We start from the raw sequence: 72089 nt of genomic DNA, 5'->3' as shown, positions 1-72089 counted from the left end.
CTTTTTAATGTTTAATAATCATTTAAAGAGTTGGGATTCTAAGGGTATAAAAACATTACAGGATTGTTTTGTAGAAGGACAGTTTCTTTCTTTCAATCAATTGAATGAGCTTTTTGATATTGCTGAAAATTCTTTATTTGTTTATTAGCAACTTCCATCTTTGGTGAAAAATATGTATGGTAGAGAGATGTATTGGTGGAATTCAAGTCTTTGATTTCTTTAAGAGGATTAGGGTTGGATAAATTTCAAATTGCATTTATATATTTAGCATTGTCTGTAGCATGAAAATGTGTAGCAAGTACATGGAAAGATAATATAGTGATTAATATAATGTGATTGCATTATGAATTGAAAGCTTGTATTGATATGGAAAAAATTACATAGAATCTACATGACAATTATTCTTTTTTTGTTAATAAGTGGTTACCATATTTGGAATATATACATTTAGATATATTTTGATTTATTATATAGTTCTAGTTTCTGTTTATATATTTTTAGCTCTCCTTAAGAGAGCTGGCTGATGGGGTGGGAAGGGGGATGGGGACTTGATTTTTTTAAATTTTATTTATTTTTAAAAAATATATATTCATAAAAAATTTTCTTTATGGAATGTATTTTGTATTACTATTAATGATTCTTCAAATAAATAAAGTATTTTTTAATCTCAAGGATATGGATGATCTACAATGACCTACTTTTTTAGATTCTAAAGATAGCCTTGAATGCTTAACAAAATATTAACTGCAAAATGTAAAGAAAATATAGGTTAAGGTCAGGGACACTAGAACATTGCAAACTGTTAACTTCTCATTTGTCAATTTTCAGTGGATCACAGAAAAATTCATTTTAATTAATGGTTATTTTATTGTATATTTCCAAATTTATGAAATACAGTGTAATATTAATTAGTTTCTATTTAATTTTTATTAAGCTATGTAATAGATTAAAATTTGCTATCAATTAAATTTTTACTTATAAGCCAAAAATAAAGAACATAAAAGACAGATTGCTTTGTGACCAAATTGCCATTGGACTGGGAGAGTGCTGAGATCTTTTTTTTTAAAACAATATAATTGATGTACAAAAATGCATACAATGCCATCCAATTAATATTAATGTTGTGGTAATCTCAACTAAAATACCATGGGGATCTCATGTGATGCCATAGGATCAACACACAAGGGCCTGACTCCCTTGGTTAATTAGTTTAAAAAGTGTTACTTAAGTAATATTTTAAACTAATTAATACCTTTAATATATTTTTAAATATTTCTACTTTACATTAAAAATGACTCAGAAAAAAAGATAAACTACCTACAGCTGCATCTAGAGCCCGACAAGAAGAAGAGAAGAAATGTGAGGCCTACCTTGACAACAAAACAGTGAGCTAGCAATTGGGCTGCTCCCCAGGTGAGTGATCTTCTTGAAGGGCCCTAAACCAGTGTTATCTTACCCACAACAATGGAGTGATAGCATCAGAGAAGAACTTGGTCCTGAACTGTGCTTACACTTGAAGTCACACATGTGCAGTGTGGTAAAACACAATGTATAACTGGGAGTAGGGCCACAAAGTACCGATAAATTAGGGACTTCTACCTCAGAGCCAGATGATGAAGAGTCAGGCTCCAGGGGAGGTTCTGTAGGTGTAGTGCACTATCAGTAACCACCAAAACTAGGCTGAGGGAACAATAGGCTTTAATAAACAGAAAAATCTTGCTGCCCTGGATCCAGGTGTAGGAATGGCACGAAGGGAGAGCTGGCTTGACCCTTATGGCCCAAGACCACGTGGGAGGAGTTATAGGGTATAAGTCATCAGTGGGTGGGCCACAATAACTATATACAATGGAAAAAACATAATAGGCAAAGAAGAAGAAGAAAAAGATCAACAACAACAATAGAGGAGGAAGAGGAGGTAATTAAAAAGTTAAAACTATGTCACAGTCTAAAGTAGAAGACTTAACCACAACTATAATGCATCAGCTTAAAATAATGAAAGGGGAAATTAAAGAAGAATTGAAGTAAGATATGAAAGAAGAAATGAAAAGGAAAAATAATAGTGCTAGAAGTTGTGAATAAAATGAAAAAAATGGATGAGAAAATTGCAAGAGTACATGAGGATAGGCAACATGTTAAAGACAGGCTATTGACTGTGAAAAACGTCCGTAGAAGGTATAATATTAAAATAGAAGGCTTTCCAGAAGGAAAGCAAGGTTCAGAAGCAATTTGCTTTTTTCAAGAGTGGATTTATGAAGTTTTGGGAGAGCAAAATTTTGAAAATCCAATTGAAATTGAAAGAGCTCATTGAGACCAAAGTCTCTTCAAAACCAAAAATCCCGATCTATATTAATTTAGTTTCTACATTATCAAGATATAGAGAAGGTTTTAAGTCTTGCAGTCAAAGGGGCAAGGGAACAACAAGGCCCACTTCAATGTGATGGAAATAGAATTTTACTCTATCCTGACCTGAGTGAAGATCTACTGAAGAGAAGGAAAGGATTCAACCCAGCTGAGAAAGCTCTTTTTGATAAAGGTTATAAATTTGCTCTATGTTACCCTGCAACTTTGAAGATTTTTATACCTGAAGACCAGAACAGATTCCTTTCCAACTTTACTCAAGCAGAAGAATTTGTCCCGGATATCCCTCGAGTGCAGTCCCAAGAAGATACTATATTTCTGATGGGATAAACTATTTTCTTTTTTAAAATGTTTTATTAATATTGGAAAAGGGGAAGTTTATAAGATGAAAGAAATTAAATAAGAATAATTATTTTCTTCTCTTCTTTCTTCTAGCTCTCAAGAACAATTAATGCAATTAAAAACTATACTACTGTTGTTACTTATAAGCCTCAATAAATAAATAAATCATTTAAGAATTTTTATTCAAAATTATATAGCTCGGAATCTTTAAAAGACAAAAACAAAATAGATATTTATCACAGATAATTTTGCCTAGATTAAGTTTGGAAGGCTGAATTGAACTGAATGTTCCTTTCACTCAGGTAGAGGGGAGGGAATCTATGAGCTCATCACAGAGTAATAAGTCTCCAGGAGAAGATGGATTCCTGTCTGAATTTTATAAAGAATTCAAAGATTTATTAATTCCTATTTTTATGGAAGTACTAGATAAGCTTTGCAAACCCATACTCTTCAAGAATCATATTTAATGGCAATTAATACAGAGATTCCTAAAAAAAAGATAGAAACCCTTTAAAACTTTCATCTTATAGACCTATTTCATTATTAAATATGGATTATAAAATCATTGCAAACATTTTTGCAAGTAGAATGACTAAATTGTGCCTAAATTAATAAATATGGATCAGACAGGTTTTATAAAAAAGAGTCATTTGTCTGAAAATGTAGCTAGATTATTTAGTATAATTTACCTAGTGCAAAAATAAAGAGATTTGAGCGTTGCAGTAGCTCTAGATGCAGGGAAATCATTTGATAGACTGAAATGGGAGTTTTTGTTTCAGCTGTTGGAAAAATTTGGATTTGGATCGATTTTTGTAAATTGGATTAGGCATTGTATAATAATTCGAAAGCTACATTAGTGACTAATGGAGAAATATCCATACCATTTCAGTTAACGAGGTAAAGTAGACAAGGATGTCCCTTATCTCCAGCTTTGTTTAGTTTAGCTATAGAACCACTTGCTGAAGCAGTTCAGAGTGATTTGGAAATTTAGGGTAGGTCATTAACTTAGCTTATTTGCAGATGATGTATTTTATTTTAATTTTTTTAAATTTTTCACACTATGAGCCATATTAATCAAAATACACACAAACATTTCCCTCTTGAATATACACTGTGTCATTTTCTCCCCTTTTCCCCCTCCTTTCCCTCCTTCCTTCCCACCCCCTCCAAACCCATTAAACATTCAACATATACAATACAATAAATCCATTAAACAACGTCATTACACAATGAAAATAAACAAGAAAATTGTGTCATCTACTATTACACAATGGGTCAATTCATTTCGTCTTCTTCTCATTCTATCATTTTAGGGGGTGGAGGTCCATGGTAGGCCCACTCTGTTGTGTTCCATGTCTTAATATATTTGACTGAGCCTGAGACATTTTTACAAAAATTATGTTAATTTGGAAGAATACCGAACAGTTTCGGGTTATAAAATAAATTGGGATAAAAGTGAATTTATGCCATTAACAGAAGGTGATTCTTCTCAGTACCAAAGAAACACTTAGTTTAAATAGCCAAAAGAGGGCATTAAATATTTAGTTATTTGTGCAGATAATAACTGGAAAAAATATATAAATTTAATTACTTATCATTACTTAAAAAGATTGAGGATGATTTTTTTTAATTGATCAATTTACTTATAACTTTAGTGGGAAAGGTTTATTGTATTAAGATGAATATATTTCTAAGATTATATATTTTTCAAATATTATCTATTTCAACACCTCAAAAAAAATTTCAAGAATTGAATAGATATGTAAGGAAATTCCTCTGGAAAGGTAAAGCATCAAGAGTTTATATGGAGAAGTTAACATGGAAATATTAATTGGGAGGTTTACAGCTTCATAATTTCAAAAATTATTACTGAGTGACACAAATGAGATTTTTTACTTCTTTTTGAAAGAGAAGAAAAGCTGGCTGGCATGGGTTAAAATAGAACTGAATAAAATAGGACATAGAAAAACAGAAGAATCATATATAAATAGGATGCAAAATGATGATTGCTGATAAAGAAACCTCATTGTTGAAGCATTTTATTAATATTTGGTATAAAATAAATTATGAAATTGATGTAAAAGGATGTATATTGAAAATGCCTTTGATTCAAAATTCTCTTATATTGTTTTCAAAACATAATCAATTTTTGATATTTGGTTTTGTAAGGAGATTATAAATATTGAAGATCATTATGAAAGGGATCAATTAATGTCATTTGAGCAATTGAGAAACAAATAAGAAATAATTCCAAAAGCTCTTCTTTGTTATTTTCAATTAAGAGCATATTTGAGCAATAGGTTAGGACCAACCATGTTGTTACCTTGTTGTATTTGAATTAGAAATTCTTATTAGGAGAGGAATTGTTAAGAAATTTACATTATTTATTGCTACAAGGAACTCCTAAGCTTGGAGTTCATAAATCCAGACAGAGGTGGGAACTAGATTTGAACAATGTCATTGATGATAAAAGATGGGCATATCTATGTAAGGATTGTATGACTCATGCTAGTAATGAAAGAGATAGATTAGTTCACAATAATTTTCTGCATTAGTTACATATTACACCACAGAAATTAATTAGATTGAAGTCAGATTTATCAGGTCAATGTTTTTGATATGGTGAAGATGTAGGAATTAATTTGTATTCAAATTGGTCTTGATCTTTGGGTGGATTTAGAAAATTTTTGGAACAGATTACAGGTGTTCAATTTCCAAATAATCCATATTTATTTCTATTAGGAAATATTGAAAGAACTAGATTTAAATTAAATTTGTCAATATATCAACTGGAATTTGTTAATGGTGCATTAACTGTGGCAAGGAAATATATTGCATTTACTTGGAAATCAGATAAATATCTACATATGGCAAGATGGAATGCAGAGATTCAAAGCTGTATACCTTTGAAAAAAAATTACATATAGTCTTAGAAATAAAAATGTTAATGTTTCTGCAAATTTGGCCCCCATAGACCTAAATATTAGGTTTACATTTGTAAAATTGACTTTCCTATGTCTCTAAACTTGCAAGAATATCCTCTGAATTGTATTAAATATATTTAAACACGTTTTAGATGATATCCCTCTTTGCACTCTGGAAAGACTTTTTTTTATATTTAATTTTATATAACTATTCACTCCCCTAACAATTTTTTGGTCTCTTTTGAAGAAGGTCTGTGGTAAGATTTGGAGATGACGTGGAGGAAAGATGTCATGATTTCTCAGAAATGCACCTCCTGGATGAAACTGAGCTCAGGAGGCAGATGGTCCCATGTCTGTTTCAAGAGACCTTTGAGAAAAGTCGCATTGCCTGAGAAGAGAGATGGCACTGGAAGTGAGTGTCAACTCTCCAATGCCAGAGCCACAATGATGTGACCAGGAAAGCCAAGTTAAGACACCAGCCAACTTCCGTGACTACTGGCATACTCATCAACTTCCAAAAATAATGATTGTACAGCTAATTATTTTCAACATATTCTGAAAATGAGCTAAAAGCAACTCAAAGAAGGCAGGTGAAAATTACACGAGGAATGGATGGTTTATATTATGAGTAAAATTTGAACAGGCTAGGTATTCAATCACTAAAATCTGGAAGACTGATAAATTAATTAATCAAAACATATAAAATCCTGAAAGGTCTTTATTGGGGTGCAGAGGAAGTGGGGTGCAACTGTGAACTGAATATAGAATGAAGTGCCACTATTTAAAAATAATGAGTTCCTCATTTAAGATGGAGATGAGGTGATTTTTATTTCTCCTGGGGGTCGTGAATATTTGGAAATTTCTTGCTCAAGACAGTGCATTCATGTTTTAGAAATGTTGTCTTACAATGTGTTCAATAAAAGAAAACAGAAATGGATAAGAAGGGAAGGTGGTGATGAGGAAACGGAAAGGAAAGATAAACAAAGTATGAAATGGCCATGTTGAACTATATGACTTTAAATATTAACGGAATACATAACCAAATCAAAAGGAAGAAGCTGTTAAATTTACTGAAGAAAGAAAAAATTGATATAGCATTCGTGCAAGAAACACATCTAACTGAATTTAACACAAGAAATTAAAGAGAGATTGGATAGGACAGCATCATATAATTCAAAAGCCAGAGAAGTAGCTATATTAATCAATAAAAATGTACCAATCAAACTAGAAGAGGAAATAATAGATCCAGCAGGGAGGCATGTAATGATAAAATGTCAGATATATTCAGAATTTTGGCATTTACTCAATGTATATGCACCTAATAAAGAAGATCAAAAATTTATGCAAGATATCTTTTTGAAGATCACAGATACGCAAGGGAATATACTAATAGGAAAGGATTTTAACCTTAATTTGGTCTCAAACATGGATAAAACTGGAAAAAAGACTAACAGAAAGAAAAAAGTAACCAAATTTATAATTAAATTGATGCAGGAAATGAAACTTTTGGATATATGGAGGAAACAACACCCAAAGGAAAAAGAATACTCATATTATTCGGGTAGACATAAAACATACTCAAGGATAGACCTATTCCTGTTATCAGCCAACATTCAAGGACGAGTTAAGAAAACGGAATATAAAGCTAGATTGTTATCGGATCACTCACCCCTGTTATTGGCAATAGAGCTGGAGGACATCCCACCGAGAATGTATAGATGGAGATTAAACTCCATGCTACTTAAAAGACAGGATTTTAAAGAATTAATTGAGTGACAAATTAAAATATACTTTGAAATAAATACGGAATCAGTGAAAGATAAGTTTATACTATGGGATGCAATGAAAGCATTCATCAGATATGTTATGTAACTGAGATTAAGAAGGACTACAATTGAAAACTAGAACAGTTGGAAAGGGAAATAATAAATACAGAAAAAGAATTAGCAATAAAGGAAGATACAACTAAAAGAGAATTGACAGACAAAAAAATAAAATATGAAACACTGCAAACATATAAGGTGGAGAAGAACATAATGAAGGCAAAACAGAAGTATTATGAGCTAGGAGAAAAAATGCACAAAATACTTGCGTGGCAGCTTAAGACAGAGCAAACTAAAAGAACGGTATTGGCATCAAGGAAAAAGGACAAACAAATTACATATAACCCAACGGAGATTAACAACAGGGAATTCTACGAACAACTATATCAAACTGAAAACTAAGGGAAAGAAGACAAAATACATGAATTTCTAACTAAAATTTAACTACTGAAATTGCAAACAGAGGAGCAAAATAAATTAATAAAACCATTTGAAATAGAAGAAATACAGGAGATATTAAAAAATCTACCGAACAATAAAACACCTGGAGAGGATGGACTCCCAATAGAATTCTATAAAACATTTAAAGACTTATTAATTCCTCCTCTCCTGGAAGTAATAAACCAGATTGAAAAAACACAAAACATACCAGATTCATGCAAAACAGCAATAATTACAGTAATACCAAAGTCGGGGAAAGATCCACTAACACCAGCATTGTATAGACCAATATCTTTACTTAACACAGATTATAAGATAATAGCTAAACTATTAGCAAACAGATTGGCTGACTATGTACCAAAAATAGTAAAACTAGATCAAACTGGATTTATTAAAAAAAGACAAACAACGGACAATATCTGTAAATTCATTAACTTAATCCATGCAGTACAAGGAAACAAAACTCCAACAGTAGCGGTTGCTTTAGACGCAGAGAAAGCCTTTGACAGAGAAGAATGGAATTATTTATCAAAGTACTACAAAAATTCAACCTACCAGAGAAATATTTTAATTGGATTAAAGCATTATATAAGGGACCATTGGCGAAAGTGACAGTAAATGGATATATATCAAATCAATTTAAATTAAGCAGATCAACAAGGCAGGGATGTCCACTATCTCCCTCACTGTTCGCATTAACTATAGAACCACTAGCAGAACGGATAAGAACAGAAAATAAATAAGAGGGATAAAAATAAAAGAGAAGGAATATAAAATCAGTCTATTTGCAGATGATGTTATAATATACTTAACAGAACCAGAAATATCAATAAAAGAACTACATAAGAAATTGAAGGAATATGGGGAAGTATCGGGGTACAAGATCAATGCAAATAAAAGTGAAGCAATGCCAATGAATAATGCAGATTTCACAAAGTTTAAGGAAGAATCACCATTTAGATGGCAAACACAAGCAATTTGATACCTAGGAATATAACTAAATAATAATTTTGGTCATCTATATAAACTAAATTATCAACCATTAATGAAAAAATTACAAGAAGACTTAGAGTACTGGAAAGACTTACCACTAACACTGATAGGAAGGATAAACTGTATTAAAATGAACATCTTCCCAAGGATACAATACCTATTTCAATCATTACCAATTCACCTAACAGAGAAATTCTTCAAGGAGCTAAAGAAAATAATAAGGAAATTCTTATGGAAAGGGGGGAAACTGAGGATAGCACTAGATAAATTAATAGCATGGTACAAACAAGGAGGCTTACAGCTACCAAACTTTAAGAATTATTATAGAGCAGCACAATTAAGATACCTATCAGATTTTTATCAAACAAGGGAAAAACCAGATTAGAACTAGATAAAATAGGGGAGAAGATACCTGAACATATACTATATAAGTGGGATAAAAAATTGGTGCAACATAGGAATTCACCAGTATTGCACCATCTGCTCAACATTTGGAAGAAGATTCACATAGAAAGGAATAAAATGAATTATCAACTACCAAAATTAATATTGATGCAAAATCAACTAATCCCTTTCGCAATAAATAACCTTTCCTTCAGAGAATGGGAGAGAAAAGAGATCAAAAGAATAGAAAATTGTTTTTTGGGAAATAAATTTTTATCTTTTGAACAAATGAAGGACAAATATAATATAATTCACGATACAATGTTTGCATACCACCAACTGAAAACCTACTTGAAGGACAAATTCGGAAACAGTCTGAGATTACCAGAAGGAAGCAATTTTGAATATGTGATTACAGACACAATGATAATTTAAAAATTTATAACAAACATGTGTATCAAGCTGCAAGAAAAGGAGAACGAGGAAACAAACTGTAAACCTAAACAAAAATGGGAACAAGATCTAAACATAAAGATAAAGAATGAAACATGGGAAAAGCTATGTTCCGGAACTATGAGAAATACAATAAACGCGAAGTTACACATATACAATATAATTGGTTTACACAGGCTATACATCACACCACAAAAGTTAAATAAATGGGACCCAACAGTATCAGACAGATGTTTTCGCTGTAAAAAGGAAACGGGAACAACAATACATGCAATTTGGACATGTGAGAAAGTGGAAAAATTTGGGAAGATCTAAACCAGATATTAAATAAAATCACAAAAAGCAATATACCAAAAAACCCAGAGATCTTCCTTCTAAGTAATATAAGAAATAAAGAATTTGGACTCGATTTGGATGGAACACAAAAAAGATTTATTATGATAGCCCTAGCTGTAGCAAAAAAATGTATTATGTCAACCTGGAAATTAGAAGACAACTTGAGAATACAACAATGGTACATAGAAATAAATAAATGTATTCCATTAGAAAAAATAACATATAATTTAAGAAATAACATCACAATATTTGAACAAATATGGGAACCATACATGAAACACAATATAGAAATCCTACCACGGACTTCCACCACCTAAAGTGACAGAAGGAGAAGACAACGAAATGAACTGACTCAATATATAAAAGCAAAAGACAAAAATTTCTTGTTTATTTTTATTAAGTGATGACATTGTTTAACGTGTTTAATATAGATTGAACTTTGAATAAATGGGAAGGGGGTGAGGGAGGGAGGGAAGGGAGGGGGGAAAGGGGAGAAAATGACACTGTATATATTCGAGAGAAAAATGTCTATGTATTTTGGTCAGTATGGTTCATAATGTGAAAATTTTTTTAAAAATTAAAAAAGACAGTGCATTCAGCCTTTTTGAGGCAGAAATAGATAGAGAAGGAAACAAAAGTTACCTGGAAGAGGCACAAATGTGGAGTTGTGTTTTCAGCTGAAATGGTTATCATCCTGTTGAATTTCTGAGCAAGCTCAATGTGCTAACGCCTTCCCATTCTTTGTTTAGATCTTGAAGAAGGGCTCAGGACTGAAGCGTCAGTAATATACCTTTACCACTTATGAACGCTGCGAGACCAGCTGAGTTCCTCCAGCATTTCTGTGTGTTTTTACGACAATCACAGCATCTGCAGACTTTAATGTTTCATTCCAGTGGTAAATTCCAGCGTTCGTATATTCATACTTTCACAAATAAAGCAGAAAAATCTCAATGTGCTCCAAAATAAATATTTCCATGTCACACTATTGTAACCATGGCAATTATTAGAAAGCAAATTTACATTCAGGTTTAGCAGCAGGCATCAATAAATTGCAAGACTCAGTCATTTACTTAAAATATTTATGATAACAATTTTTCCAACTGTAAAAGCTTGGCATATTTGCATCTTAGGTTATAATCTGCTCCTTCTGATGTGCCCCACTGCCAGATTCAATGTAACAACATGCTGTAAGCTTGGCTGTACTTGAGCTGCCAGCTTTTGCCATGATGTTCTAATGATACAGTCGTATCAACTGCACAGGGTTATGCAATTGGCAGGAAAACATTGATGGATGATGGCAATTATAAACAAGAGTCATTGATTTCTCAAAAGAAATCTGACATTTCTGTCACATTTTGCATGCCACAATTGTGCTCCACCAAGATCTGAGGGTTAAGTTATCACAGCAAAGATGCAACAATCACTATCCAATTGCTTAAACTAGGGCAGATTTCTTCAGTGCATTTGAGGAAAAGGCCTGACAGTATTCTGAAATCAAGTGATACATCAAGCCATTTCAAGCACAAAGTACTCAATTTTGAGAAACAAACATTTTGCTAAATTGGTCAATAATGCAAACATTCATGGGATCATCAGGGAAAGGAGCAAGCTGAATCCAAAGTTAGGACAATTTCAGCATGTAAACTTAGAACAGTACAGGCCCTTCAGCCCACAAGGTTCACGCCTCCGAAGCCCACTTTGGGGTTAGCCAATGACCTTCTGTCACACAAGTCTTCCCCTCTAAACACCCTGGGGTGGGGGAGAGGGGAAGAATCCAGCAAGGAGATGGCGGTGAAACCAAAAGGAGGGGCATGATAATGGGGCAGGTGCAGGATGGTGTGGGTGGGAAAGGTGACAAAAAAAGTAAGGGAAGAAGTGAAGTCTTCTTCTCCATCCTTTCTACATATGTTGCTGATTTTAGGAAAGTATGGACCTCAGTCCCAAGGACCCTTTGTTCATCAAACTTTATTACCATTTGCTATGTGTTTCCAACCCTTTTTTGGCTTCCCAAAAGACCCCTGGTTGGGATTAATTTCCATCTACCAAATCTTCACCCAAGTGAAACTGAAAACCATGAAATCCACCTATGCCTGTGCTATCTGTACTCTTTTTAATTTTGGTTCCCACATTCACATCTGAGCATGGCATCTACTTTTAGTCAGTATATTTTAAGGAGTGTGAGAACTATTTTATTTTAATTCTTCATTCTAGTAACACTTTGACCTACCATATTATACTCATGTATTAGTCAAGTTTTGGGGACTAATTTTTGGGTCAAATTTGGGGGGGTCAACTTTTACACAGATACTACTTAAGTCCACGTTCGGAGTGTTGAGAGCTTGGATAGACAGGACCCTGGGGTCTCTGAAAGAGAGTCTGTGGCCAGGCATCAGGAGCCCTGGTGGGCGGACGGTGGGGACAAGGATCCGCAGTCGGGGCTTCGGGAGCTCCAGTGGGCAGGCGGCCAAGGCAAAGATCCATGGTCGGGGCTTCAGGAACTCTAGTTGGTGGGTGGCCAGGGTAAGGATCTGCGGTTAGGGTGTCAGGAGCTCAAATGGGCAGGCAGTTGATGTGTTGGGATTTTGGGTGGGTGGTTTGCAATCAGGGTGTCGGGAGCTTGGATGGGCAGACAGTCAGGACAAAAAATAGAGGGCTTGAGTTTTACAAGGGTCATTCAGAGAACACAGGATTTTGGGACAGAAAGGGGAGTTGATAGTGTTGGCTAATTTACAGGATCATCAATTATACGAGTTTATACAATATTTGTCTGGGGAATCCTGCACTAATAAGTGGAAGATAAGAAACAACACTTCATTATCAATCTGGTAACATAATTCAGAATCAGAATTTATTGTTATGAACATCAGTTTTCCACACACAGTTTCAAATTCTCCATCCCTAGGTACTCTGTTTCTTCTGCCTGGTCAACTGGTCATTTCTGCTGTAAGACAAGTAGCTTCTCAATTCTTCTCTTTCTATTAGTACTGCCAGTTCTGCCAGATATGTCTCATCCCTCTGCTACGAGCAGCACATTAACACAAGCCCAAAAATATGATAATAGTCTAACTGCCCATTAACTCATTTGACCTATCCTCATTTTGTCATATCTATTCTGTCATCACCGTTTCTTCAACTAAAAGCTGTCTTTTATTTTATCTAATTCTCAGTTCTGATAAATAATTTGAAACTGAAATATTAACTAATTCAATTTCCACAGATGCTATTTCACCTGCTAATCACTTCTAGGATTTTCTCTTTTTTAATAAGAAGCATGTGAATTTCTTGGAGTTGGTGCTGAACAATTGATAAGTACTCTTAATATGTAGTGCCAGTGATATAATATGTAAGATGCAATCTTCCTGCAAATAAGCAAGTTTTTAACTAATACTTCATTTGTTTTTCCTTTCATAAGTACAGCTCTTATTGAATCAGGTGTAAAAATTTCCTGAACAGTTCATCTTCATGTCTCTGATGGACTGGCACATACATTCTTAAATGTTCTTTCTAATTCAGCCAGTGCTTCTTGTGTTAGGCTATCTCCCAATTTTATTGCTACCAGTATAAATAAAAAGGCATCAACAATCTTACAAGTGTTTGTAATTGTAACAATTGTTCCCCTTTTTCTTTCACTTCCAGTTTTCTTTCAGGAAATAAAGAGCTGGCGAACTCAACAGGTCAATCAAAATCTGTGTGGAGAAAGGGAGAAGAGAACTGTAATTAGTAAATTCTTCCCCCCCCTCAAAAAAAGACATTGATCAACCTGCTGAGTTCCTCCAGCAGTTTATTTTTTGCTCCATATTCCAGTATCTCCAGTCTCTTATGTCTTTATAAATTTCTTAGAATTCATAATATCAATATATTTTTTTAATGCAGTGCAGATCACAATTTTTTTTTCAATGTGGCCCTAAAACCCCGCAAGGCATTAAGTTTCAAACTCACACCACCCTCTGAGTGAAATTCTTTTTCCTCATCTTCTACATATTATTTGAAATCTATGTCCTGTGCCAAGATAATTAACTCTTTCTAATAACCCCATATCAGCCCACCTCTCTAGTTTGTCTTCTCTCTTGCCACACACACACACACACACACACACACACACACACACACGCACACACACACACACACACACACACACGCACACACACACACACACACACACACACACACGCGCACACACACACACACACACACACACACACACACACACACACACATACAGTCCAGTTTTGTCCCACATTCCTTTATGCTTTCATTCATTTTTCACCCAGATACGTTAATCACAGGTTCTCCTATCATTTCCCCTATCTGATTTCTGCTGCTCATTAACATGCTCTTTAGTTCCACTTATTTACATACGAATCCAGCATTTATGCCTCCATTTATCACACTCCAGACAGTCTCTATCTCCATGTCCCCATCCCACATTCCTTTTGCCTTTTATTGTCAATCTTTGTTCTGCACCTGTCCCTCCAGTCTTTGCCTCCTAACATCACCTCCTTTTCTGCCCCAGTAGCTCATTTTTCCATCATCCCTAATGCACATATCACCTGCCAACCTCTTCCTATCCCTTCCCCACTTCCCTTTATAATTGCTTTCCCAGTCCTGATGCAGGGTCTCAACCTTAAACATCAACCAATCCTTTCTCTTCACAGATGCTGCCTGATCTGTTTATATCCCCCAGCAGATTGTTTTTTTTTTACCCCCTCCATATTCCAGCATCTGCAGATTCAATTCTTTACCATTTTAGGACTGCTATTCTTTGCCAGGAGCAGAGCATGATTTGATGGGGATTGATGAATGGCATTTGCTGAGGCCATAACTAGAAGGTCCAAACCTAGTGAATGGCAAATCTATTGTCTTTTCCTGGGGGATCAATTGCAAATACAGAAATGATCTGATTAAGAAAAGTTCAGGGGAAACATCAGAGGTAAGTTTTTTACCCACGGTGTTGGTTACGTGGAATGCATTTCTGATGGTGGTTATAGGAACAGTCAAATGATTCTTAGACAGGCACATGCATTTAAAAAAAAATAAAGATTCATGGGTATGAGGAAGGGAAAAATTAGATTTTTTGTGGAGTAGGTTTACATTGGTCAACACCACATTGTGGGCTGAAGGGCCTGTATGGTGCTGTAATGTTCTATGTTCTAAGTCAGCATGTCTGACCCAGTTGTGAACTAAGAGGCTTTTTAATCTAATAGATATATAGTTACTGACACCACGAATTAATTCCATTTTTTAAATTCACTGAATTTAAATTTCAGAACCTTTGTGATGGGGTTTGAGCTCATGACTTTCTGATTTCAAGATTACTAACACAATTATACATTATTAAACTACAAACGTACATCAAGAGAGAATTCATCAGCATGTTGCCTAATATATTGAATTTGGCGCTTCAATCGTGCAGAATACTTGATCAAGCCCGAAACGTTGCTTATATATTTTTATCTTTGCTGTATAAAAGACATTGTTTCTCCAGCATTGTGTTTTTATAGAGTAAGAGGTAAATGGTCTCATCCAGAATCTAGCTGTAACTCATTAACTCATACTAAGTAATCAAACAACTTAATGCAATTCTGGAATAAACAAGACGTCTCAAATTTAAAGTCACTGCTCATTATTATATTTTAAATCGACATATTTTTGAAAAACTGAGTAGTTTGAATGATGGGCAAACTTTAATTCAGTCATATGTTTGGATGTAGATTTCTGAACAAGAATTATATCAGGATCCTACACCACTGATTACACTGGACAATGAATATTTTGCTTCCTGAACACTTATGAATTTTGAACTGCTGATCATGAAAATCATTTTCCTATCATGTACCATTTTTTAGATATACCTATTTTTGTGATTTCCTGTCATATTTTCAGTCTATTTCAAGCAGACAAAACCATGAAGTGCAGTACGTAATTGAAAATTCATTATCAGTCAGTGATGAATATGATGAGAGTTTCAGCAGGAGATTGCGACCATGGAAAAGGGGTTTTAGGGAACTGGCATCAATCAAAACTGGCCAACTATTGTTGGACACTGACATGAGAGGCATTAGATGCTGAGTACAAATGAAAATCAGTGGCAAAACAATTTTAGTCAGTTGAACTAATGCAATAGGTCAGCATCATTATGCAATTAAACATGCTCAATTCAAGGAAAGTGAATTGGAATGTCAAGCTGGAGTGTTTGAAGCACAACTTTTCTCACTGCATCTTAGTGCAAATGACAAAAACCTGAACTTGAACTTGACTTGTGGTTGGGTTATTCGTTAAAATGCTACAATCAGAATTCATTTTTGAATGATTTTATTTAAAATTCCAGTATATTAGAATCAGAATCTATTGTGATGAACATGTCACAAATTTGTTTTTATGTGGAACCATCACAATGCCTTGATATAAACCATCTTACAAAATAAATAATATTAGTGCAAGAAAAATCCAAATCAGGCTATGTCCGTGGTTCATTCTTCATTCAGGATTCTGATGGCAGAGGGAAAGAAGCTATCCTTGTGCTGCTGAGTGCTTGTCTTCAGGCTCCTTTATCTTTTTCCCGATGCTAACAGAATGAGGAGGACATGGGCAGGGGGTCCTTGAGGATAGAGGCTGCTTTTTTAAGACACTACACCATGTAGGTGTCCTCGATGGAGTGAAGTCTGGTGCCTGTGATGTCGCAGGCTAACTTATCAACCCTCTGGAGTTTATTCTTCTTCTGAGAGTTGGCGCCACCATTCCTGGCAGTGATGCAACCAGCCAAATCTGGTGCCTGTGATGTCGCAGGCTAACTTATCAACCCTCTGGAGTTTATTCTTGTTCTGAGAGTTGGTGCCACCATACATGCATCATCTGGCAGTGATGCAACCAGCGAAAATGCTCTCCACTGTGCACCTGTAGAATTTTTGGAGAATCTTTGGAGACATACCTAATCTCCTTAAACTCCTCATAAGGTATAGCTGCTAGTGGGCCTTCATGATTACATTGGCATGGAGGCTCCAGGACAGATCTTCAGAGATGTTAACGCCCAGGAATTTGAAGTACTTGACCATCTCCAATGTTGAACCCTCATTGACGACTGGTTCACGGTCTCCTGATTTCCTGCTGAAGTCTATAATCACCTCCTTGGCTTTGTTAACGTTGTTGTTGGTATGACTCTACACAATTAGCTGATCTACCTCCCTCCTGTACACTTCCTCATTGCCGTCTGTGATTCTGTCAACTATATCAATTGCAAGGCAACTTTGTAAATTTTGTAAACTTGTTACTAAACTATTTTACTTAGGATGAAATATATATTTGTGACAACAAGATTTTAGAGATCTTCATTCCTCCAAAGAAATTACAATGACTCTGACTACACCATATTTAAGCAGATTTGTTGAATTGCAGTTTGTTTCTTTCACAAGTAAAGATCATAATTTTTATAATCAATAAAGTTATGGATGCTGGAATTTAAAAAATATAAAATAAGGAATAGATAAGAAAAAAGTTGCTGTTTTTTTACAAATAAATAGTTAAATTAATTAGCTGGTTTGTCCAATGGGGTTACTTTGACCTTTGTCAAAATGTCAGTTTGAAAGGACATCAATATTTCCATTAGTGTACAATTTAATTGGCATAGATCAACAAAATTACTTGAACTGTGGAACATAGTAAAAATCATTTTTAATGTATTCAGCCACTCAGTCCTTTAGGTTAAGATAAGGCCTACTTCTTAAAAATTAACACAAAGGTTACCCTGTGGCGGGGTTGCTACTGCTATAGCCAAGTTATAGCTCCTGGGCTGTAGCTCGAAACTTGCAGAGGAAAGAAGACACTCACTCCGGTAGAATGTGTTCAACACTGAGTTTATTAAGGGGCAGCTCTGCCACGACACCTCTTGAACATGGCTTGAGCTGGCCGGCCACTGATTTGTCAGTTCCAGCATCTGGGACCCGATTGGGTCCCCTGCGATCCCCTGGCGGTGGTTGGCCAATTTCACTGTTTCAGTGGCGCCCTATGAAAATGGGTGTCTCAGCCCATGCGAGGTCTTGCCAGATGCCACATTCGACAGCCATTTCCAGTGTTGGCCCGAGGCACGGGCCACTACACGATCCCCCTCCCCCCAGAACCAGCAATCGGGGCAGAGTTATTAGGAGGCCAACTCCTGCATCATGGGGATCAGATGGGTGATGGGCTGGTCAGAGTCTAAAAAGGCTAGTTTCAACCAATCAATGGTAAAAGTCTCCTCTCTGCCACTAATGTCCAGAACACAGGTCAAGCCATTATTCTTATGAGATGGTATGGCCCCTCGTAAGGTCTCTAGAGAGGTGGTTGGTGTACCCCATTCTGAACAAATATGTATTTACAATTGGCTATGTCCTTGGTGATGTACGTGTGGGGCTAGCCGTGGGGTCTATGCTTGGTGGGGGCCAGGGTGCCTATGTGCTCACGAAGCCAGCACAGTGTGGTTGCTGGGGGCTCCGCTAAGTCCTCAGGGGCCATTACAAATTCGCTCAGTATAACTAGGAGTGCGCCATAGAGCAACTCAGCAGGGAATCCTTGGGTGCAGCTCGAATTCCCAACAGGACCCAGGGAAGCTCATCAGTCTGTGGAACCTCTCCACTAAAACATTGGCCTGCGGGTGATATGCCGAGGTGTGGAGGAGTTGGGTTCCCGGGGCATAGGCTAAGGTGGTCCACAGACTAGAAGTGAATTAGACCCCTCCATCTGAAGTGAGATGTTTAGGGACCTCGAAACACGCAACCCAAGCTCATGCACATGCCTCTATGAAAGCCTCCAATAGTGGCACTGCCTCGGGTCATCTAGTCACCTGGTTGACCAGTGTGAGGAGGTAGCTTGCGCCTCTAGACACAGGTAGGGACCCCACAATGTCACGTGCATGTGGCTGAACCAGTGATGTGGGGGGAGCCTTGGTGTGGGTCTGAATTTTGGAAGACTGGCAATGAGTACAAGTCCTGGCCCATAGCGCAACCTCTTTGCAGAGGCCATGCCAGACGTACCAGTTTGCCACCATCTTAACAGCAATCCTGACGGTGGGTGAGCCAAGTTATGCACTGAATCGAACACTTACTTCCTCCATGTGGCTGGAGCAACAGGGTGAGGATTACCCATCAAGATGTCGGAGAACAGCGTGCAATTGCCGGAGGAAATCTGGATGTTCTCAAAGTGTAAGCTGGTAAGCGGTGTCCAGTATGCCAGAATGTGAGGTTCTGCTTGCTGTGCCTCTGCCAGGACTGTATAGTTGATGCCAGGGTTAGGGTTGGCACTACCGAGATAGCCAGGCAGGATAGGGCATTGGCCACTACATTGGATTTACTGTCTATATGATCAATGTCTGTAGTAAATTCAGAAATATAGGACAGATGCCACTGTTGCCTGGCTGACAAAGGATCAGACACCTTACAGAAGTGAATGTAAGGGATTTGTGGACCTTGTAAATTTTGAACCCTGCCCTTCAGGAAGTACCAAAAGTGCCTAATTGCCATGTATAACGCTAAGAGTTCTCTGTCAAAGGCACTATACTTGAGCTCTGGTGACCTGAAGTTTTTACTGAAAAAGATCAGCTGTTGCCAATGTCCATCAACCAGCTGCTCAAGGACACCCCTGACCACTGTGCTGGAGGAGTTGTGTGCTCGGCCACGTTACCACTGGGTATAGCTTGAGCGGGCTGGCTACTGATTGGTCAATTCCAGCATCTGGGCCCCAATTGGGGCCCCTGCAATCCCCCGGCAGTGGTTGGCCAGTTTTACCATTCCACAGGAGGCCAGCGGAAAAAGGCATCTCAGTCTATGTGAGATCTTGCCGGTCACCGCGTTCGACGGCCTTTTCCGGTGTTGGCCTGAGTCACAGGCCATGGACTGTGGTGAGGGCATTGGGGTGTCTGTCCTGGGATGCACAAGGAGGGCGGCATTAGCTAGGGGGGCCTTAGTGGCCTGGAAGACTTCGGTGGCCTCTGAAGTAAGTTTTTATTGGGCCTGCCATGAGGGGAAAGAATGGGCTCATGATGCGGGCCACTGCAGATATGAACCGGTGATAGAAGGTGGCCATACCTGCAAATTCCCATAGTCCTTTCACCATTGGTGGCAATACTCACCGAGTGCAGGTGGGGGTTGGTGAGCTTGGTGCTATTAAGGGAGAGCGATTGGAATGTCCGGGCGTGTACCAGTCAATGCTCCATGATGTCCACGAGGAAGGAGTGGGGCCTCAGGAAGTCAGCAACTAAAAGTGGTTGCTGCACGACTGCTCCAGTGAACTTCCAAGTGAACCGGCGGTCCCCAAAGTGAAGAGTGATGGAACGGGTGCCGAACGTTCAGATACTGGAGTTGTTTGCTGCTTGGAGTTCTCGGCCTAGTTTGCCACAGTGAGCTTCAAGGCTGATGGGTGGAGGGGGTGGGGGGGGAATGATGCTGTATTGTTCCCCAGTGTCCACTAAGAAGTATCAGCATGACAGGGAATCCTGGATATATAGGAGACTTTGCAGTTGGCTAGTTGTCGCAGCCATTAACAACGGCTGGCCTGGGCTTTTCCCTGGAACACGCAGGAAGACCAGCATCACTGGGCATTGGAGCCACACCATTGATGATAATAACAGTACAGCTCACAGGTGGGGCACATCGTTCAAATGGTCAGTCGCTTAGACAATTGATCGGATGGTCAGTTGGATGGTTGGTAGGATGGCCAGTCGGGTGGTCCTCGTGAACAGCCGCCATTGACATGGAGTCATCACCGAGTTGATCGAAGTGCAGGCGTCCCTCTTTGCCACCATTGCACATCTGCTCGGGCACCCACCTTCTTGGGGTCCTCGAAATCCTCCTCCATGATGAGCAACCAGATGTCCTTGGCCAGGCTCTCCAGGAATATTTGCTGGAACAGTGGACAGGAGGTGTGGCCATCGCAGAAAGCGAGCATGTCACTCATGTGGGCGGATGGAGCCCTGTCCTCCAAACTTGCTATGCAGCTGATGGCCAGTGTGCTCGCGCTTTGAGAGCCTAAAAGTGCGGGTTAGTAGATCTTTGATGGCACATACTTACCTTGTTTCGGGGACTGCTGGAGGAAGTTGACAATCTGGGCTGCAGTGTCAAGTTCAAGAGCACTGACCATGTAGTCGTAGTGCGTGTGGTCCTTGGAAATCCTTCGAATGGCGAACTGTGCTTGCTGGAACCACATCCATGGTTGAGCAGTCCAGAAGCTGGGCAGTTTCAATATTACTGTGTTGATCTCAGGTTGTTGCTCATTGTTAGGTCCAAAATGCTGTTTTGACCTGTCGGGTTCACCACTGTGGTAGGGTCACTACTGCTACAGCCAGATTATAGCTCCTGGGCTGTAGCTCAAAACTTGTAGGGGAAAGAAGACACGCCTACCAGTAGAGTGTGTTCGACACTGAGTTCATTCAAGTGCAGCCCTGCCTTTTACAGTGTGGTCGGCCACGTTACCACCGGGCATGGCTTGAGCGGGCTAGCTACTCATTGGTCAATTCCAATTGGGGCCCCTGCAATCCACTGGCGGTGGTTGGCCAGTTTTACCATTCCACAGGAGGCCAATGGAAACGGGCATCTCAGTCTGTGTGAGATCTTGCCGGTCACTGCGTTCGACGGTCTTTTCTGGTGTTGGCCTGAGTCACAGGCATGGACTGCTACAACCTGCAAATTAAAGATGAAATAATGTAACATGCAAAACTCCCATAAATGGTTACATGCCTCCATAACAGAAACACATGGTGAAAATAATAACTCTTCAATACTAAGAACATCAACAGAATAAAACCTTGCCCAGATATATCAAAACAAATATCCACCATAATTTTTAAGCCTACTGCAACTAATTTTGGAGATAAAGGTTGTGTGCTCACTCCTGTGAAATCTCTTCTAATTTTCCTTTGACTTGGGATGTCAATATCCTTTTCCACTTTGTGATCACTTTTTTGATTCAAGGCCACAGTGAAATTCCACTACAATGTCAAAAAGAAAATGTCACAAGCTTCACAAAAGGGGCTATAAAATGCTTTTGTCATGAATAACTCAGTTGCAGTCAAGAGCATGGGTAATAGTCATCCTTTAATCAATATCATTTTTTTTTTAGTCAGAAAGTGGTGCATGAATGGAACGAATTGCCACAGGAAGAAGCAGAGGTGAGTATAATTGTGATGTTTAAAAGGCAGATAGACATTGCTTGGGTAGGAAAAGTTTAGAGGGATATGGGTCAAATGCAGATAAATGGGACCTGCTTAGATGGACAACCTGGATGGTATGCAAAGTCTGGGGCAAAAGGCCCATTTCAGTGTGTAAAGCTCGATTAGTCTCTGTCTCTTAAAAGCTACCTTGTCATTAAATCCTTATTTTTGGATGCTTGAATGTATGAAACACTGAGAGACATCCATGTTTTCTAAAGATGCATCATAAAAACATTATCATGCTTTATAAAAAGATATTTTGTATTGATCTAAATACAGTAAATCCCCAGGTATCGGCACCTGGAGCCATTGATAGATGCTGGATAAATGAATTTTCCGGTTGAAAATTCAAAAATACCATACTGTACTTAAACTGAATAAACTTCACTTACGTGAATTGTACAACTTGAAAAGAGAGTGCAGCCAATATTAGGTCTGAGTGCATGTGAAGATTTCAACCTGATGAAAAGAGTTTTCACAGTGGCTTCACAGACAGAAGATGAGCACACAACACTCATGGAAGAGTACACAGATATCTTTGAGGGGCTTAGCTATTTACATGGTAGCTATTTACAAGATCCACATAGATGAGACAATGGCTCCTGTTGTCCATGCATGAATGAAAGTTCTGTTTCCGCTTAGAGACAAATTTAAACACGAACTAGATTGAAGTAAAAACAGACAGTGCTGACCAACTACAAGCGTGACCCCAGTCAAAAGAATCTGCAGTTATTAAGATCTGTTTTCAGCAAGGCCCAGCAAACTGTGCATTGCTGTGCCATTGACTATTGGCTACAGCTGTGCGCAATGATTCAGAGCACCCTCTGACACCGGAAACACCAGAGGCATGTATGAAGGAATCAAGTGAGCCATTGGAATGTCAATGAAGAAGTCAGCCCCACTGAAGACCCAGACAGGGGAAGTCATCACTGATCAGGAAAAGCAGATGGGGAGATGGGTTGAAAACTACCTGGAACTCTACTCAAGAGAAATTCCATTTCTCAAGAAGCCCTGGGCAGCATTGAAGATTTGCCACTATTGGTGGAACTAGATGCAGAACCACAGTGGAAGAACTGAGCAAGCCAGTGGATGCTTGGAGCAGCAGGAAAGCGCCAGGTGAAGATGCCATACCCCTAGAAACCATCAAGTGCAGGAACCCATTGCTGCTGGAGTCTCTCCATGAGCTTCTCTGTCTGTGCTGGAGAGAGGCCAAGGTACCTCAGGATATGCATGATGCCAAGATCGTTACCCTGTACAAACACAAGGCCAATTGTAGTGACTGCAACAACTACCGCGGTATCTCACTGTAAAGCACTGTGAGAAAAGTCTTTGGCCAAGTGGTCCTAACCCAACTGCAAACACTCACTGATTACATCTACCCCGAAACTCAGTGCGGCTTTAAGACAAACAGATCAACAGTTGACATGATCTTCTCAGTCTGCCCACTCCAGGAGAAATGCTGGGTACAGCAGATGCCCCTGTACATTGCCTTCATAGACGTCACCAAGGCTTTCGACCTTATGAGCAAGCATGGACTGTTCCAGCTGCTTGGTAAGATCAGCTGCCCTCCAAAGCTGTTCAGCATTATCACTTCCTTCCATGACAACATGAAAGGCACAGTCAGCTTCAATGGATACACTCAGAACCATTTAAGATTCTAAGTGGAGTGAAGCAGGGCTGTATCCTAGTGCCAACACTATTTGGCATCTACTTCTCCCTGCTGCTGTCACATACACTTCGAGATTCTGAGGACGGAATGCATCCGCACACAAGCAACGGAAAGCACTTTAACCTGGCCCATCTGAAAGCAAAGAGCAAGAGCCAATGGATTCTCTCTCATCTGAGAGCGACTGTTCGCTGATGACGAAACACTGACCTCTTAGACAGAAGGGCAGCTACAGAGGCTGATTGACAACTTCGCCACGGCCTGCCAGGAGTTTGGGCTGATGATCAGCATCAAAAAGACCAACAGGATGGGGCAAGAAGTTGCGACCCCACCAAAAATTCACATTGGAGATGAAGAACTTGACATCTCTGGCAGCTTCACATACCTAAGCTCCACTATTGCCAGCAACTTCTCACTTGATGCTGAACTCAACAAGCACATTTTTAAGGCTGTCACTGTGATATCCCATCTCAGTAAAAGAGTGTGGAGCAACAAACAAATCACAGTGAACACTAAGCTCAAGGCGTGTCAGATGTGTGTCCTCAGCACCCTGCTTTATGGAAACAAATCATAGACAATGTATGCCAGGTAGGAGAACTGGCTTGAGAGCTTTTGATGCATCCTGGACATATCCTGGCAGGACAGACTCACCAACTCCAAGGTTCTGGATAAAGCCAGAAATTAATGTGCACACAAAAGGTTCCCTCAGCATGCACCTCCTGCTGTGTCAGGCTTGACCATCTACACCATACGGAGGATGGTCATATCCCAAAAGACCTGCTGTATAGTTGTCTGGGTGAAGAATCTCAACCCACCAGCTGGCCACAGCTGTGGTTCAAAGATGTCTGCAAGTGTGATCTGAAACTCCCTCACATTAATATGCTCAATTGGGAGCCGCTTGCTGATGGCCATGGCCACTGGAAAAGCACTGTCAGAAAGGGTGTGAAGAGCGATGAGGAAAAGCAGACAAGTCAGGTGGAGGACAAGAGGACACGGAGGAAGCAGAGCCAGTCGACCACAACCTATGGTTCCAATTTCATCTGCAGCAAGTGTGGCACAGAGACCGTCACGCCAGAGTGGGCCTAATGAGCCATTCCAGACACTGCTCTATATCAAATGATTATCCATGGTGCTACCATTGTTTTCTGAGACGAAAGGATGCCTACTACTTATCAAACTACCAGCCTCTAAAACACTGCAGCATCTAACTTTATTAAGCCCACTACAGTGAAGGATTAATTCTTGTTTATGCAGTTGACACAAATAATGTGGGAAGGGCTGCATTAAAATTATAATTATTACTCACTGGCATTTATTACAGATGGTACATTTGTTACAGACAGAAACCTTTCACCTTCAGTGTCAGTTTGTGGTTTCTTGGACATTTTCAGTACCCACCCCTCCATTTTATCTCAAGATTAAAGATATTTGTTTTAAAAATCTTGAGTGGAGAACTCAGCCTGAACTTTAAAAAGTCACTTCCATCTGCCACAATGCTACAACCAGTTACCAAAGTCAAGTCGAAACTATCATTGCAAAGAAAGGATCAACACTTCTGTTATATAGTTCTTTCTTCATCTTTTCAAAATGCAAAATTAACTTGACCTTGCTGGTTGTCAGGTGGAAATTTGTAGCCGTGTCATGTTGTTCATTTCAATCTAATGGAAACTTCATTATCAATGCCCTTTTGTGAACCTGAATGTTTCAGTCAACCAATCTGTCTCAGAATGTTGTAAATCAATGTTATTACAAACTACCTGAAGGAAAGATAATTTGAAGCAACCCATGTTGCAGAAGCATGCTTCAATCCTTTCTTCTCTTTTCTCTTTACTTTTTGCTCCATTTTCTTGATTGATCTCCCTCTACCCACAGACTCACCTGTCATTCCTATGCCCCATCACTGCAAAAAGACAATCACACATAGTGAGGCATGGGGTCATCGTAACAGCAGCAGAATCAGAATTTATTGTCACAAGCATGTCATGAAACCCATTGTTCTGCGGCAGCATTACGGTGCAAACATTTATATAAACTACATTATAAAATAAATAAAAATAGTGCAAGAAAAAAAGACAAAGTAAGGCAGTGTCTATGGTTCATTGTTCATTCAGATTTCTGATGGCAGTGGGGAAAAAGCTGCCATTGTGTTGCTAAGTGCTCGTCTTCAGGCTCCTGTACCTTTTTTCCAATATAGCAGAATGAAGAGGGCATGGACTGGGTGGTCAGGGTCCTTGAGGATGGAGGCTGCTTTTTTAAGATGCCATCTCTTGTAATTGTGCTCAATGGAGTGAAGTCTGATGCCCGTAATAACACAAGCCAAATTTACAATCCCTGGAGATTTTTTTCTTGTCCAGCATTAATTAAACTCTGCAATATAAAGACTATGTTCTTATTTGCTTCATGTTTCTGCCAGAGGATTTGCAAGGAACATTGGTGTACAGGCTGAATACACACCAGTCTCATATTTGAGCCAGATTTATGGATAGATTTCAGCCTTAATGCCAAGGGATTCTTTCTTGGACTTAATCATTACCTACATCCAAGAAAAAATAGTTTCAAAAAGCACTTTTGGAAAACCTTTCTTATACTGATGAACACATAAGTGAAATTCTATTGTAGAAGATTTAGCAAAAGAGGATAGGTCTTTTCAGAGTATTTGGTCACCATCCTGAAAAAAAATTAAGGTAGACTGTCCAGAGAGATGTGGCACAATTCATCAGCTCAGTCTCCCAGGTTTGGAAGACAAATAAGGAAATGGTCCATTGGTTTCCATATAAATGCCAAAGTAAGGAATTATCTTCGATTTACTGATTCTTACAGAGTAGGTACTGCCTTGCTAGCTGGGTAAAAGATTATAGGCAGTGAATGTAATAGTTTGGCAAGATTATTTGCATCACAACTGAACCTCAACAACATTAGGAAAGCCTGATGCAATAACAACAAGCTTTGGCATTTCAAATCAAAGGCATGATTTATTGCAATAAATCCACTTGTATGATATACACAGGGAATTAAGATTATATACTTGGATAAGAATAGGGAGAATAGAAAATCTCTGTATCCTTTGTATTGCCCTCCAAGAGTTCAGAACATTACAAAGTGCTCTACAGTCTTTGATCTACATTTGACATGTGTTTTCTGTTATATCATGGAAAATAATTTACAAATATCAGGCTTCCAGAAACAGTATATTAAAAGAATAATCAATTTTGGGGAAGTTGTTTGAACAATTTCCCTGTATTTTTGACAGCTGATTGAATGACCAAATATATCTTAGTTAAATATCTCATCCAAACTAGCACTGCTACCAAAGAAACGGTGAAGCTCTCACCTAAATTCTGGAGTCCTAGTCCTTGGAATGGGTTTTGAACCACAATTTTCAACATAGAGGTGGATGTGTCATCAACATGATCCAATGGTGTTCTTGCACTAACTATACTTTTCTCTGTACCTTGCAGTTTGTATTTGTAACACCATATCCTTTGCTTTTTCACTTACTCTACTCCCTGCCACTGTTCCCTTCAAACTGTGCGCATGTGCGCACACACACACATTTTGCAACCACTGCACAAAGGAAATTAATGTGCACACAAAAGGTTAATTACCTAAAATAAAGTAGTAATTAATAATTACACTGATTGAAATAATCTTTTAGCTAACTGTTTCTGTTAACTAGTTAGGTCGCCAATACTTTGTCACAGGAAAATGATTTGCATAGCATAAGATTTTTCCACACACTGACCACTAAAAATTTGAGGGAACATTGCTCACTGAACTTTTGCTTTGTTATTGTACCACCAGCTATACTTGAGTATGAGTTGATTTGCCTGGATAGCACAAAGGTCAAAAAAACTTTTCACTGAATCTCGATAACAATAAACAATTAAATGTTCAATATATTGGAAGCTAGAGAGTTTAGGCATAATTGGAATTAATTTCTCATTTTAAAAGTGTATGTTTGTTTTGTGATTATAAATTACTCTTGCCAGTATTATATAAATGTTCATATAAATTTTTCATGCTCTAATTACATCTTGTAGAAGTAAGTGGTGCCACAATGTTTGGCGGTGAATAATAGTGAACTTAGGCGCTTAATATGGGAAAAGTGTGCATTGACATAATATTTTTAACACATTAACAGTGAGCTCTGTTTACATCATCACAGAAATATGGACTGAAAATATATGTTAATTTATGTACTTTAGACAAAATAAATGTGGGCCAGAAGTTACTGCAAACAGCAAACTATTAGAACAAAGAATATTACAGCAAAGTACAGGTCTTCAGCCCATAATGTGTGCTGATCCATCAAAGCCTATTCCGCAACAATCTAATTTTTCACTACCTCACACCCATAAACTTTTATTATTCCTGCTATTGCAGATGGAACTTACTGAGAATTGCAGGCGTAAGTGCAGGCAATTCAATAAGTTACTACCAGTGTCTTGCTGTTCTAGTTTTTTTTATGCTTTTCGGTATATTTTCTATTGTTTATATATTTCTCCAGAACTATCAATCAAGTTTCCCTCTGGTTACAGAGTTCTGAGTTGTGTATTGGCCTAAGTGTTGTGTGGTTTTATGTTAAAAGTGACAATTTGCCTTAGCGAGCCAAGGTGAAGATGGACTGCTGAGAGATTGGGAGACGGACTGAGCATGTACAGAAAATGATCTAAAAATTTCTGGACTTGGATGATAAACCACCTCTGGGGGTACTATGGAGTGGAAGAAGGCCCAGAGCATGAGTCATGGTCTAGAGGACAGTTTAGAATGTTGGGATTTCAAAAACGATGAACATTCCGAAGGCAGCCAGAAGGATCCGGACCAAGCCAGTTGTTCCTCTCTCTGCAAGCAACACAAGACAACTTTGAATTTTGTGCTCTCTCTCAAAGATCTTTTGGCTTCAGTTTACCAAACAAACTGAATTTTGTTTATGATCTTTGCTTCAGTTGAGATCGAAGATTTGTGAGTCTTGTGTGTTTTGCGTTTGTTTTGTGTCTAAGTTTTTCTGTGGGCTGGTTGGAAATATAACTTAAACTTTAATTACATATGTTATATTTAGGCTGGGGAATTTATTAGTTTTACACTGTTATAGAGATTTGCATGGTAACCAGTGGACATTAATATAAAAGGGGGTATTTTGAATTAAAGTTTGAAGTGAATTTTTTTGTTAATAAAGTAATTGTTCATCTTTACCCCTGTGTGATATGCCACCTTTGTGGTTGCTGGTTTGATCTTGTACACACTCTTCACCTGTCATTTTTAGTCCTCTACAGCATACCTTTATCTTGAAGCTTCATGCCAAACCATAATGGCATTCCAACTAATTCTTTTATGAAAGAGATCAATAAAGACCTAGGAAGATGCTTTTATCTGATCACCGTGTGTTATTACTAAACCTAATAGGAAGTTAACAAGTTCAAATGTATGATTTCACATCCCTAGAAATTGCATGTGTAGCTTATTGGAGTAAAAATCAAAGTGCTAGAGGAATCACAGATGCTGGAGAAGAGTTTCTCCAGCATTTTGATTGCCCTAGACTCCCAACATCAGCATATTTTCTTTTTTAAATTCAAAGTGCCTGATAAATTCAGTTCAAAGAAGTGTTTCATCCAAAAACATTTCCTTTGCACATTCTGCCTGGCCATCTAGGTTTCTCCAGCAGTTAGTGTTTTTTTATATATAAGACAGTGGTGAAGCCAAATTTGGAGTATTGTGTGCAGTTTTGGTCACTTAACTATAGGAAAGATATCAATAAGATTGAAAGCGTGCACAGCAGATTCACTTGGAAGTTGCCGGGTCTTCAGGAACTGAGTGACATGGAAAGGTTAAACAGGTTAGGATTTTATTCCCTGGAGTGAGAAAGAATGAGGGGTGATTTGATAGAGGTGTACAAAATTATGAGGGGTATAGACAGAGTAAATGCAAGTAAGCTTTTTTCACTGAGGGTAGGTGAGATACAAACCAGAGGACATGGGTTAAGGGTGAAAGTGGAAAAGTTTAGGGGGGAAACTTCTTCACACAGAGAATTGTGGAAGTGTGGAACAAGCTGCCAGCTGAAGTGGTGAATGTAGTAAGCTCAGTGTTAACATTTAAGAAAGATTTGGCCAGATATATGGATGGGATGGGTATAGATGGATATGGACTGGGTGCAGGTCAGTGGAGTGAGGCAGAATAATAGTTCAGCACAGATTAGAAGGGCCGAAGGCCTGTTTTCTGTGGGCTAATGTTCTATGGTTCACTATGATTCTTTGTCCCAGATTCAGCATCAGCATTTTCTGTATCTCCAGCGGCATCTTATTTTCTTCTCATTTTTAAACGTAGAGCTAATCTTTCCATAATTTTAGTTGGTGCAAAAGGTTGAGCGGATAAAGATAAACAGACAAGATCAAAACTTCCATGGGAATAATAATGTCTGATGCTAGAGGCGAAAGGTATGGTATCAAGTGGAGATGTTAGTGAGAATGTCTGCAGGAGATGAAAGGTGACATTCTAGGAATGGTTTTAATGCACCACTGGAAGGAAAGGAATTGTGAAAATTGTTCTTCCTAATAATATGTGCTGCAAAAAAGCAGGGAGTAGAATTGTGCCCAGTCTGCAGAGGCAGCTGATTGATGAGATTAGGCTATTTTAAGTGGCTATTTAAATATTCTATAAAACATATAAACAAAACAGCAAAGCAATAGATGTCTATGCTTATCTGCCTTCACATCTGCCTGCATATAGTCTATATCCCACCATTTTCTGCCTGTTCACATGCCTGCCTAAATGCCTCTGTAATGTTGCAATTAGTTTTGATTTCACCACATTCTAGACATTTAACATTCTATGTGCAAAAACAAATACTTCACTCATAAATCGCCTTTAAACATACCCCTTGTCACCTTTGAGCTATGTCCCACGTATCTGATATTTCCATCTATGCCTCTTGTAATTTTATATCCTTCACCTAGGTTGACCCTCAATCTCCAACACTCCAGAGAAAAACCAATCAAGTTTGACCTTCCTCCCTTTATAGCTAATCCAAGCAAAGTCCCAGTAAGTCTCTTCTGCAACTTTCCAAAGACTTTGCATTCTTCCTGCAACGTGACATCAAGAACTGCGCATTAAATTCTTCTTTGCATATATTTTCACACTAGCAAATTCACAAAATTCAGAATCAGAACTTGTTTGTCGTGAACATGTCATGAAATCTGTTCTTTTGCAGCAGCATCTTCGTGCAAACATTTATATAAACCACCTTACAAAGTAAATAAAAGTGCAAGAAAAAGTCTAAGTAAAGCATTGTCTGTGGTTCATTGTTCATTCAGGAATCTGATGGCAGAGAGGAAGAAGCTGCCCTTGTGCCACTGAGTGCTCGATTTCAGGCTCCTTTTTGCTGATGGTAGGAGAGTGAAGAGGTCTTGGCCTGGGTAGTGAGAGCCTTGAGGAAAGAGGCTGCTTTCTTCAGACACTGCCTCAATAGAGTGAACACTGGTACCTGAGATGTTGCAGGCCAAGTTAACAACCCTCTGGATTTATTCATATCCTGAACGTTGGCACCTCCATACTAGACAGTGATGCCACCAGCCAGAATGCTCTCCATGGTACATCTGGAGAAGTTTTTATCAATTTAATAATTTTACAGGTACAAAGTAATTACAATGTAGCCTAAAATAAAAATGGACATTGCAATAATGACAAACAAACAGAATTCAATATTATTATTTATTTTTCCTGCAGAAAAAAATCAACAAAAAGACTAACCAACTTATCCTAAATCTATAACTCCTAAACAAAAAGAAAAAGCCAATGTGATGCCTTAAACCACCAAAAGGGTGACAGTAATGGTACATTGATCAATTGCCTTTTATGTAAATAAGTAAGTTCAGGAAGAGATTATAAACATTTCATAAGTTATATACCATTATATTACTACTATAATAATAATCTGGAGAGGTTTTTGAGAGTGTTCGATAACATACCGAATCTCCTCAAACTCCTCACAAAATATATCTGTTGGCAAGTCTTCTTTGTGATTGCATCGACATGGAGGCTCCAGGATAGATACTTAGAGATGTTGACACCCAGGAATTTGATGTTCTTGATCCTCTCCACTGCTGAGCCCTCGATTAGGATGGGTTCATGTTCTGCTGATGTTTCCCTGAAGTCCACAAATCATCTCCTTGGTTTTGCTCATTTTGAGTGCAAGGTATTTGTGACACCCTCAACGAGCTGATCTATCTCCCTCCTGTCCACTTCCTCACTGCTGTTTGTGATTCTGCCGACCACCGTGGTGTCATCGGCAAATTTGTAGTTGGCATCTGAATTGTGTCTAGCTACACAGTCATGGGTGCATTGTGAGTAGAGCATTGGGCTAAGCATGCATCATTGATCATGTGAGGATTGGCAGAGAGAATGAGAAGTTGTTTCCAATTCATACTGACTGTGGTCTTCTGATGAAGAATTCAAGGATCCAGTTGAACAAGGGGGTGCAGAGGCCCAGGGTTTGGAATGTTGACCAGCACAGATGGAATAATGGTGTTGATGGCTGGTGTCAATGAGGAGCAGCCATATGTGTGAGGTGCTGTTTTCTAGGTGATCCAGTGCTAAGTGGAGAGCCAGTGATATTTACATATGCTGTGGAGCGATTGTGACAATAGGCAAGTTGAAAGGGATTTGGCTATAACCAATCTCTTAAAGCATTTCATAACAGTAGATGTTAGTGCTATTGGGCGATCGTCATTGAGGCAGCTTAATCTGCTTATCCATAGGCTATAATTTTTTCTTTACAAACTTTCATTAACAGTTTTGGCTGTTGGTAGTATTTCCATTTCTTCTTCAAGAGTTATCTTTTTATGATTTTATTATCCCAATTTAGAAATCTCTCCACGTCTTATACCATGCCTTATTTCTTAATTTCAATTATCCTAGATTAGTATATATATTCACACCACCCACCAAGAGTTTTCAATTTAGCTGCATAATAATTTTGTCCTTTTATCTCTGAAGTCTAATTATCCATCAAGAGAAACTCGAAAGCTGCAGATGCTGGAGCCTTGAACAGATGAAAGAATTGCTGGAGGAACTTAGCAGGCCAGTCAAACATCCATGGGTAGAAATGGTCAGTCAGCATTTTGGGTCTGAACACTTTATCAAGAATAAAATAAAATAGATAAAATTACACCAGAAAGTAGAAAATAAATGGGGAAGGGGGCCAGAGGTGATACAGGGCAGATGTGGAAAGAAAATGGAGACACTGGTGGAGGCAGAAACCATTAGGAAAGGAGGGAAAGAAAGCTTGGAGAGAAGAGATGGAATCAGTTATGGATGGGGGGCTACCAAAAATTAGAGAAGTTACTGTTTATACCATTAAGGTTAAGCCCTCCTGGAGTGTTATGAGATTTTGTCACTCAAGTTTGTGTTCGCTCTCACCATGACAATGGATGGAGACATGATATTGTAGTGATCATGAGGTGAGTTAAAATAATTGGCATCAGGAGCTCAAGTTTAAACCCACAGACAGAGGGGAAGCAGACACCCATTTTGTGTTTGGTCTCTCCAGTGAAGAGGAGCCCACACAAGAACACCAAATGCAGTAGCTTAGATTGAACAATCTGCAGACAAAGCTCTGCCTCACCTGAAAGGTCTGTTTGTGGCACCAGATGGAAATGAGGGAGGAGATGTGTGGACAAGTTTTGCACTTTTTATGGTGAGAGCAGGAAGTGCCTAATAGATAGATGGGCAGGTAAGGAGGGAAGAGAAGACTAGAGAATGTCAGGGAGACCTATCCCTGTAACAAGTGGGTGGGGATGGAGAGAGGAAGATGGCAATGGAATCATGCTGAAGTTTGTGGAAGTGTTAGAGAATACTTTCCAGCTTCTATCCCTCTTTTTTAGGTGTAATTTTACTTATTTTATCTTCGTCTGGATAAAGGGTTCAGACCCGAAACGTCGACTGACCATATCTCCTCATGGATGCTGTTTGATCTGCTGAATTTCTCCAGCACAGTCTAATTATCCACCTACTTTCTTAAATATTTCACTTAAAATGAACCTTTTGGCCAAGCTTATCCCTTTTTTCATCCCTTTTAATAAATACAGTGGTAAATGTGTCCTCCACATCAGTAAGGCCTTTGAAAATTGGCTATCTGCTTTGCAAAACACCTAATCTTGTTTCCTGTAAATGACCATTTTAACTCCCCAAAACATTACTACAGTAACATATTTTGACATCATTCATTATCAGTGTGAGGCTCGACATAAACCTGAGGAACAACATAATATTCCTCCTGGAGTAAAACAAGAAAGTCTGCAACAGTGGTTGAAGTGAATGCTGGAGAAACTTAAGCAGGCCAAACAGTGTACTTTATATTACAAAGATAAAAATAAGTAACCAATGTTTCAGGCTTGAGCCCATCGTCATAACTTGATGAAGAGCTCAAGCCCAAAATGTTGGTTAGGTATCTTTATCTTTGCAATATAAAGTACACTTTATATTGTGCTGTATGGGAAACTCTCCACTGGCCACCATGACAGAGGGACTCCAAAAAAGAGCTTCAAAGACTCGCTGAAGAAATCCCTCAGTGCCTGCCACATTGAACATTGCCTCAGGGCTGATCTTGAGGATAAAAGGAGATGAAGGAAGAACCATGGACAACAGCACCTAACCCCAAACAGAAATTCCTTTGCAGCCGCTGGAGCCGGGCATGCCTGTCCTGCATTGGCCTCATCAGCCACCAGCAAGCCTGCAGCAGACATGGACAGCCCCCTTCCTAAATCTTCATTCACGAAGCCAAGCCATGATGAAAGTACACTGTTTGACATGCTGAGTTTTTCCAGCATTGTGTTTCTATATTCCTCCTGGACAGCCTTAAATCTAAGATCATGAGCAATTACTTTTAATTTTTGGTAACTCCCACCCCAGCTGACTCCACTGTTCACATCTCTTCTTTCCTTACTCCTATACTTATTTGTTTCTCTAACTTTTCTTTCCCCACCCCCTTTCCGAATAGTTTCTCCCTGTGCCTGTCTCTCTTCAACTCTCACACCTTTTGTCTTCTACTTTATCACCTCTGGACCCCTCCCCCAACTTCTTTCCCCCTTTATACATGGCATTGAACGAATGCTACATTAGCCTTAATAAATGGTGCACACCTGAAACATTGCCTTACATTTCTCCCAATGGATCCTGTCTGACTGCTGTTCCTCCACCACTTCTATGTTTGCTGAAGATTCCAGCATATGGGCAGTGCTTTTATTTCAAGGCTAGTTATTGAAATTAAGTGAACTGTGTGCTGTCAGCATTTAACAGCTCTCTAAACATGTACTTAACTATATAGTAACAATGTATTTAATCCATGATCCATTTCTGGGGCCAGCATGGTAGGTGCAGCGATTAGCACACATCTTTACAGCCCCAGTGATCGGCACCGTGGTTCGAATCCTGTGCTGTTTGTAAGGGGTTTCTACGTTCTCCCCCATCTGCGTGGCCTTTCCCTGGGGACTCTCATTTCGTCTCACCTTTGGAAACATACCAGGGTGCAGGTTAATTGGCCAGCACGGCCTCAAAGGCTGAAATGACCTGTTTGTCTAAACTTTTTAAAATATAAAAATTAAAAATCTATGTCTAAATTTAACACATTAATTAAGCACTGACAATAGAAGTAATTCATCACTTATGTTTTAATTTGAATAAAGCACATGTATTACATTTTAAATTTCAAGTATGATTCAAGCCTTAATAATCTCTATTGTCTACACAGTTAAAACAGTCTCAGAGTACAATTTATGGACAGTGAAATTGAAATCACTTAGAAACTTGGCAGCAATCAAACTTCTGAAAGACAAAAAAAAGAGAATGTAATGTTTTTATATTTTAAGACAAATTTTGGGGATGCTCATTTCAAATTAGTGTTTAATGCTAGCAATTACAAGTTAATACTCCTTATTAAAGACATGGTAAATAAATATTAATTAATACCAAAGAACATTTCTGGCTCCAAACTAATCATCACCTTAAGCAATTTTATTTTCTCGTGTATTGAAAATTTACAGGTGATTTCAGAAAAGCCCATTTATTTTTTTATTCTTTTCATTTTGCTCTCTTTGTAATGCAATATTTATCTCTGCTCCATTTTTTTCTCTTTCTGTACCAAATTGGAAGCTGAATTTACCTCCCTCAAGTCACCTTGTTCTCAATCCTTCCCTAATTGTATGTATTGAACATCATGAAGTTATAAAATTTGTGAGGTGGATGGCAACTAAACCCATCTCAGATAATTTGATTTAGCAATTGCAACTACCCCTTTGTAATTTTGAGTGTTAATTAATTCATTGTTAATTTCTGACATACATTTCAGCAAGAGAATGGGATGGGGAATTGAAATGGGTGGAAGGTCCATGCTATTGCAGTGGTCATCAGAAAGAGTGGACGCAGACTGGGAGATTGTTTTATTGAGCACCCAGACTGAGACCACCCACAAATTGGAGGAACAACACCCCATCTTCTGACTGTGAACCCTCCAAATGGATGTCATTAATATCAACTTCCCTAGCTTTCATCAAAAACCATCTCCACCCCACGCCCACTTCCTTCCCCAGCTCTCTCTCTCTCTTTTCTTTGTCTCCTTTCGCACAAACATGAAAAATTCTTAGGTAAGAATTACCCTCATCTTACCCTCATCATATTCAATTAACACCTTTGTGTTGGTCTGGATTTCTCCCCCAACCAGCATGGTTTGAATTCTGAGATTTTCTGCTTCTGGCTAATTCTGCTTATTCTTTGAAGAAGGGCTCAGGCCCGAATTGTCAGCAATGTATCTTTGCTTTTTATGGACACTGAAAAGACCGGCTGAGTTACTCCAGAATTTCAGTGTGTTATTTGTATAATCACAGCATCAGCAAACTTTTGTGTTTCACTCAAAAAACAAGGTCCAGATAAGCTTCAAAGTGCAATGTTTCTTTTATTGTAATAAAGAAACTTGGATTCTTTTAATACTTCATTAGCTAAAGAATTTATTCATGACCATGTGGACGCATCCATCTTGAATCCAACCAAAGTTGCCACAAACTAGTCTCTGGCTCCCTCTAGTGGTCAGGAGGATCACTCAAACTCTATCATTACATCCCCTTTCTTTCAGATGTTTAGTCTAACAACATGACATAGTATTCATTTCAATTTAATGTTCAACACAAATATAAACACAGCATCAGCAGCACAAACTTTTTAAGTGTGCAGTTTTTTTTGAGAGATTCAGTCTGTCAGGTGCATTGGCAACACATGTGGATCTTCTTAACACAGGTGCTTGTGTTGGCTCTGCTTGTCCACTACTGTCTAGCAAAGGTGGTGTTTCGTCTGTTGCTGTGCAGGCTGAATCTTCTGCATTTATCTGTTCCTGCAGTGTCTCTTGCATTTTCAACCTGAATGTGATGCAAGAGCAGACTTTTGGGGCTGCTCCATGAAAGGTGTTTATATTTTTCCCTCCGCGCTTATAGCCGGCCTCCAGGTAGAGACTTGACATGAAAGAGCCTACTGAGAGCAGTTTCTTCTATAGTGTGTACAGATTCACTTCTGTTTTGTTTCCCTTGGGGAAAAAAAATATTGTTTTACATAATGTATTTATCACAGACTTTTCCATAGGCTGGGAATTATTTGGTGAATGTTGAGTGCCCCGTTGTTTACAAATGAATGTCTTTCCTTCTTTTTGTTGTTTACTATCTCTCAATTTTTGTTTTCACTGGTTTTTGCACTCTCGCTGAACTTTTTTTTACGTACTGCAGAGCTAATTCACTGGTGTGGCATATCTTCACAACTCCAGGTGAGGTAAGCTTTGTCTCTTGCAACAATCTCTCTCTCTCTCTCTCTCTCTCTCTCTCTCTCACACACTTTGTTATCTATAATCCCAAAAACAATTTGAGTATTGATCATTGAATCTTGCAGTAGTCCAAAATTGCATGTTCTTGCTTTTAATTTTATGTCCGATAAAACAAAGTATCAAAGCTCTTTCTCTGCAGCTGCGTACACAAGCAAAACACATACCTTTCGACTGTTTAATTTTCCTTTGGTGAGCAGTGTTCATCAAACATCTCAATAACCTCATCAAACTTGCCCTGGTCTTTTGCCTCAGCAAAAACAAATGTGTTGAAAACCTCTAGTGCTTGAAGTCCCACTGCAGTAAGTAGAAGTGCAATCTTCCATGCATCAGGTTTCCTATCAAGTCCAATAGTTTGAAGGAACAGCCTGAATCATGGACTGGTCAACATTACCAATCCAATTAACAGCATCAGGAGCCTTGGCACTCTGTTGATAATGATTGAAACACACTCTGCAGACTCATGGATTTTACTCCCACTCCTGGTACAATGTGATGTTTCTTTTATTATAATATAGAAACTTGGGTTCTTTTAAAACAACTATATTTTATTAGCAAATGAACTCATGCACGACCATGTGGAGGCATTCATCTTGCATCCAACCCGAAACTACAACAAAATAATCTCTGGCTCCCTCTTGTGGTCAGGAGGATCACTAGCACTCTGTCATTACACAAAGTACCACAGGAAACAGAATCAGCTGAGTTGAAAAGGAACACAGTAATCTGGACCACAGTAAGTTTAAAGGCATTGTGGGAAATCATTGTATGTCACAGTACATTGTGTGGAGAGTGGTAATGGAGCTGTAGAATTAAGGAAACTATTATGATAAAGGGACAATGAGAGATGTTGACAGGATGGATAGTGAGAAACATTTCCCTCAATGTAGAGGTCTAAAGCCAATGGACATAGCTTTCAAATGAGGAGAACCAAGGTTGGAGGGATCTGAAGATTTTTTTCCACCCAGGCTTTGGTTGCAATCTGGATTTCATGGCATGAAAATGTGGTACTGGCTAGTACTCTGACAACTTCTTAAAAATATCTAGACAAGCACTTGAATCACCAAGGCATAAATGCAGTGGCATATCTAGAGAAAATAGCACCTATGGAAAGCACTGAAATTGCGCCCCCATTAAAAATTATTTACTTCAAACCTTCACTCCTCAATCATTCCTCTCTGCCGTCTCGCCATCCACTTCACCTTCCCTACCTGTCCCCTCTACTGTAGAACCCTAAATTAGTCATATCCAATGTTGTGTTGGATATATTGAGATATTGGAAAATAATCTACATCTTAAAAACACGACAATTAAAAATAACCCTCTGCCTACTTGAAGGCCAGCATTTGCTGAATGAAAGCAGCAAGCAACATTCCCCAGTCTGGAGTGAAGCAGCCAAAGTTAAAGGTGTTGAGTGGCTGTTACCAACGCCATGGATGCCCTGACACCTTTGATAGAAAGGTGACTCTTGACGTCAAGAGTGGGAGAGAAGCAGGAAGATGCCAAAACCCACACTCAAACTCATTCTTCAGTGCACACCCTCCTCACCCCTGGCTCCAACAGAGGGCAGGTGAAGATTTGGAGTTGGGCACTAGGAGCTCCAGTCTAGGCCAAGGGGAGGGTTCGGAATCAGGCATCAGGAGCTCCGGTCACCAGATTTCCCAATGCCCGAATCTGAACCCTCCTCTTGGCTGTTATAGCAAAAGTATTAATGCCAATTATTCTCTCACTGATCTGAAAAGTATTCTATCTGTAATAAATCAGTCAAGGGATGTTGGAGGCTTGGGGAGGGGTGGGGATGAATAATTTCCAGGCTCTGTCGGTGCATGCACACAACAAATTGCCAACTTTCAGCCACTTGCTTGCTTAGCTCACCACATACACTGCGTAGAACTAATTTTTTTACATCATCATTAAAGAAAGATTGGTGCTGGAGACATTGCCCCTCGAAGAATGCTCAGTGCTGTTGTGTGCAAATTTTGGTGGGTGAGCAAAGACACCGGAAGCAAAGGGGATGCTGAACTGGCAGTACCAAGGCACAGACCGGTCAAGGGAACTGATATTGAGGATGTCAACAACACCTAAACTGACTCAACGTGCACTCATGCTCCTAAATAGCACATACAAGCTTGTTTTAAACTCTTACAAGGATTGATGGGCAAGGACAATGGTGCTCCCTTCAAGTGGTACCTTGGACACATTCCCTGGCTGCCATATCCTTGATACACCTATGCATAGATGGCTAAGGACCAAGTACAGATAAATGGGATGTATAGATAGGTATGTAATGATCAGCATAAATATTATGGGCCAAACACCTGTTACTTTCCTTTCCAAACCCATAACACTCTGACTCTTTCCTCAAGTCTTTTTCCAGTTCTTCACAGCACTCCATTTCCACAAATTTAATTAAAAAAAATACTTCCAATGACCTAGCCTCCATTATCCTTCTAGCTCTAACACGTGACAATCTATCCTTTCTGTTCTTAATTCCTCTATGTTCCTGATTTAAGATTGAATTCAACCTTTGAATTCATCTTGTTCCTCATCATTAAATTTCATGGGGTAACAGATGGTGGTCTTGTTTGATCAGATCCTAAAGCCCTGGTTTCTTCACTATCCTATTATCAGATGTGTTCAATTTTACATTAACAGGCCAAAAGCATTTTGAACAGATTATTGGCAGGATAAATGTAACTGACAATCGACCCTGTTAGAAGCTCTTGTACAGGAATATCTTATTCAATATCATCATTCCAAATCTGGAACTGAATTCATATGTAACTTGATCTTTTAAAATCATACATGCTTATGTTCCTCCATGAACCTTATACCTTCTTACAAAACCAGGCAAAATAATTCACAATTTTCTTGCACAATAAGATAGTGCACAATAAGAGATTCAAACTTGCAGTACATGTTCATGACAGGTCTGTAATATTTCCAGTTTGGTAAGAACGGACAATGAGATATTTGCAAGGGGTTCAGAAGGTTCAGATTGAGATCCATAATTCAGAAAGGATTGGAACAGAATCCCAGGAGAGTTGGCCTCAGCTGTGAAGGACATTAATGTCAGGATGATCAGTTGTTAGAAAGCTTTCAATTGCTGGCTGCAAGGGTGGGCATAGTGGGCATTAATAACTCTTGCATCAAATTCAAACAGTGAACCCTTTTTTCACATTACAATTCTCCAGTTTTTTGACAACTATAATCTTTGAATATATTTTGCATCTAAGCATTGGAACTTCTCACTTTACTTTGTGCCTATCTAATATATTACAGCAAACAGAGCTCATAACAGCCTGAGGGCCTCAAACAGCAGTGACAATCAAAGTACAGTATAATATTATACATATTTAACAATGTTTCAAATCTACATCTGATCATATTATTTCATAAGAGTGTCCAAAGATTTTTTTAAATATTTCCTAACCTCCTGATAAATCTAGATCTTGCTTTAATGGTTGGTTTATTGACACTGGAGAGTTTTGAACTGAGGTCACCTTTTCCTCTTGGCCATCGCCTAAGGAATGGTTCAATCAAATCTTTAACTGATATCTATGTGCCAAACAGGATTTTTTTGGTAGATTTCTAATACAGAAGACAGGTGGCCTGGCATATGTAACTACTTTGAGAATAGCAGCCTTTGTGAATTGATTCCAGTTGGATGACTGGCACTGGCATAGATTCAAGAAAACAGCGAGTGACAGACCCAATGTTTCTTGCCACTTCTTGAAAGATCTAAAGGAGTGTTGATTGTAACCTGACCTCTGAAACCCCAGCTATGCCTGCCTTTTTAATGACAATGTGCAACAATTCATGCTACAGGCATGGCTTCTCAACTCCTCTTACACTACATTGGGAATGAGCTTGTCAAGTTTATCGACTTTCCTGCCAACTTCCCCCTGACCTCAAATTCATGGTCTAACTCTAGCAATACTCTTCTTTTCTCCATCTCTCTGTCTCCATCTTGGGAGACAAACTCTCAATAGACATTTCCTACAAACCCACCAACTCACAGTTACCTCGACAAAACCTCTTCACACACTTAAGGATTAAATTCTTTTCTCACAATTTCTCTGTCATCTGCTGTCAGAACAAGGTCTTCCATGTGAGATCATCCAAAATGTCACCCTTCTTCAAAAAGCATGGCTTTCTCTCTACCACCATCAACTCTACCCTCACCCACATATCTGACATTGCCCACAAATCAATCCTGGCCCCTCCATCCCCAGATGCAACAAGAACAGGACTCCACTTGTCCTTACCTACCACCTCACCAGCATTTGCTTTGAACATACCATCCTCCATAATTTATGCCATCTACAGCATGATCCAACCACCAGCACATCATCCCCTCTCTGTGTTCCACAGGGACCACACTCTCCATGACATCCTTTCTCACCAATTGCCTCCTTGGAATGTAGAATGTAGGACATCACTTGTGATGTAGGAAATGCTACACTTGCACCCACACCTCCTCCCTCATCACCATTTGGGGCCTCAAAAAGTCTTTTAAAGTGTAGCTTTGTGAATCTGCAGGGGTTATCTACTACATTCAGTGCCCCTGTTGTGGCCTCCTCTATGTCAGAGAACTGAAGGCAAATTGGGTGATCGCTTCATTGATCTCCTTCACTCTGTCTTCAGCAGTTATGTTGAACTCGCTGTGGGAACACATTTCAATTCCCTACACAATTCCCATGCTGACATGTCTGTCTATGGTCTCATGTACTGCCAACTGAGACCACCCACAAATTAGAGGAACCTCATATTCCATCTAGGCATCCACCAACTCGCTGGCATTAACATTGACTTCTCCACTTTCCATTAGCCCCATCCCCCATCCCTTCCTTTTCCTGTCCCTATGTCTGCTTTGCTTCAGCTGTCTCTCTTCCTCTCCTTATCCTTCTCTTTCCTTTCCTCCAGCTCTGCATTCACAGATCAGTTCTCAGCTTTTCTCTGCTGCCTTCCTATCCATGTCCACCTGTGCCTTCTTGGCTGTTGACCTGTGCAGCTCCAATTGCCCCTTCTTCCCTGGCTTTTTATTTAGGCACATGTCTGTTTTGTGTTCATACTTTGACAAAGGACTCAGGCCTGAAATGGTTATATATATCATTGTCTCCTATGGACAATGCAGGACCTGTTGAGTTTCTCCAGCACTTTTGTGCATTAATTATAATTACAGCATCTGCAGACTGTCTTGTTTCAATCTGAAAACTGAAATAACCTGATTTGTTCCAATCAGTTTAATTCTTACTGTCATTTTTCTTTGGCCAGCTCCTATCTGGAGAAGGATCCACTGTGGGCTGAATTGTTTGAGCTATTGCTATTGAGCTATTGAGAAATTTTGCAGGATCAATTGCGTTTTCTATTTGTTCTCAATCATTTCTTTTTGCCCATCTCAGATTCTTATATTCCAAATAAATGTATTTAGATTTACAGCATGGTAACAGGTCCTTCCGGTCTATGAGCCCATGCCACCCAAATACCCCAATTAACCTACAACCTCCATAAGATTTGAAGGGTGGGAGGAAACTGGAGCACCTGGGGGAAACCTATGCAGACATGGGGAGAACGTACAAATTCCTTACAGACAGCGCCAGATTCGAACCAAGGTGGCTGGTACTGTAATACCATTGCGCTAACTGTGCTCCCCCAGTTAGCATAGTGGTTCAATAGTCAATATTCAAGACCTATATTTCTAAATATTCCTTAATGCTCTGATCCTGAATCAACTTTTCCTATTTATGCTTCTTTTTTTGTATACATGCTGCATAATTCCTATTGTCTGATTTGTAATCCATCCCTCAGCTAGCACCACATGTGCTGCTAAATTTCAAATGCTCAAGAATTATATTAGAACAGATGAATATTACAGCATGTTCAATCTGCCGCAGTTCAAACTGTTCCCCAGATGCTATCACAGTAAAGCTTTCAGCACATTTTGTTCCTGGCAACTGAAGGAATTGAGCTTTTCCTGAAAAATTCAGCATGAAAAATACCTTATTTTATTAAATAAATTTCAATGGATTATCACCATCTGTGATCCAACCCAACAGGATAATTGCATTCATTTGGGGCTTTGATAAGTTCTAAATTATTCAAACTACTATGAAGTAATTAAAATTAAAGCTGTGCACTGAACCTAATCAAGTTGAGAATGTTACATGGGTTTATCAGTCTTGTATGTTAATAGTCAAATTATTACATTGGAAACATGTTAATAGATAATGAAACAACATCCAAATTATATTCCTTTCACACCTTGCATTGTTGTAAGTATTTCCAGACCTTAAGTTTTGCAAAATCAAACTTCATGTATTGTGGAATCTCAACAATGCACTCACCTACTCTGTGGTTCTCACTTCCTTCTGCTCACACTCAGTATTCAAGCTTTGAGCATGCTATATTTGCTTTCTTTCTCATTTCAAAACTGTCACTATTTCTCATTACTATTCAATACTTCTGGAAGACATGTCGGTGAAAAGATAAGACTCCACTATAATTCCAGTGCTAATCCTTCCAAATCCTTGCCACTCTTGCTTCCACAACTACAGATCCTAACTGATCCCCGGCTATTTTGCTCCTGGCTCCTGGTCTTCCCTACTCCCAGTTTCAACCAGGAACTGTGGAACGGTTGCTGTCTGATTCAATACCCTATTTAAAATCATTTAATTTTACATGGGCCAAAATTCCTGTTTTAAAGCTTTCATAAACAGAATCAGAATTTATTGTCATGAACAAGACATGAAGTTTAGTGTTTACAGTAGCATCAGAGTGAAAACGTTCATATTATAGCAACATTACTATAAAAAATAAAGATAACTGTGTATGAAAAGTAAGGCAGTGCCTTTCGTTCATTGATTATTCAGGAATTTTATGGCAGCAGAGAAGAAGCTGTGTTTGTGCCATTGAGTGTTCATCTTTAGGCTCCTGTACCTTTTTCCCAATGGTAGCAGAGTGAAGAGGGCATGGCCTGGGTGGTGGGGGTCTTTGAGGATAGAGGCTGCTCTTTTTTTTAAGACACTACCTCATGTAGATGTCCTCAATGGAGTGAAGTCTGGTGCCTGTGATGTTGCAGGTCGAGTTAACAACCTCTGGAATTTACTCTTGTCCTGAGAGTTGATGCCTCCATACCAGACAGCGATGCAGCCAGTCAGAATGCTCTCCATGGAACATGCTACAGAAATCTACAGGAGTTTTCAGTGACATACTGAATCTCCTCAGACACCTCACAAAGTAGAGTCGCTAGCGAGCCTTCTTTGTGAATGCATCAATGTGGAGGCTCCAGGACAGATCCTCGGATCTGGCTTTCAAAATGTTCAAAGCAAGTTCCTTTCACCCTCTGAAATAAAAAGCATTGAAATAATCTATGTGAATGTCATACCTTCATCAACAGTGATGAATTGTTTTGAGAGGCTGGTGTTGAAGCATATTGGCCCCTCTCTGAGTGGTGATATGGATGCATTCCTGTTCGTCAATCTTAGTAACAGGTCTACAGCAGATGCCATCTCACTGGCTCTACTTGAAGGCCTGAAACACTTGGACAGCAAAGATGCATACAATGGGATGCTCTTTATCGACTACTGTTCGGCATTTGACACCATCATCCCTTCAAAACTGATCAGCAGACTCAAAGGCCTGGACGTTAATACCCCACTGTGTAATTGGATCCTGGATTTCCTCACCTTCAGACTACAATCAGTGAAGATTGGTGAGAATAGCTCCTCCACAATTCTATCAGTACCAGAGCACCGCAGGTCTGTGTTCTTAGTTCCCTGCTCTACTCACCTTGACAACGAGGACTGCGTGGCTCAGTACAACAATAACACCATCTACAAATTTACTGATGATATTGCAGTAGTGGATTGTATAAATGAAGAGGATGAGTCAACATACAAGAGGGAGGTTGAAAATTTAGCTGAATGGGGCATCAACAGCAACCTTGCCCTCAATATCACCAAAACTAAGGAGCTTATTGTTGACTTCATGAAAGGAAAGCTAGAGGTATACAATCCAGTGATCATTGGGGGAAATCAGAAGTGAAAAGGAATTTTAAGTTCTTGGGAGTCACTATCTTGGAGGAACTTTCCTGGATCCAGGTGAAAAGTGTGCTGACTGGCTGCATCATGGAATGGTATGGGAACACCAATCACCAATATCCCTGAGTGTAAAGCTCTCCAAAAGGTAGTGGACACAGCCCAGGACATAAAAGGTAAAACCCTCCCCATTATTGAGTACATCTACAGAGAACGTTGCTGTTGGTGAGCAGTAGCGATCATGAAAGGCTCACACCACCTAGCACATGCTCTGTTCTTGCTGCTGCCATCAGTAAAGAAGTAAAAGTGCCACAAGACTTGGACCATCAGGTGTTATCCTCCACCATTAGACTCCTCAATGACAAACTCAATCAGGGAGTCACTTAAGGACTCTTACTTATGCACTTTATTGATTTTCTTTTTTTTAATTCTCTCTGTGTTGAACAGTTTGTTTACATTCATTATCTGTTAACAGTTCTTTATTTGTTTACATGTATCTGCTATGTACAGTGTTTTGTATTGCACTACCAATTAGTAGTAATTCTGCTGTGCCCGCAGGAAATAAAGAATCTCAGAGTTGTATGTGATGTCATGTCTGCACCCTAACAATAAATCTGAAATCTAAATCTGAAATCATATGCCACACCTCAGACCACATCACAGCAATTTAGAAAATTCAAATCTGTCACGTATACATTCCCTTGAAGGCATTTCTCTGTCAGTCTTGAAAATATTAAATTACGTGCCACCTAGTCATTGCTTTTTTTATAATCTAATCAAACACCATATGGTCCTCATTTGTTTCTTTCCCAATTTCTACACTACAATCTAAACATTGAACATGACCCACTTACTGCACCTTGCATGGAGATGGCTGCCACAGCATTTATTCTTTTATCCATCCCTTGTCATGTTTTTGCATCTCTGCTGAACATAAAATTACATTGAAAAAGAAAACCAGCCATGAGCCTAATAAAGCCTGCACCATTAATATTGCATCCTACACATTTTAAAGCTACATTCACATAGATTATTTCTATGCTTTTTGTTTCTGAGGGTGAAAGGAACTTGCTTTGAATATAAGGAAACCAAAATCCATTTGCTGTAGCATTGTGGCTTAACATTGTCACCTTATTTCTCTCTTTTTGTCCTCCAGTGAACAAAATGGTTGAAATATATTACAGATAGTCTAAGCTTTATGAATGCTTGCATTTACCACTTCCTCTTGATCTTATTTTGCTTTTCTATATTTCTGATTACATTTCATTTCAAGATTGTTTTATGTCATCAAAATTTGTCAATTCTTACTTGCCATGCACCACACACAAAGGTGTCACTAGCCCAGTGTCCTCATCTGATTGACTCTTTTTTTGTGTTCATTTTCATGCTCAATAACACGGTAGCAAAGAATATTTATGTCAGCAGACTTACCCCAACAAGTTATGATGAATTAACAGACTAGTTTCATGCTAACAAGTAGGCATCCAAGCTTGATATTGGACCAGCCTGGAAGAAGTGATCTTGAAAGTTCCAGAAATAAACTTTGTTGATTGTGATAAAGGGAATACAATTACAAAAAGGAATTCCAACAAATAATATGGGAAGGCTGATCTTTTTTTTCCCCCCAAGAATAGTAAACCCATGAAAAAGGTTGCCAATTTGTTTGATGAGTACATAATGATTCATTAAAGTCCTTCATGTAAGACTTGAACATATTCTAACTGGAGAAAAGATCACTTTGAACTATAGTTCAGTGCTGCATGACATTGCTCAAGGCCAGAGTAATATCCCTTTTTCAATCATCCAAAAAGTGAAAGAGCAATGGCTCAGGTATTTTTCTTCAAATTGCAGCCAAGGTGAGAAGAAACTTGTACAAGGTGAATCCACACAAGTCAACAGGACTAGATAACATACTTGGTTGGGTAATGAAGGAATCTGCAGATAAATAGACAGAGGTCTTCACAGACACCTTCAACACCTCACTGCAGCAGTCCATCATTCTCACAGCGATCAATGCAGCCACCATCATCCCAGTACCCAAGAGGACGACAATAACAAGCCTCAATGACTACTGCCCTGTGGTACTGACCTCCACCATTATAAAATGCTTCAAATATAGGGTGATGAAATGCATCAAAGCACACCTCCTAGAGAGGATAAGTCTATTTTAATTCACCTGTAATTCCATAGATGATGCTAGAGCCTTGTCACTTCATTTTGTTCTTGTCTACCTGAAGAACAATGCCTCACATGCCAGGCTGCTATTCATTGACTTCAGCTTGGTCATTCCCCAGAAGCTGATGGAGAATTTGTCCTTGCTGGGACACTCCTCTCAGTAATTGGATCCTGGCCTTCCTAATGGAAATACCACCCACTGCCCAGGTCGGTGGCAGAATATCAAGCACTGTCACACTGAACACTGGTGCACCTCAGGGCTGTGTGCTCAGCATGCTCCTGTTCATGCTACTGACCCACAACTGCATCACCAGATCCAGCTCCAACAGTGTTATTGTTTGCAGATGACACTACAATAGTTGGTCTCATCAGTAACATTATAGAGAAGAGGTGGAAAATCTTTGAAATGGTGTGAGAGGAACAACCTGAGTTTCAACACGGACAAGACAAAGGAGATGATCATGGACTTCAGGAGGACCAGAAATGACCACCCTCTACTATACATCAACAACCCTGTAGTGGAATTCACTTAACTAGTTACCTATCATGAACACTCAACATCTCCTCACTTATCAGGAAGGTACAATAGCAACTGCACTTTCTAAGAAAACTGAAGTGGGTAACACTACCAGCCACCATTATGTGCATCTCAATGTGGTGCGGTTGCTGCAGAGAAATGGATCGGCAGTCAATCTACTGGACCATAAGAGAAGCAGAGAGTATCACTGCAGTCTTCCTGCCCCCATTGAAATGATCTACTGGGATTGCTGTCTGAAGAGGGCATGCAAAATTATTGAGGACCCCTTCTGCCTTACACACAGCAGCTTTCAGCTGCCCTTGTCAGGGAACAGATACAGGAGTATCAGAGCCAGCACCACGAGGCTGAGAACAGCTTCTTTCCATGGGCAGTGAGAATGATGAATGTCCAAATAAAGTGCTAAACTGACCAACCGAGACTCTCATTTTAACAAAGTAATATTTGTTTATTTATTTTTATAGATAAAATACTCGTCCTGCATATGTATTATTTGTTTTATGTGTGTTGTGTCTGGTTGTGTGACTGCATGTTTTGCACTGAGGACCGGAGAACACTGTTTCTATACTTTTACAGTCAGATGACAATAAACTTGACTTGACACTTCCACCATCCTGAAGGTGAAGCAGGCAATGAGGACAAAGCCCTTTTCTATACTCATCAATGGCTGTTAAAATATTCTCAATCACACAGGTAGTCAAAAACAAGTACATCTAAAGGCTTAAATATTTTTAAAGAACTAAAATTATTTTTAAAAATGAAAATAATAAATAGATTTTACTACATTAGTAATAATACAAAACAATAAAAAGCTTTTCTCTGCAGGTTTTTTTCATGGTGTCAACTATCCCATTCAGGTGAATGGGGCAACTGCTCGTCTTTGGTAGCATTAGCCGAAGGACATTATGCACAGTCTCTTGAGGTAGCATTTCCAGCTGGACAACAATCTTGCTCTCAGTGCCACCAAGACAAGGAACCTATTGTTGAATTTTGGAAGGAGAGGCTGAGGAATCGCACTTGTGTTGTGATAATGGGACAGAAGTGGGGAGGGGGAGAACTTTCAAGTTCCTGGGAGGCCATATTTTAGAAGACCTCTGCGGGACGCAGAACAACTTTTTTTTAATATATTGTTGCATTTATTGTCCACTTCAGTTTCCTATTGAAGTTGGGGTTTATTCAGATTTTTTTTTCACAATGGACCTGTTCAGCTGCAGCAGGTACCAATATCAGTGCATATGTACATTGTACAATGTATATGACAACAAACTAATTATAGTATTTTATCTTATCTCTACAAGCCAGATGGGATCTCCAGAAGCTAACAGGAACAGGACTAATATTTTGGCAGGGAAATTCGTTAGTGCAGTTGGACATATTCAAGCAAGCTTGGCAAAAGGATGAAAATGTGAAGATAGAATAAAAAGAGGGATAAATAAGATGAGGAGGATTTTTAAAGGGGATTTGATTTCAAAGGGATATTGACAGACTGATTGATATCTGGAATATGTTTCCTTTAGAAATGAATGTCAGATACAAGCACTATGCTTAAGATGTATTTAGGCAGTTGGTTAAAGAGACAAGGCATTGAAGGACAATGGAATTAGTGCAGATCAGTGGTTTTAAAACTTTTTCTTTGCACTCACATACCATTTTAAGTAATCCCTATGTCATTGGTCCTCTGTGAATAGTAAGGGATTGCTTAAAGTGGTAAGTGAGAGCAAAGAAAAAGTTTGAAAACTACTGGTATACAAAATAATGCCTTAATCCTCCAGTGCAGTACTCAAAAATGGTGCAGAAACTCAGCAGATTGGGCAGCATCCATAGGAAGTGTAAGGCAGTTTCAGGCCAGAGCTCATCTTCAGGGATACCAAAAATCAGGCACATGCCTGAATAAAAAGGTGATGATGGCTGGGGTGGGAGGGGGATGGGGGGGTGGTGGTAGGGTGGGTGTGGTGGTGAGGGAAGGGAAGGGAAATGAGGAAGGCAAGGGGAGGAGATGGGGAGGAACAGAGGCTAGCAGGTAAATAGTTTGTGGATACCTCGAGTCAATTTCAATTTGGATTAGTTTGCTACTTTGCATGATCAAAAAAGGAATGTATGGGTTCAAGAACAGTTTTGTCCCCCACTAACTTGAAGGCTTAGAGCTTCCAGAACTACCCTAACCATAACATTACTTCAGATCTACCAAAGTTCTGTCTGCACTGTCACATCTTGCATTAAAAGCAAAAGAATATTTATCTAACAATTTATATTGTCCTTTTATCTCTGACATGTTAAAATAATTTATACATATTGTTTGTTCATCCATTTTACATAACTGTGGAGAGGCAGCCAGCAAGAATGTCAATGCATTTCCACATTTTAATGATGTGTATAACAATAAATCTTCCTCTTCCTTCCCCCTCCTTTTCCCCTCCTACTCATTTTCCCCTCCTTCTCCTCCTCCCCCTACCCTCATCACCATCACCACATGTGGTGATACACCACTAGCCTACTGTAGGGGACGACCTGTGCACCTGCAGGAAGAGCACTGGAGGTCAAGACAACACCAGGCCGGCTGTCAATCAGCTGACCTGAATGGACCAAGCCCCACCTGGTCAGCTGCCAATCATCCACCAGGATATAAGCCACATCCGGCCCCTCGAGGTCAGCTAACTGCAGCAGGGAATTTAAGTGGAATAAAGCCTGTTTTTAAGTTTTGTGTCTGCTTTTCTGTACGACATCACACCACCACAAATAAGCTGGTGAAACTCGGCAGGTCTGGCAGCGTCCATATATAACCAATGTTTCAGGCTTGGCCTGTCTTCTCCAGCAAATTTGTACCTTGCACTTATCCCCAACATCTGCAGATGTTCTTGTTTAATATCATCATCATCAAAGAGAAAGAGGGAGATGCAGAGAACACAAACAGGAAAGTCTGTTTCATGTAGAAGGAGGCCATTTTGATCTCAAAATGCCCACAAAATCACCTTACACCCTATTCTCTCCATATTTCCTTCAAGATTCCACTATTCACATAAATACCATGGGGTATTTACAGCAGCCAATTTACCTACCATCCTGCATGTCTTTGGGATATGGCAGGAAACTGGCGTAGAGGGGGAAACCCACGTGGTTGAAGGGATAGTGAGTAAATTCCTCACTGACAGCAGTGGAAGTTAAGATTTAACCCAGGGTGCTGGAGTGGCGAGGCATCAGGTGTACTGGCCGCACGATGCTCCACCAGGAGAACTTGAAAATCAAAAGTTGTGTTGGTGATAACTGAATGAGATTGGTAAAGGTTAGTAAATAACTGTATTCAAGAAAAATGTTGAAAGGGGGAGATGAATAAATATTTTAAATCACCAAAAGAAGAGAGAAAAAAGGTGTTAAAGCCAGAAATCTGCAATCCATGTCTGATGACTTGAATTCAGAATGCTGAAAGATGTGGTATGCTGAGGAGTTACATAAGTGCACATTTCTTCTGTACATAAGATAGTCAATCTGGATAAAATCTTGGAAAATGATTCTTTATCATCTTTTGCTGTCGAGGATAAGCAGTATGTCTCTGAAATAAAATGGTAAGTGCTAGTCCAGATCATCCTGAATCTGGCCCATTGCCCAGGCTTACTTCCTTTCAATGCCTCGAACTGACAAAAAGATCTATGCAAATGCAAGACTTTCTGATTCTTTTGTTATTTTATTGTATTTTATGGAGCTTGCAGTACCTTCCTCATAAAGCTTGCAGCCTTTCATGTAAAGATTCTAACGCAGTGCAAGAGGACACAAATTTTACCATAAGATAATGGCTGATAACTTTACAATCACAGTTCTGAAACACATTTGTGAACTTATTTCAAAACTGTGTTCAATTCAGAAAAGGAATACTTCTGTGTCACCATTTTACAATAGAATAGTCAAATTCTCCACTGATCGAGGATGGCTGAAATGAAAAACCAACATAGTCATACACAATGTGGTGAGATGACAAGCCTTTGATAAATTGCACATACCAGATTTGGCAATATTTATTATCATTGACCTGTGGAAGGTCATAGATTTTGGAATTTATTTGCTGAACCTACCATCTTTTTGATACTTCTAAAAGGCCTATCTCTGATTATCTGTCCTGGTATCTCATTGTGCACCCTTATCTCACTTTGAAACACTTTGATACATTAAAGATGCTTTTAATTAAATTTATTGTTGTTAAATATCACCACTATGTTATTTGTGAAGCTGTGGATTTTCCGATGGATAGAGAAAAAAGTGTTAATCATTTTTTAATTGTGGGATAAATACTGACAAATTAGTGCCAAGGGGCATCTTATGTCTACCTGAAATGGGGCTTTAGGTTCATGGCTCATTTGAAAGACCTCGACTCTGCCAATGTAACTTTATATGCCAGTCAGAAATTTAGCTCTTCTGAGCAAAATCCATGATCATCTGATCATTGATCCCCAGCTGACGAAGGCACAATGGTGGATTTAGTCTTTGGATTGTCCTGGTCTCATCTCCACTTCTGAAACTCACACACTTTGTGGGATTTGGTGAGACTTCGTTGAACATTAAGGACGTTACAGAAATACTTGTTCATGACTTGCATTCTTTTAGTTAAGAAGGTGTTTAAAAAAAAAGACAGTGAGAGGTACACAGAGGAATTGGTTGGAAGAGTGCCAAGAAAGGCTCACTGCTCTGTTCCTGTTCTTGCTGTGCACACCTAAATCTTCTCACTGATTGCATGGCTAGACTACCATTTATATGCAATAGACCGTAGTTCTAACATTAAAGAGGTGTCCAAAGGAGTGCTTCTGTATATTATAAGCCGATGATCTGGATTTAAAGTAAGTTCTTTGACCATCACCAAATCAGCCAGTCCTCTTTTATAATGTGTGGTAGCCCAAATTTATTTCAGATCGCTGGATTGGAAAGGTAAATTTTATTTACTTAAAATTTAAATTGAAATTAATTCATATTAATTAAATATGTTTTAAGTAAATGTACTTAAATGTTGTTTTTTATTTACTTTTTACAGATTCAAGAACCACCAACCACCACTTCAAGGCCATCAAATGTCTATCCGCACTATTGAGTCAACACATGTTTGCACTACTAACTAACTGTGATTTTTTTTTAAATTATCTTGCTTTTATATATTATTTTGTTTCTATTCTTAAGTGTTAATTATACTTAAATTGTTGTTGGTGTGCTTTATGTACTCTACCTGGTAACCTGTAGCAAATAAGACAAAATCATTGAGGCCCCCTTCCACTCCCCACACAGCTGTTCCTGTCAGGGAGGAGATAAAGGAGAATCAAAGACAGCACCACCAGGCTGAGGAACAGCTTCTTCCCACAGGCAATAAGAATGCTGAACGACTGAAGGAACTGCTCACTCTAACCATCTGAGACTCTCATATTTACAAAACAACATTTATTTATTTATTTGTATAGATGAATATGGGTCCTGCATATGTATTATTTGTCTGTATGTGCGTTATGTCTGGTTGTGTGCCTGCATGTTTTGCACCAAGGATTGGAGAATGCTGTTTTGTCAGTTTATACTTGTGGCAATCAGATAAAAATAAACTTGACTTTCACTGCATGTCCATTGTACTTCTGGATATGACAATAAACTTCATTAATGAAGATAATAAAAATATTTTTCAACTGCTTTGAACTGTTTCTCATTATCAGGGATACTAAGAAATGACTATGAAGGTCTTTGACAGCATAATCTTTGGCAGGGCATCTGGGCAGTATGTGTTGATGCTCCTTTGTGTTTTGCTCTATCTCACTTGAAGGCAATGGCAATGAGACATGGAGCTGAGACTTGCCCCCTTAGTACTATGAAAGATTCATGGACTTGCAAGAACCATGGCAATTTAGATTGAGTAAAATCTGGTCCATTATTGCACCAAAATAAACCTTTTCATTTTTTTCAGTGCACATTGGTCACCCTCTGAAGGTGACAAGGGTTATTCTCCATGTTCTCTGGTCATTTTCAGAGATATATACAGAGCAGCGCCAGTCAAAGAGCCTATATTGTACCTTCCCCCTTTAGAGGTCGAGGATATTGAATTGAATTGTTTCTTGCCACACTTACTGAAATACAGTGAAAATCTTTGTTTTGTGTATTAGTGGAAGAATAAAAGCAAAGGTTCAGGGGAAAATGTTAAAGAGAAAAAACACAGTTAAACAGTGCAAAGCATCCACTTTTACTAATGATAACTGCAGGAAAACAAAACTGTTCTTAAAATTTCATCATCATGTATCTTCTGTCCTTTGGGAGGGAGGAGGAGAGAATGTGACCAGGATGGAATGGTCCTTTGATATAGTAGTTACTTGAGGCAACAGAAAGTGAAGATGGAGTCAATGGATGGGAGGCTGGTTGGTGTGATGGCCTGAGTTGCATTCTCAGATAGAACAGTTCCCATTCCAGCTGTGATGCATCTGGACAGGATACCTTCCATAGTGCATCTGAAAAAATTGCTAAGACACAATCTTAATTTCTTTAGGCATCTGAGGTAGTAGACACATTGGTGTGCATTCTCAGCCTGTAGCCTTAGTGGTTGGTGATTCTTATGCCTAAAAATTTAAAGCTCTCCACCATATCCACATCAGCATAGTTGATAGCATCAAGGGCTTAAAACCTCCCACTTAAAAGAAGCCAATGACCAGTTCCTTCATTTTGCTGACATTGAGAGAGAGCTTTTTCTGTGACATCATAAACACAAGATTCTCTAGCGATCTATCTGTGGTGGATCATCCATATCAATACCATCATTAAGAAAATTGATTTTACATCCGACTAAATGTAAGAAAAATGAGCTGTGAGAGGGGGAACAGTTAGGATGGTCCAGGTGAATTTAAATTGAACTGCCTCATAATAATTTTGAAAATGAGGTAAACGTAATCCTCCTAATGCATATTTCCAAGTTAATTTATTCAAAGCTACTCTCGGAAATTTGCCCTTCTATAAAAATTCCCTAACCATTATTTAAATCTCTGAAAAAAATTCTTATTAAGTAAACACGGAATTGACTGAAACAAATATTGTATACGTGGAAAGATATTCATTTTAATTGTATTTATTCTTCCAATTAAATTTATAGGAATATCCTTCCACTTAATCAAATCAGCTTTGATCTTTTTCATTAACGGTATATAATTTAATTAATATAAAGACTGATAATCAACATCCACATTTATACCCAAATATTTAATTCGATCAGTCCACTTCAAATTAATAATATTCTTATAAACTGAATAATCTCCTTCACCTATCAGTAAAATTTCACTTTTTTCCCAATTAACTTTATATCCAGATAAAGATCCATACTGTGTTAAAGACTCCTTCAAGTGTAAAAGTAACTGAGCTGGTTTTGTTAAATACACCAATACATCGTCAGCAAATAAATTAATTTTATACTCCTCATCTAAAACTTTCATACCTTGTATCTGTGCATTTTGTCGTATCAGCTGTGCTAAAGGTTCAATTACTAATGCAAACAAAGCTGAAGACAAAGGACAACCTTGTCGAGTTGAACGGGTTAATTTAAAAGGTTCCAAGATCTGACCGTTTGTCAATACCCTGGCTATTGGTTTATTATATAAAGCTTTAATCCAATCAATAAAAGAAGGACCAAACTTAAATTTCTCTAAAACTTTAAATAAAAAATTCCACTCAACTCTGTCAAAGGTCTTTTCTGAATTGAGAGATATCACCATCGGATGGTCAGGGCACTGTCGATATTTATTAATCAAACTAATCACTCGAAGAATATTATCTGAAGCATATCTATTCTTTATGAAACCTGTTTGATCAACATATATCAACTTAGGTAAAAATTTAGCCAATCAATTCGCTAATAGAATCACTATTATTTTATAGTCTACATTTAACAAAGAAATTGGTCCATATGAAGACACCTTTAACGGATCTCTATCCTTAGGAATTACAGTAATTAAGGCATTAGAGCATGATTCAGGTAAATCATAATGTTCATTAATCTGTCGTATCACATCTCCAAACACATGTAGATAAATCATCATAAAATACCTTATAAAATTCAACCGAAAAACCATCATCACCAGGTAATCCATCTTTAATGGATTTGGAACGGCCCCCTAGATGGGCTAAAATTGAGATGGCAAATATTTTTGAATTTGAAATACATCAATTTTTGTTTCGGTGGAATTTAAATTTATTACAACAATATAATGTGCCCATACTAAAGCATTTAATGAAGTTATGGATGAGGAAAAATAGAACGATAGGTTCTAAGGGTAAATTATTGACTTTAACACCATTATATAATAATCAACTTATTCCTTTTTCAATGCATAGACAATGTTCATTACATTGGAAATCTAAAGGTATAAAAAAATTTGGGTGATTGTTTTAAAGAAGGTAAATTTTTATCCTTTAATCAAATGAGGGAAGATTTTGGTATTAATGAGAATTCTTTATTCGTTTATTATCAACTTCGATCTTTAGTAAAACAAGTATTTGGTAGAGAGATGATTTTACCTAAATTGACTAAATTTGAATCTTTTCTTGTGATTGTACCAAAGAAGGGATATATTTCATTGATGTATCAAATATTACAGGAGAATATGGAAAAAAAGGGATGGTAGATCTAAGATTAAATGGGAAAAGGATATTAATTTTATTTTTTCTGAGGATGACTGGTTAGATATCTGTCATGATAGTGTTACCAGATTGATAAATGTTCGTTATGCAATGGTTAATTACAATTTTTTACATCAATTGTATTTAACACCTGAAATTTTAAAAAAAATGCTTTAGTGAATCAGATTTTTGTTTTAGATGCGATCATTTGGTTGGAACTTTTTTTCATGCTGTTTGGTTATGTGTACATGTACAATCTTTTTGGAAAGCAATTCACTTGTTTTTGGAACATTTGTATAAGATTAAAATACTTCTAGACCCGGGAATGTTTTGTTGGGTAAATTGAAGCCTTTGAAAGATTTGGGATTAGATAAATTTCAGATTGCTTTTGTATATTTAGCTTTATCTGTAGCAAAAAAATGTATAGCAAGTACATGGAAAAATGCTAATATGATTGATATTAATGAGATAATGAGATGAAAACTTGTTTGGTAATGGAAAAAAATCATGTATGCTTTACATGATAATTATTCTTTTTTCCTTAATAAGTGGTCTTTATATTCAGAATATTTAAATTTAAATTTACTTTGATTAGATTTTAGTAAATATATTTTAGTTTATATTTTAGTTTTTTTTTCTTTTTGGCTCTCCTCAAGAGAGCTGGCTGAGAGGAGGAGGGAGGGGGTCTTCTTTTTTTCTCTCTTTTCTTTTTTATATAAAAATTGTTTTTATTGTTCACAATATGTACTTTTTTATTGTATGTAATAACCTTGTTGAACAAATAAATAAAGTTGTGAAAAAAAAGGATGGTCCAGGTGCAGATTAATGGGAAAAGGCAGAATAAAAGTCTGGCACATAGATGAGCTGAAGGGCTTGTTCAAGTGCTGTAATGTTCCATGATCTTTTGAAGTCTATATAACAAAATAAAAGGATTAGGAGAAAGAAAATGATGTCTTGAATGATATTTTCAAGATGACAGACATTCATCCTGCAGTGAACTGCCTCCCCCCCACCATCTGCTAACATATACCCCTGGTTTCCTGCCTAAACCCAGAACTCTCCGACCCTACCAATAGTTATAAACTAATAAAAGCATTTGTTCTCCCTCCAGTTGTGAGAGCTTTTATTCACACTACAATTTTATTAGCTTATTCCCTAAATGATGGAAGCCCTACTCAACCCTGCTACGCTGCTGATAGACCCTCTGTCCCCCAACATGGCTGAGGAGTTCATGTACTAGCCAGACTGCTTCCATGCCTACCTGAACACGACCAGAGATGTCTTCCACACTGATGAACTCAGGAGGCCCACACTTGTTTCGAGGATAGGAACAAAATGGTATGCGATCATGAGGGACTGTACTACATATGTGCTGCCATTGAGGCTTTGAAGGTTCGGTACCTGAAGTTGCCAAATGAAGTCCTAGTGAGGCACTGACTTGCTGTACGTCGCCAATGGCCAGGAGAGACCATTGATGACCACCTGCTGGATCTGTTGATGCTTGCCAAGAAGTGCAGGTATAAAGTGGCTACAGGCCGCATTCATGAAGAAGAACAGATTGGGGACACTCTAGTTGAAAGGGTCCTCCCGAGGTACATGAGGCAGAGACTGCTCGACTCGGGAAATGAGGACCTGGCTAGCCACATTGAACTGGCCAAATAGATGGAACAGGCTTTGCTCGAGAACAACAACCTCAAAGCCAGCAAGGTCGCTCACCCAGGTGACCCCTTCCAAGGACAACCTGCTCCTGCTATCCCAGTCCCAATAGCTGCCATTTCTCATGCTAGGGAGCATTCCCATGCGAGGGAATGCTTTTTCTGTGGCAAGGACCAGTATCCCTGATCTCGTTGACCAGCTAAAGACTCAGAGGGTCTCAGCTGTGGCAAGAAAGGGCATTGGCCAAGAGTTTGCCACACGAGAGGAAGCCCAGAGAAGTCCACTGCCTGCTCCAATTCCAGCCTCATGCTGTCTGCCCCAAATTCACCCAAGCCTGCTTGCTGTGCTACAAACAGATGGAGAGCGGCAGTGGCAGTGAGGAAATATTGCAAAAAGGCTCGGTGGCCATATTTCCATGACCCAAATTCAAACTTGATGCCATCATTGTCAGAGAAAGAAGTAGGCCAGCCATCTTGCCGTGCCATAAGGTCAATGCCATCTTACCCATGCAGGGCAACCTATGAGTGGTGGGGGCCATTGAGTGAAGAGTATGGAGTCTCTGGGATCCTAGTCTCAATGGTCCTAGATCAGGTCAGACCTCACCAGCTCAGCAACTCCATAGTGACTGTAAAGGAAAATGGATATTCTACTGAATGACTAATTGACGAAGGGTTTACTGAAAGCTTCATAGACTCAAGGACTGTGCAAGAGTACAACCTAAAGGTGTATCCTTCTAATTATCACACATTCCTTGCATTTCATTTGCACTTTAAATGTATTCAACAACATTGTACAGTACATCTGTCGTTTGAAGTGGGGGGTGAAGGGGGGGGTGAGATTTCAGTAAATTTTGCCTGTATATACTTAACAAATTGTGTGCTCCGGTATTGTTGGGTCTGGACTTCCTGTATCATCTTAATGTGTGACCTTGGAGTATTCTGGTCCCCTCCCCCCTGTAACAGTTCAGATCGGAGGGCCCCTAAAATCAGAACCCACATGCAGCCTCTCCACTCTGAATATCGAACCCCCCTCCTCTTTTCCTGAATCTGTCCTAAGACAGCAAACCTATTGCTACCAAAAGCAGGAGATACAGCACAGCAGATCGAGATTTCATAAAGTCTGAGACACAACATCTGCTTGACGAAGGTATCATTGAACCTAGCATCAACCTGAGGAGAGCGCAAGTGGTGGTGGTAAAAGGGGAAAACAAGTCCAGGCTAGTAATTGACAATAGCCAATCATTAATCGGTACACACTCCTGGACGTATACACCCCTCCCTCAAATTTCAGACATGGTGAATGATATTGTGCAGTATTGGGTGTATTTGACCATCGACCTGAAAGCTGCTTATCACCAGCTGCCAATCCATTCTGAGGACCGTCCATATACGGCATTTGAGGCTAATGGTCATTCTATCAATTCCAGAGGATCCCTTTTGGTATCACTAGCGGAACAAATGAACAGAATGATGGATGAGCATGGGTTCAAGGGTACCTTCCCCTACCTCGATAATGTTTCCATCTGTGGCCACACCTTGGAAGACAATGACGCCAATCTCTTTTTTTTTAAACTTTATTTAAAATTTTATGACATGATTAAACAATGACGCCAATCTCCAGAGATTTCTCCACACAGCGAAAGCCCTGAACCTCACTTATAACTCTGGCAATTGCATATTCAGGACTAAATGTCTGGCTATCCTTGACTATGTGGTGGAGACTGGCATCATTAGCCCCTATCATGATAGGGCTCCCCTATTAGAGCTCCCCATTCCCAGGACCATAAAGTCTTTGAGGAGAACCGTGGCGTTTTTCTCATATTACACCCAGTGGATCCCTCAATTTGCTAATAAAGTTCGCCATCTCTAAATAACCACTAATTTCTCTTCTTGGCTGAAGCCCAAACAGCTTTTAAATAAATCCAGAATCACATTGTGAAAGCTGCCATGCATACAGTGGATGAGAATGTACCTTTTCAAGTGAAAAGTGATGCTTCGGACGTAGCCCTGGCCACTACATTCAACCAGGTGGGCAGGCCAGTTGCATTTTTTTCCCTCAGACATTACAAGGCTCCAGAACCCTTCTGTGGAAAAGGAGGCTCAAGTCATTGTAGAAGCCATGAGGCAATGGAGACACTACTTGGCTGATAGGAAATTTACCCTTCTCAGTGACCAGCGCTCGGTCACATTCATGTTTAATAATGTCAAGGGGGGGCCAAATCAAAACTGACAAAATTGCCTATTGCCTAGCTGCTCTTAATGACCCTCCAGATGCCTTATCCAGAGGAAGCCTTACCTCTGTACAAATCGGCCAACTGCTGTCTCCGTATAATGAGTTCTGCCATCCAGGGGTTACCCGCATAGCTCATTTTGTCAAGGCGCACAATCTGCCCTACTCCATGGCAGACATCAGGGAATTGACCAGGTCTTGCCAGGTCTGCGCAAAGTGTAAGCCGCACTTCTACCAATCTGCAAAGGCGCACCTGATGAAGTCATCCAGGCCCTTCGAATAGCTCAGTGTCGACTTTAAGGGACCTCTCCCCTCCACAAACTAGAACACTTTCCTTCTCCCTATCATTGATGAGTACTTCCACTTTCCATTCACTATCCCATGTCCAGACACGTCCACTTCATCAGTCATAATGGCCCTAGATTCCATTTTCACCCTGTTCGGGTATCCCAGCTATATTCATAGCGACCGGGGCTCATCCTTTGTGTATAACAAGCTACATCAGTACCTGATGACAAGGGGCATTGAATCCAGCAGGACCACTAGCTACAAACCCTAGGGGAATGGGCAGGTTGGAAAGGAGAGTATCATGGTCTGGAAGGCTGTCAAATTGGCCCTGAAGAAGTCAAAAGGATTTCAGACTCAGGCTTGCAGGAAGTCCTCGCTCTGGCACTTCATTCCATCCGATCACTACTATATACCGCTACCAAAGCTACTCCTTTTGAGCTCCTATTCAATTTTGAAAGAAGGTCGGCATCAGGAACTACACTCCCAATCTGGCTCACTATTCCTGATCTGATTTTTCTCAGGAAGCATGTGAGGAGAAGTAAGACTGACCCTCGGTGTAAAGGGTGAAAGTGCTCCACCGGAGCACCCGGATGGCAAGGAGGACACCATCTCCATCAGGGACCTGGCACCCACCATGACAGAAGATCCATTGCCTCAAGTGCCCTGAGAGCCTCGGACATTCTCGCCACCCCCAGTCAGGGCCTCAGGGGATCTGGTTCAGGAGGAAAGTGCATCCCCCTCCACCATTGAACCAGAGATCCAGCCTGTCTCTCCTCCCTCACAAGGGTACCAGGAAATCCAAGGAGTTCAAGGCCCCCGGTGCTAAGGCATTCCATCAGGATTTCAAGATCACCCGGACCACTTAAATCTGTAATTTGTAAAGAACTGTATATTTTTCAACTTTGTTTTGAACCCATGTTCTCTGTCTTCATTTTCCCACCTTAAATTCTACAGGAAAGGGTGAATGGAGTGAACTGGAATTCACTGGTAGTGTGTTGTGCTGATGGCTGACTCTGCCTCCCGGCTCCATCCCCATCTGCTCACATATAACCCTGGTATCCTGCATAAACCCAGAACCCATCTGACCATGGTAAGACCCTACCTACAGTTATAAGTTAATAAACGTGTTTGTTCTCCCTCCATTTGTGAGAGCTTTTATTTGCACTACACACCCACAATAATCTCAACATATATTATGCTTTATAATAAAGTAAGTTAGCTTTTTATGTCTAAATGAACAAAATTGAATAGTGGCTCATGGAAACAAAGTAACTTCAAACCTTAATCTTGTATACCTGCTATACTGATAAGGTGAAGCTACCGCCAATCCAAAGAATAGTTGACAACCAAGAAACATGACTTTGACAACCTAATGCAAGAAACAGTTAACCTTGATATGAGCCAATTAGTCTGTTTGCATGTAATTAGTTTAAACGATGACTGCCACAGTACAGAGCAATTGAAATTTCCAAAATGACGAGATGCCGAACTGAAAATATATGTTCTTTCAAGTCCACCAAATTTGGTGCATGCCGTCCTGCCTCCGAAACTCATTATAATTCCTTCATTGTCAGTGGCCTTAATCCTGTTATTCCCACCCACACAAGCAGGTGCATTTTGTAGAATCATGATGTCACAGGGATGTTCATCACAGAAAAAGGACCCCAATCCAATTCATCCATGCCAAATGTAATGCCAATCTCTGCTCAACTCAAGTTTTTATTAGGCCTGTAACCCACAATTCCTATCCAAATCATTTTTTAAAAAACTGCAGTGATTCAAGACGGCAGCTAATCATCAAGGACAATGAATAATGGCCAAAAAAGGATAGAATGCATTAATTCTAAGAAATTTTTTAAAAGTCACTAATCTTGGAAGATGCTGACATTCTTTGATGTTGCATTTAATCAGTCCTTAATAATGTTACCAGCATCACTCCATCTGTAAGTTCATTCTTTATGTCAGGGGTGGCCAACTGCTGCCCATTGCCCATTTTTTAAGAGGCCCATTAGAAAAAACATGGCCACGCTGCTGAAGCTGCTTCAACAGCAGTGCTGCCACTGGTGTGGACCTGTGGAGGGCAGGTAGCAAAGTCTCAGCACTCTCCTGCAGGGACCAACTGCCCAGTCCAACTGCTGCCAGTTCTATACAGGCTTTAAACGGCCTGTTAAAGGAGCCAATGGTGGTTGAAAACTGCTGGGGTTAATTTTGTTTGGCCCATGAGTCCTTATATTTTTCAGTATATGGCCCACAACCAAAAATTTTCCCCACCCCTGTTTTATGTTGATTACTGTGAGCCCAACTTTCTGGCAAGTCTGAGGTTTTCATTTTGCCTGTTTGAAGTGAAGCTGTCACCATCTAACTTAAAGCAATATTTTGGATTTTTTTTTCCCCCCATTCTCCTCACTGTTATCCAGCTCCTCAGATGCCTGCAGTCAAAATTGCAGGTTACTCCAGCTTTTTGTTCTAGCTGGCTTTCGCATTAGAGATCACTCTCTGGAGAAGCTAGGATCATGTACTGCTTAGGGGGTTCTGTCGTTGCCAACTCACTGTTAAGATTCTGACTAATGGTTACTTGGGCAAGATGCCAACTATTAACTGTGGAATTAAACTCAGCAGGTCGTCAACAGCTTTCTGCATGAAGAGAAAGGATAAAAAAAACTTACTGAAATGCAGTGATTAATTATCATTCATTAACTGAAGTTATATCATGGAGTGATATGTCCGATACTCTGGTCTTCATAAAAAATTCTCTCACCTGCATGCAAGTTTCACATTTAAACTGTTGCTTGAATGTGGTATGTAATTTTGCAGGCAGCTGACCACCCAATGCAATAATTTGGCAGCTCCTTACATTCCCAGTGCAAAGAATGAAAATTAATAAAGAATGCTCTGCTAGGAGAATACTCATAGTGTTAGATAATTTTAATATCATTCTTCAGACCAATTCATAGTTTCATGCATGCAGGCATTTTCTAGCATGCTGTGACGAAACAGTTGAACACTTGTTCGCATGACTAATGCTGATCAACTTCATTCTGGTAATTTTAAATATGTTAAATATATTAATTAAAGATGTGGATTGTGTGTGTCATCAGTTCACCTGCACTATTCCAAAATAAATGACCCAAACAAGTGACAAAACAAGCGATATTAATTATTGATATGGTGCATAGAATGTGAAATGGTTACATATAGTCTATCATGTTCTTAAGTGCCCTCCACCAAATGCCACTCAATTTCCACCCACTGTCCTTTCCTCTCGCATTTTTTTAAATTCCCTCTTGAAAAGCAAATTGGAATCTGCCTCCAGCATATCCACAGGCAGCTCATGCCAAATTTCAACTACACCACTATTTAGAAATTTATTTTAATCAGGCAACTCGTCATTTTCTTCCCTTCTATTTTTTACCTGATTCAAGTCCTTGATTGGTCCACTAAAGGGAACTTCTTCCCAGTGTCCACTCTGAAGTTGTCCTTCATCATTTTATATACAATACTTCTTTCAAAGTTCCTCTAAACATTTGGAAAAGATACTTAAGAAATCAATGCTGGCTTCGCTTAAATAATACATTTTCTTCCAAATGACTGTTATTCCTATTTTATATCAAAGTTTCTAAAAGCTTCTGCTGTTAGCATCAGTCTTCTGGCACCATCATTGCATTTAAGAACATCAGAAGATTATGGTTATGCATGATTAGTGTATAGCAGTGGTTTTCAAATATCTTCTTTCCACTCACAGTAATCCCTATGCCATAGGTGCTTAATGATTAGTAAGGTATTACTTAAGGTGGTATATGAGTGGAAAATAAAAGTTTGAAAACCACTGTTGTAAACTAAGAGCAGCCTGTGTTTTCACTATTGGAATATGGAGTGACTTGAGGGAGAATGTATTTTAGAAAATGTTAGTTTTTTTTTAACTTTATTTTATGACAGAATAAAATAAAAATTACATTTAAAGAAATAATAAAACATAAGATAATAAAAATTAGAATACTATATCATTAAACTACACAAATTAACACCCCAATAATTATAACACAACATTAATCATCTAATTTAAAATTAGTCCAATCCTCCCCCCAAAATAAAGAGTGAAGAATTAATTAACAATATTGTAAATAAAATAGAAAAAACCCCACTTACAAAAAAAGGATAAAACTTAACAACAAAAAAAATCAATACTAAAATAATACCCTTAAACATATATTTAAATCAAACATAATACATGTATTTAACAAATGAAATCCACTTTAAAACTAAGTTCAAATATTAAAATCATATATCAACCATATATCTGTTATTCAAAAAAATCATAATTAATAATACATAAATACAGAATTTCCATTAATACCAAGTTTCCTTTATAATTCATCGAGAGAACAAAAACATCCCTTAGAAAAACAATCAGATAAACTTTTTATTCCCTTCCCCTCCCCTTATATAAAAAAAGAAAAAAAAAAGAAAAAAGTTCAAACTCTTATAAAATTCTCCATATTCTTCATTTATAACATCTTCAAAATTCTCTATCGAAATTAACTTAATTTTATTAAACCCTTCTCCCTCAATGTATTTGTACTTAATTTTCTTCTTTTTCTTCTTATCACCTTTCCCCTCATCTTCCTCTTCATCTAATTCAACATCCTCAATTTTTGACATTATCTTCTGTGACATCATCCTCTTAAAAAAGAAAGAAAAAAGAGAGAAAAAAAAAAGAAAATGTTAGTTTTATGACTTTTTGGTCCTTACACAGTTCAGTTAGTTGACCATTTCATCAGTATTAATATGACATTGCTTTCTCTGTTGAACATGTTCATTTAAATGCCACTGCTAATTTTGTACCTGTGTCCATTGAAATCAAGAGCACTAACAATGGGTGGGTTACCTTTGTCCATTGAAATGTAAAATCATCTCTCTTTGTGTTTAAATAAAACTGAATGCTTTTTTGAGCTGGGCACTGGATGATTTCATTTAGTGAGGTACACTGAATAAGAATAGGCTAATTAGTTCCTCAAGCTTCTTCAGAACTACACCAATAAAATATTGACTTCCTTATGGTCTACATCCATTGGTATGAAGAAATCACATCAGTGCCTCTACTTCCTCAGGAATTTGTGGAGGTTTGGTATGACACCAGAAACTGTGGCAAATTTCTACAGAGATGTGGTGGAAAGGGCGATGACTGCTTGCATCATGGTCTGGTACGGGAACACCAATGCCCCTGAATGTAAAGCCTTCCAAAAGTAGTGAACACAGCCCAGAATATCATAGGCAAAACCCTCTCCACGATTGAGTATATCTACAGGAAACGTTGCTGTTGGAGGGCATCAGCAATCATCAAAGACTCACTCCACCCAGCACATGCTCTGTTCTTGCTGCTGCCATCAGGAAAGAGGTATAAGTGACACAAGACTCACACCACTAGATTCCAGAACAGCTGTTACCCCTCCACCATCAGAATCCTCAATGACAAAGTCTCTTGCAAGGTTTACCACTTTCTGCATCCTTCTTCATTCCTGGGCATTCAGGTTTCCAAATCAGGCAGTAATGAAGCCAATCAGTATACTTTCCACATTATAGCTGTAGAAGTTTAATAGAATATTCACCAACATTCCTAATCTCCCCTGACTCTTTGGAAAGAAGAGGCAGTGGTGTGGTTCTTCATAGTTATCCCAATCTGCTGGACCCATGAAAGTTTCCTCAATTTGTGAATGCTTGAGCACTTGAAGATACTGACTTTCTTCACCATATCCCTGTCAATTAAGTCAGATACAATAAAATCCTTGGTATCCGGCAGCGACAGGGATCATGGATGCAGGATATGCGAATTTTCCGGTTGACTGAGATTCACTCTTACAATGCCTAACTAAAACACCTGCATTAAGAATACACAGTTTAAAAGACAAATGACAGTGGAAATAGAAAAGCAATTTGAAAAAAAAATCACTATTGTACACCTTACGGTATGAAAAGTTCACTTTAATCAGGTAATTCCCATAACTTACAATATTTAAATTTAGATTCGAACCTGGGTCGCTGACAACATAAGAGCATTGCATTAATGCTATGCTAACCATGCTGCCTTCACAATTAACCCCCTTCCCCAAGTTTACAGATAAAGCCTGACTAATATACTTTGTACTACTTAAAATAAAGACTCTTAAGTGGCAGGGTTAGGGAGACAGTTAGGGAAAGTCACCCCAGCGGCAAGCAATACTGGCTGGCTCTTCATCCTGGATGATGCCATTTTATTCAAACACAATTTTATGCTGGCTGAATGTTTCCTCCCATTTTCACCAAGGGGTTGTGTGTTGCTTCTGTAATGGATCTGTGTTAATATTAATATTTAGGTGAACATTAAGCTATATTTCATATAAAATGTCTAAGTAAAGTAAGTTAAAAAATATTGTATAAGTATTCTTAGTAAGTTAATTGTGGGCTGGTACAGGATCACATGCAGGTCAGCACATTTACAGATACACCATTGAACTCAGAAAGAGTTCATTTTTGGAGCCAGCATCTAGAAAGAGCTAATTGATTCAAAAACAATGGAGTGTTTGCTTCATTAAAACTAAATAATTTAGGTAATCAATAAGAACTGCTGAAGGAGACCATCTGTTTTAAACAAAAACAGGTTTTGTTTCTGATCATAGACTTTCTGGAACCAAAGTCTCTTTGAACAGAATTATGAAGGTCACATGGTTTCCAAGAAACTAGAGCTGGCTACTGTTAAAGATTCCAGTACATGGTCACATGGATTCCAGGAATTACACTGATCTCATTGATGATGTAACATCACATGATGTCAGAGAATTATATATTGAAGGCAGAGAGACATTTTCATCAGAAGACAAAAACTGAAGATCTGAAGATCGAGATCCTGAAAAGACAGGACGAGGGCAGTAGTCTCTAGAAAGAGATTGAGATGCTGTTCTATATTGTATTATCCTTATCATAGGATATGTACAACACAAATAAATAAGACCACTTCCAACTGCTCTTTTAAGAAAAGAGAGACAGACTCATTTGTGCCCAGAAGATGGTCTTCAAACAGAATATCTCTCTGAAAAGCAGCTCAACATGAGACTTAAAAGTTTAAAGAGATCTATGATTTTAAAAGATTCTGAAATCAAAAAGATGTTTGAAACTGGACTTTAAAAATTGAATTATTTTAGAATCAAGCTTAAATTGTAATGGTTTGGGACTTTAATACACTTTACATTTGCTCATAGTTGGCTTAAATTTAAAGTTAAGTTTAGAGATATGTTATGCTATTAATAGTTTAATAAAAGCTATTATTTTGAATCTATCATTGTCTGGTGAATTTTCCATTGCTGTTCCTTGGTTAGTATTAATGAAGGTTTATTAGTTTGTAAAACTTTGGAGAACATTTACTTTTGCAAGATTAAACTATTATTTAAATTACTATAAATTTATTTATTTGATTTATTAATTTACTTATATTCCCAATTTTTTTTTTGCTAGTTGGTTGAATTCTGGAGATTTTTACTGTATTTGGTCTCTTGTCTAACACTTCCTGAAGTCCTCAATAAGATCCTTGGACTTACTGATTTTTTCCTCTAAGTTTCCCCAATAATTTTAGAGGTTTCATCCAGAAACATTAACCTTCACCAGCTGCAATCTGATCTGGGTTTTTTTTATGTTTTCATTTTAGAGATACAGCACATCAACAGCGCTTTCCAGCCCATAACACCCTGCCACCCAAATACACCAACTAACCTACAAAGCCCATATGTTTTTGGAGGGTTGAAGTAAATCAGAGCAAATGAAAGAATCCCACACAGACATGGGGGAAAAGTATAAACTCCTTACAGACAGCGTTGAATTTGAAGCCATGTCACTGCTGCTGTAATGGTGTTGTCCTAACCACTACACTAGCCATGCCGCCCACTGAGTACTTCCAACATTTCCTCTTTATTTCAAATAATTTCATTGTTTTACATGTGTTCACAAGCTTGGCATTCACCACGATGTTGCTGAATAGATTCAGGATGGCAGTAATTGATTCATGATTAGAAATTGCAACTGGCTCCAAAAATGCATCAAAGGAGCAAGTTCAAATATGATTAGTGACAAGCAAACAACGAGTCTTTGAACTTATTAAATGATTTCAATCCACTGCACATTCTATTTTGGCAAGAGCTTCTCGAAAGACCTATCAAAGTTCAACAATTTGATTCCTGCTGGTATTTGCAAATGATTGATCTATCCTTCATGTTTGAACTTGTGGAGCTAGAACATCCACCTATGTTCTATCAAACACTTAAATTGCCCATTTATGCATTTTTCAATTGTTCTCTTCCAGTGCTGAACAACAGACAGCAGCAAAAACATGGGCTGAAACTTCGCTGAGATTTTCTGAGTTGTATGCAAATTGAACAATTTGTTCAAAATAATCGGACCTCTGCAATGTAAATTACAGAATGTGAGCAGTTAGGACCAAGTAAGGAGTAAGTAGCTCTGATGGATAAACCAGAGCAGACAAAATAAAGATGTTACTGTATCACACTTTTCACAAAGTGAGAATTATGATACATGAAAGTCCTTAGCTAAGACCCTGGGGAATGTATCAAATACACATTGCAATCCATTTGGAAATGAAACAATGAAATATTACTGATGTTTTACAAGCAAGCAGGGAGCAGGATGAATAATTTTGTACTTTATTGACTTAGTTGAAGTTGTTAGCAAATAATAACGTAGATTTAGTGAGTGCACTCATTAGAGTAGAGATCCTTTGTGGAATGTGGGAATGCCACAAGAGCAAATGCCCCTGTCCCCCCCATAGTTAACTCAACAAAAGTGTACACCGAAAGGCAAAGCTGAATGATATCCAATGCTAGACTCATTGATGTGCATGAGAGTGGGCAGAACAGGCAAAATGGCTTAGATCTTAATAGAAATTATGGTTGTTGATTTTGGGAAGTAAAAGTCCTACAAATGAAGAGTGTGGGCAATGTGGGTTAGAAATGTATTCCAATGAACATAGAATTTGAAGGAGGACATCAAGTGATTCAGATATGTTGTGGAGAGAGAGAGAAAGAGAGAGGGAGAGAGAGAGAGAGAGAGAGAGAGAGAGAGAGAGAGAGAGAGAGAGAGAGAGAGAGAGAGAGAGAGAGAGAGAGAGAGAGATTCAGAATACAGTACCTGTTGAAAGTAATTTACCATTGCCAAATTCTTCAGAAGGAATATCCACCCGGTGTCTACACCAGGATGTTGATATATGGCATTAGATGAGTATAATTCACAAATGTTATGGAGAAACTCAACAGATCATATAGTGTCAATAGGAAGTAAAGGGTATCCAATGTCTGATTATTTGAGCTATTTGGTAGTAGAGTTTTACTTGATTTGCAGAAACTTACATCGACAGCATAATGTATTTGATCATGGTGAATCCAAAGCATCAAGAGAGGTAACAATGATGATTTATTTGTGTTCAATCATAAAAAAAATCATATTTGTACATGAAACTAATAGAGTGCAACAGGTGGAGCTAGTTAAGGTACACCATTACACAATCATAACATTTTATTCCACACAAGCAATCAGTTGTGCACAGTTCACAGGTGTAAATTCAGATGTTCTTTTTCCCATAGAACAAGAAAACTTTGCTTTTAAATGTCCATTATATTGATATTTAATTAATAGTCAGTTGTCACACTAAATGCAAGGTCAATTCATCCCCAGTGCTTCCTGATAATGATGATGTACATCGATTCATCAAACATGGAAGTACATCTTGATTTGAAGTTGTTCTGAACCAAAAGATACAGAAGATTGATGTTGGATGATATATGGTGTCTACATGGACTTTAGCAAGGTTTTTAGACTGCTTCAGAAAGTGAGATTACTTGTCTCCAGGGTGAATTGGCTAGATGCAAAACTGACTTCATGGAAGGAGTGAGAGGTTCATGTTGTTTTACTGATTGGAGGCCTATGATCAGTTGGATTTGTCTAAAGAAGCAAGGGGGGTGACAAGGATAACACAGACACACTTGTATTCCAGGTTAGGGACTAGGAACAAGGTTAAAGTTTTGATCTAATAAAAACTAAAACAAGTAACAGAAACAGAGATGGAGAAATTGGCCACAAGTGTCTATGATAATCTTCAGGAATCAATAGGCTATTTCGTGCCAGGCCTCCACCTGGAGGGGGGCTAAAAGCATGGAGGGAAAACTTAAAAGGCTGCTCCAGGATCACATTCATGTCTAGCAGTACCTCATAGCGCCCTTCATATCTGATGGAGGTGGGGCAACTGGTGCCATATCACCACCCTTCATCAATTTGTGGTGTTTCCCAGAACAGTTCCAGCTGTGTGGGAGATTATGGGTAGGGAAGACAGCCATTGCTCTGCCACATGTTGAAGCACAGAGAGCAGCCCCGAAGACTGAAGCAGCCCGATGAGGCTGTCACCGCCTGCACTAGCCACCCCCTGGCAGTGCCTGCCAGTTCCCACTGCCCTGATGGAACCCGCCCACCACCACTGCCTTGAGGGAGTTAAGGAGGGAGATGAGTGAATGGGGACATGGGTCACGGCTGACGGCACCATGAGCCCGCTCCTAACCAGCCACTTGCAGTGACTGTACATTCAAGCCAGATGGCAGAGCACAGCATTCTGCTGATTATCCTTACATGAGAAGGGTTGGATTCAGTGCCTCAGAGTCGGCTACGGTACATTCAGAGAGTTAAGTCTCTAGGCATAAGAGCTGAGAACATCCGTCTTTACATTCGGGCATTTTCCTTGCTTGAAATGTGCTAGTGACCTCCTAATGAGGAAAGCTGAAAA

The 72089-nt window shown here is 38.8% G+C and overlaps 1 long non-coding RNA gene across 1 annotated transcript; it reads left to right on the top strand.

Annotated features, from left to right (window-relative positions):
- The first annotated feature begins 28757 nt into the window (after window positions 1-28757).
- On the top strand, window positions 28758-54094 carry LOC138760125 (uncharacterized). The gene is made up of 3 exons (XR_011355439.1): window positions 28758-28857; window positions 50984-51139; window positions 53508-54094. It is a non-coding gene; the product is annotated as an uncharacterized lncRNA (long non-coding RNA).
- Window positions 54095-72089: the final 17995 nt, after the last annotated feature.

This window comes from Narcine bancroftii, chromosome 4, assembly GCF_036971445.1.
Source record: "Narcine bancroftii isolate sNarBan1 chromosome 4, sNarBan1.hap1, whole genome shotgun sequence".
Classification (NCBI taxonomy): Eukaryota; Metazoa; Chordata; class Chondrichthyes; order Torpediniformes; family Narcinidae; genus Narcine; species Narcine bancroftii.
Note: the sequence above shows the minus strand (reverse complement) of the source record. Positions and strands in the feature narration are given on the sequence as shown.